The 72,089-nt window shown below is 42.2% G+C and overlaps 2 protein-coding genes and 2 pseudogenes across 2 annotated transcripts; all 4 read right to left on the bottom strand.

The window, feature by feature from the left end:
• Positions 1–8,230: 8,230 nt before the first annotated feature.
• LOC136354201 (uncharacterized) lies at positions 8,231–11,904 on the bottom strand. Its single transcript, XM_066305891.1, has 5 exons — positions 10,691–11,904; positions 9,940–10,204; positions 9,713–9,855; positions 9,504–9,621; positions 8,231–9,010 (listed from the first exon to the last, which is right to left on the bottom strand). Exons 1-5 carry the CDS (start codon positions 11,902–11,904, stop codon positions 8,231–8,233), a joined length of 2,520 nt encoding a protein of 839 aa, XP_066161988.1.
• A 2,690-nt stretch (positions 11,905–14,594) lies between these two features.
• Positions 14,595–21,805, bottom strand: LOC107276882 (UPF0481 protein At3g47200-like; annotated as a pseudogene).
• A 17,765-nt stretch (positions 21,806–39,570) lies between these two features.
• LOC107279381 (UPF0481 protein At3g47200) lies at positions 39,571–46,706 on the bottom strand. Its single transcript, XM_066305890.1, has 4 exons — positions 46,647–46,706; positions 44,793–45,519; positions 43,543–43,701; positions 39,571–40,395 (listed from the first exon to the last, which is right to left on the bottom strand). The coding sequence occupies exons 1-4, from the start codon at positions 46,704–46,706 to the stop codon at positions 39,725–39,727; spliced, it is 1,617 nt and encodes a 538-aa protein (XP_066161987.1). The 3' UTR covers positions 39,571–39,724.
• Positions 46,707–49,274: 2,568 nt separating this feature from the next.
• On the bottom strand, positions 49,275–51,915 carry LOC9269197 (UPF0481 protein At3g47200-like; annotated as a pseudogene).
• Between the last annotated feature and the right edge of the window lie 20,174 nt (positions 51,916–72,089).

Genomic DNA, 72,089 nt, shown 5'->3' with positions numbered 1-72,089 from the left:
TCTAAAGAGAAGATGTATGGATATTGATACTCGGTGCGTGATCTGCAACCGATTGGATGAAGATGGGGGGCATCTCTTTTTTAAATGCAAAGAGGTGAAGCATCTTTGGAAAGAGAGATGAACTTGGAGGATGTGAGATGCAGGATAGGATGGCAGGGTTACAGTTCAGCGATGGGGGACCTTGCAGTTCGTAACGCAGTTGGAAGAAAAACAAAGTATTCGGGTTGCTCTGCTGTTGTATACCTGGTGGAATGAGAGAAATAGAAGAAGAGAAGGAGAAGGGAAGAGAACGGCTGGCATGTTGGCGTATCTGGTGATAAAGCAATCAGATGAATTCCTCAAGCTTTGGGAGCGATCAGGTGGCGGGAGACAGGAGAGACCGAAACAATCCTTGGGAGAGACCAGAAATATATGTCCTTAAGGTAAACGTTGATGGGGCTTCCAGGGCGGATGATCAGCAGGGTGGTTGGGGTTTTGTCATTCAAGATGATGAAGCACAGGTGGTACATGCTGCAGCTGGGAGATCGACAAGGTTCCAAGATGCTTTTAGCTCCCAGATCTCCTCAATGCGGCTGTAGTATTTGTTTGACCCAACTTGATCCTGGAATACATCTATACGGACGCCGCTGTTTTGCACTGTGCTTTTGTCATCTTGTTTGACGGTGTAAAATGTGTATCTATTTATATCGTATCCTTGCCATGTGTCTACACGGTCCAAGACGGTCCCATCCCCAACAACTGTACTGTCTCATTTGGAACATCCGTGGACATTGTCACACGATTCTTGAACCATTCGTTGAACCGAGAATTATGTTCTCTGTTAATCCATGTATCAGATCGCCCCAAGTTCTCATCTCGGATTTTCGCTAAGTGCTCCTCAAAGTATGTGCCAACTTCTGCCATATGTTGGAGCACAGCGTAATGAGCCTGCGCGTAGGATGCTTGATGGGGCCTAATTCTTTTCCTTCCGATTGTGCCAACACCTGACAACCTTCCTTCGTGACAAGACGCTGGAACTTCGATAGGATCGGCATCGGACATGTAATTGACGTAGAACTCAATAGCCGATGGAGTAGTTCCAGCCGATGCCGATACCAACCGATAGCGATAGGGTTTTGAGCTATCGACGATAATTCTGATCTAGATTTTGACGCTTGATGTAAATAAAAATATATAGGCAATCAGCTGATGATAATGCAAGAAAGCAACAATATAATCGAGTAGAAACTAATCGGCTAACAATGATATGATAGGATAAGCATTGATCCAAAGGTTAAAGGTTACATTGGCTGGAGGCCCGATGTCATTAAATCCACAAGATTAGATAAACATTAAAATATTTGTTGTGATCGGCTAAATGCGATATGTATGCAATCCTTGTAAGCCGATGCAACGTTCAGATAACTCATCGGCTGAAACCCCAATGAAACCCTTTTTTGCAATCAGGAAGCAGGCTTGAGATTATGGTTCTAAGCACGTCTTAGTAGATCAAACTTAACTGATGCAGAACTAAGTATGTAAAGAAACATAATATCTAGACAATCAAGTCGTTGACTGAGTTTTCAGGGTGGTACATATCTAAGCTAATCTAATCTAGCAACACGATTTAGCCGATACCGGCAGAAACCTAAAACGAGAAGCAGCTGATAGAACTAAATCGATATGCTTAAACTACATTAATAGAGACATATGATAAATAGGTATGCAAATATATCAACCGATCCAGAGCAATCCAATAGGTCGAATGTACTGATGCAGCCTTGAACGACGCCGATGAAGCCAATACAATTGCCAGGGCCGGCGGAACGTATGACTTACCCCTTCGCCGGAGATCGAATTGAACCGATGCAGCCCCGCATCAGGTGCCAAATTCTGTTGGTTGATAAGTAAAAAACCTCAGAAAAGAGGGTGGTGATGCACCGAGAGTGTTACTGATCGAGGGATATTTACAATGACCCCAGGAGTACATATTTATACCCATGGGAAGATACTAGTCCTTGTAGAACAAGAAAGAAACTTTTCTAAAGATAAAATGAAAACATAAAATCCTTATAGGACACTAAACACACTTTTCTAAAGATAAAAGGAAACTAACAAACAATTACTAATTAATAGATAACTTGTCATGCCACATCCTCCTTTTAACTCGGTCACTTATGGATAAACTTCCTTAATCGAATATAGCAGGAATCCGACTATTGGCAATGTGATAATTCCCTTAGGGGCTTACCAAATTTCACCGTTAACAACCCCTAAATAATTATTGCGGATATAAATCTCTTAGAGGAACGCTGGCGCTAAGAGGGAGGTCTCTGCGGTAGTTTTGGGGCCATCCTTTATCACCTTTAGCCTCATTACCATCTCACATTGTAAACATTTGTTGTTTTGGAAACAAATATTATTCTTTTGTCACTACTCTTATCTAAACCTTATAATACAAAGTTAACACCATAGATCTCATGGAGATCTACAACTTCCATATAGATTTTAAATCCATCAGAATCGTTTAGAAATTTCAAAAATTCATTTATCCAAATAGATCATCTAATAACTTATGAAACATCTCAACAACCTCAATTGAAAACATTAACAATATAAAGTCGTTGATCTCATCGAGCCCTATAAATTTAAAAAGTTTATACTCATCCAGCTTAAGAAAACTACTAGCTAGAGCGTAGTGCCTATGGGCTTGGGACTACCCTGATTTTAACACATCGACACCTCCTCCCCCCTAATATATCCAGGCCCAACACCAACAGGCCCTAGTCCAAGATGGTAAGGATGCAGAAGTGGAAGCGAGCGCTAGGATGGATCCGCAATTCCCTCCCACGGTTCGCTCGCTGAATTCGCCGCGTACCTCTGCTCCGTTCCTCCTTCGCACGCGCGGACGCGCCGCGCGCCGCCGATCGACTGCGCCCCTTTCCTCGCCTCTCCTCAGCGCCTTTGCAGATAGCCTCTCTCCAGCTCTCTGCTAGTCCGCCTCTCCCCGTCGCCGTACGTCTTCTCGTCATCCGCCACAGATATCTCCGATCCCAGCTCGTCAGCCTTCCCCTGCATGCGCCCGTCGACCATCACAGGATGAGGCCGTCAACGACCAAACCCGCTTTGTTCACTTCACCCACTTCCCTGTAGGTACCTTTACTCCTCTAGCTAATAGGTTCATTGTTCTCAGTTTCTCACTAGGTTTGAACTTTGAACGATCTATAAAGTATTTGTCATTACCAATTCTGAAATCTGTGAATGTGCAATTTATGATTAGGTAATGTGCCACTGCTGTTTGTAGGCTAGTTTCCATGCTGAGTCTAGTGAAAATCAAGTTGAGAAACCGTACATATATGTGATGATTTACGATTTATTGAATCATTGATTAGCCACATATATTGAGCGACATATCTTCTCAAAAGTTAGTGAGGAAGACCAAATAAAAACTTTCATGGTTAAAAGCAAGCATATAATAGAGTAAATTAGTGGCGTTATAATTTGGACATTTGGAAATTAGCTTGTTAAGTTAATTCATTATTGATGTTATAAGACATTATTGCTATATTTGTAATTTTTTATCACCTTTTAACTATAGTTAAAAATTTTCATTGGATTGATGGTGTTTGAAAATTTATAATGTGACGTGAACATGTGAATTCTTGGCTACGCCACTGAGTGCTCTGTTTAGCGCCCATAATGTTCAGATTCTAGGCACCATAGGGGTTGTTACTGGTGACAACATCAAGGGGAGGCCGTTGCCAACAATGGTGACAACATCGGAGGGCGCTGGAAACCGCCACTGGGACCTGCTGCGCTGGCTGCGTTCAAGCCAAAAGAAAGAGTGTAAGCTGGTGCTGTCAGCCTTATCTTGCTCGATGTTACAGCCAGCGGTGGAGGGCCGAGGTAAGGAGTGCAGCGGTTCAGGGTTAGTCAGTGGCGGCGTAATATAAATGGATTCATTCTCATCAATGGTGCTCCTCGCATAAAACCATTATTTTCTACTGCGTAAACCAGGAATCATGAGAGTAAGGATCATGCATCATTACGACTCGACATGCCGAGCAGCGAAAGAAGAGTCGGAGCAAAACAGTCCGATGTAGCATGCGTCGGTGTAGATGTAACAATCTATCTTAGCAACCCAATCGTCTCCTCGCATTCTCATGCCAATCACCGCTGCAACAAGAGCGGTGGCTAGGGTTTTGGCTCTCGGGAACATGAGCGGTGGTTGGGATTTACGTTAGTCTGTCTCAACTTTCTCGCCGCCCCTTACTCTTGAATATAGGACATTTAACCAAGCTATTAAAGCCTATTGGGTGTCCTACTCACTACCAGACTCTAGGCCTAGCCTGTAGGAGCAAAACCGTCAGAAAAATAGCTTTAACCGTCAGAAATTATATTCTTGTCGGTTCACCGTCAGAAATTGCCGACAGAAAAATCACCACGGAGAAATTCAATTTTCCTGTCGGGTTACCTACAGGAAAACAATTTCTGTGGGTATTTCCCTGAGGGTGGAACACAGGAAAATGTATTGGCGTCAGGTTTTTCACCTGTAAATTCTGACGCGGAACCGACAGGAAAATACCGTCACAATATTTTTCTTTGTGAGTGAACCGACAGGAAAATACCGTCACAGTTGTTTTTTTTGGCTAGAATTATATTATTTCTGTCGGTTGGTTATAATAAAACCGTCAGAATAATTGGAGCATATTGATAAAAAAACAGCTAATAAAAGCTGCTAAGAAGATATGATTTTATTTCACTTACATAATAGAATGCATCCAAACAATGAAATCACAACAGCTTCACAAATAACATGCCTAGAAATCACAAAATCATTCAAATAATGCCAAATCACAGCTGACTCAAATAGCCATCATCTCAGCCACCAATTGATTCAAATAGCCACCATTTCATATACTTGCATCACCATACATGCAGTACATCAAGTTCTAGTACTGATTCTATAGGAGTAATCAGGTTTACAACCAATAGGTGTCCCCATATCACCTTGACATACTAACTGACATTGCACAACTACTTAGCCATTACTTACAACCAATACACTTGTGAGCCATTACTTAAGTGTTCAAAAGAGCATGTGTAATCTGACTTTGTTGCTACCAAAAGAGCATAAACTATGTTAAGTCTCATCTAGTTTAGTCACCACCAAACAGGCCATGAAATATTACCGAAGTCTCTATCTACTAAGTTGCTACCAAAATAATATATGGGCTAAGTACTGATGTGCGAAACAAAAGACATGTCCACGTCACCGATGCATTGTGCCAATGCAAGAAGCTAGGCTGCGATAACCCGTCCACTGCTGCAAACTTGATATCTGTTGCATCCATTGTTCGCCTCGCAGCCGATGTTCACCTCACAGACCACGTTCTCCTCATTGCCCATGTTGGTGTCAGTGGTTCCATCATTTTCAGCTTCCTGCTGTGAGCCCGCATGAGAAGAACCAGTTCACTGCAATAAATAGGTCCGAACATTAAGTCATGCGATTGGAAGTATGCACTGCAGTGATGCCAAAGTTCTGATGAAAGAAGTATCTATCCAATGAACATGCATATACCTTATAAAGAAAAAAACATCTATGGCTAGCTAGACTTTCCACTGAAGTAATAGCAAACATTGAAATGAAATAATGCCAGAAATCGCATGCCTGACTTTGGATGACATGACCAGAAACAGTTGTGGCAAACCATTATTTCCAATGCTAGCAGAAATCAGTATACTACAACACTAATGGTTGTGGCAGCAATAAAACAATTACACTTAAATCCTTAATATCCCATCGCAGACACCATATATCCAAACTTCATGTAAAACAAGATCGAATCCAGCTAGAATAGCAAAAAGTTACTAGAATCAAGCTCTCTATGTCACAAGCTTCAGATATCTATATTTCCAAACCTCTAATAGGGGTGACATTCCTGGCTACCTTACCATAATTTAGAACTAAGAATGAGGTTATGCCCAGGTGTTACAGTTCTCAACATGAGGCTTGTGAACTGCTACATGTGTTGTTGACATTCTGCTACCAAAAATGATTAGTTCTCTTAATGAAATAAAAGAAAAAAAAGGGTACCATGGTTGCTTAGGTTGGATTTTTTTAATATACTGAGACAAATGAGTATTATTTCTTTCATTGCACAACTTACCTGGACATGCGCAGGAGACATTAGATCTTCATTAGCAGGTGGCACTACATCTTCCTCAGATGGTGGTTCCACTCCTGTCTTTTCATAAAGAAACTAAAATGGGACAGGGATTAGACAAGGCTAGAATGCAGAATCACATATTATTGTACAGTTATATTAGAAGGGTTACCCTGATCAGCCGTTCATTGGAATCCATTCGGCGGCGAAGTTCTGCATTTTCGCGTGTGAGTTTTAAATTTTCGTTTCGCAAAGTTTGATTGGCTGATGGGGTAGATGGCCTAGGTACTGTCTCTTTACCGGCCGCTATAACAGTAGACTTGGACACAGCACCATTGCCTATGGGAAGGCGTCCATGTGGCAGTCCATTGCAAATGGAATAAAGTGCCTTTGGATCTAATTCATGGCCATCTGAATCTCCTTGAGTTCCTGAGTTAGTCACTGCAGTATAGTCAGCCTACAAGAACAATAGCCTTTTCTAAGTTTGTGCAGCAATGATGGAGATAAAGTAGAGAAAGAAAATATAGACATAGTTAGGAAAGATCACTGTGTTTATACCATGATTTTTTCTGCCTTTTGGTTGTCGATCCGTCCATGAGTTCCAGTACTGTCCACGTTTTTTGCACCTGATTTCATAACACCAAATGTGTTTAGTCCAGTAGCCTTCTCAGGTCCAAAGTCATGTGCCTACAAATGCAGCCAATAATGTGTTACACAACCAAAGCTCAAATAGGAAATAATACACAAGAAATGATGTTACTTGATCAGATTTTCTACCAGCCACTGTTGTGTCTCAGTAAATGGCCTTGATCCTCCTCTATTCCGAGAATCATCTTCAGATTGTAGCCTTGAATCTTGGGCTTTTTTCCGCTTCTCAAGGTATTGTTCAGTGTCCCAGTGGTGGCAGAGAGAAGGCCAATCTGATTCACTAACCCATTCCACACGAGCAAGCAGGTATTCCTCTTCTGAGAGTTCAATTGTACGGGCTACTTCGTCTTTAATCTTTTCCCCACGCACTTTAAAGAAGTAGAGCTTGACAGCATCGACACGAAGTTGATACATCATATCATTGACGCGCTTGTTTGCATATTGTTGTAAGACACGGTTAGCCTCCGCCTTTAATTCTTCTCTTGTAGAAAACAATCGTTGCATGATGTGTTACAGGTATACAAATAGATTTAAAAAAACAAAACCAAACACTTCTTTGAAATCTAGGATAGGAAAGAATTACGGTTACCCAAAATTCATTCACCACTCGCTCTGCACATGTCTCTTCATATTCTTCATTTTCTTTCAAATAATAATCTGCCCAATGGAGTGCAGGGCGGCTACGAATAATTCTACCATCATTGTCAAGGTCCTTCACAGTGCCTGGGTATTCGCGTTTCAGAATAACCCCAAGCTGTGAGGTATACTTGTACTCTGCAGCATGCCAATTCACATACTTGAATTGCCTGTATACAAGGTTAGCACACTTAGTCTCAATTCACATAATTGGTTCAAATGAACTAGTAGCAAATGACTAAATTAGTAGCAGTTCTGAATTTTTCTTGCATCGCTTAAAAAATTTATGAATGTATACTTACATTTCACCCCTAGGTATAAGGCCCACCTTCCGACCCGGTCGAGGTACAGCCAGGCTGGTCCTTGACCTCTCCTTTCGTCCTCTTTGTGTAGCTTGCTGTTCAGCTTGCTCAGTACTTGCACGATGACTTCCTTGACTCTGACCTTCAGCATTAGAGTTAGCAGGGTTCACTTGAGTGCCATTTGTAGAAGGCACACTCCTTGAGCTAGCACCATTAGCACTGCTTGTATTGGAAAGTTGGCTAGCTGGGCAGACCGATGGCGAAGGTTGTTCATGATCTGCACATGCACATACAGCTAATTAAATAACTTACTAGTATAATTAAACATAAACTAAATGTTATTAAGACAATATTACATCAGATATAGCATATTTCAGTAACACAAAGATACCAACATCTAGCTTATCTTAGTCAAGTCTTGTCCACAACATATAAGAACACACTGACCACAAGTCCACAACATAAGCAAGGAAAAAAAATACAAGACATAAAACACAATCAGAAATCTTCAGGATCATAAATGATGGCTTCAGGTTCAGCTTCTTCTTCATCTTCTTCATCATCTTCCTCATCATCCAGCTCTTCATCTCCTTGTGTTGGAGAGTTACATTTGGCAAGATAGTCCAAATCTTTCTCATTAGTTATCTCATCAGATATGTAAGTGGTTGCTATTTCAATGTCATCCCCTAAATCAATAACAAAATGACCTTCCAATCCTTCTTCTTGATAGAATGTGTCAATTTGTGGCTGATCATTAGGAGGAGCAGACTCATTCGTGGTACTAGGAGGAAGCCAACCATGAGGGGTAACATTATGTACAACCCACCAATCTTTTAAATCTGGTCTGGAATCACATGGGTAAGGCAAGTAATAAACTTGAGTAACTTGACTTGCCAGCACAAATGGTTCAAAGTTTGAAAGCCTAGATGTGTGGTTAACTTCAACCAATCCCAAATTTTCAGTTCGCCTAACACTAGAATTTGTTGGATCAAACCAGCGGCAATCAAATAAAACCAACTCTAGGTTCATGCTGCCCTCCCAAGTAATTTTGATGATGTCCTCGATGACACCAAAGTAGTCAATAACATTGTTATCATCGTCAACGCAAGACACACAAACACCAGTATTGACAGTACTTAATCCTGATTTTGCACTCTCATACTTCTCTGAACGAAATCTATATCCATTCACATCATAGCATCCATAAGTGGTTATTCTTCTAGGAAAACCATAAGAAATTTGCCGCAAGGTGCTATCAATACTAGAATTTGCCATGCACTGCATAAATGAAAGTTACTAGTTTAGAATATTTCAAATAAAGGGAAGGAGAGGAAGTTAAAAAGTAGGCAGAATTACTTGTTTCTTGAACCAGTCAAAGAAATTTGGCCCATGTTTAGTTCCACGGTAATATTTCCAACCATTTAATCTTAAGTCACGACGTTGCTTATCAGTAGGTGCAATTCTGCTCTTCCATTGTTCCTTATCGAATTGTCTATATGTAGGGATGGATTAGGGAAAATAATAGGAATTTATTAAGTTAAAACAATTTTTTAATATGAATACTTACTCAAACAAAGTGTCCATCTCAGAAATATTAGTAAGAATATACAAGAAATTTTAGTATGAATACTTACTCCTCCACTGTTAGATCACGACATGTGCGACGATTAAAACACCGACCAGGGTACTGGAAAATTTGAAGGTTACAAGAACTCTCAAATGTAGAGGAACCATCATCGTATCGAGGGATCTTATTCCTAGTCGATCTCACATTGTGACTGAAATAAAGTGAGAGGAAATTTGTGTTTTCCTCCACTAGATAAGCTTCAACAATGGATCCCTCAACACGAGCTTTATTTCTAACCTTTTTTCTAAGTCTCCCAATGTACCTAGAAGGTTGACAACACTAAATTAGGAATAAATAGTTGTAAGGACAAGACAAGCACTTATTTCAAATACTATGTTAACTAATATTTTTACCTCTCATATGGATACATCCAACGGGCTAGAACAGGACCACCAAGACGAGCTTCACGGGGAAGATGTACAATTAGATGTTGCATTAGATTGAAAAACCCTGGTGGGAATATCTTCTCTAATTTGCATAAAAGAACAGCAACATTCTGTTCAAGTGAATGTACAACATCCTTGCTTAGTTCTTTAGCACACAACTGTCTATAGAAAAAACTAAGCTCAGCCAAACAAACCCATATATTTTCTGGAAGGAATCCACGAAAAGCTACCGGAAGTAATCGCTCAATAAAAATGTGGTAGTCATGGCTTTTTAGATCAAATATCCTCCTTCTCAGTAGGTTGACCCCTCTTCTAATATTGGCTGCATACCCATCAGGGAACTTCAGATCTTGAAACCATTTGAATATAATAGTCTTGTCATTCTTATCAATGCAAAATGCTGCCCTCGGCTTGTGCCACTTGCCACTGCCCTTCAATTCCAAGTGTAATGAGGGGCGGCTGCAAATATCAACCAAATCTTGTCTTGCCTTCACATTGTCTTTTGTCTTGTCGGGTATGTCAAAGCACGTGTTCCATATAGTTTCAGCTACATTTTTCTCATTGTGCATGACATCGATGTTGTGTGGGAGGAGTAATTTATGAAAGTATGGTAGTTGCCAAAAACAGTTCACATGGGTCCAATTGTGAGTTTTACCATAGTTATTTCTATCAGCCACGTGTGCATACATTTGGTCCCTTACTTCCTCTCCCTTTAAGATCCTTGGTGCTTCATCCAATACTACGGTGTTCTTCCGAAAAGCATTAGCTTGGAATCTGAACTCATGGTCTCAAGGTAGAAAACGCCTATGGCAATCAAACCAACATGCTTTGCCACCATTACGGAGGCGAAATGCTTGGGTATCACATAGGCATGTTGGACATCCAAAAATACCATGGGTGCTCCATGCAGCAAAATTACCATATGCAGGACAATCATGAACAGACCACAAAAAGGCTGCCCTCATGTTAAATCTTTCCTTGCGCGAAGCATCCCATGTTTCAACCCCCTCCCATAACTTGAAAAGATCATCAACTAATGGTTGCATAAGAATAGATAGCTTCTTTCCTGGATGTTCAGGACCAGATATAACTAGTGAAAGGAATATATATTCTGGTTTCAACAGTACTCCAGGGGGCAAATTTAGTGGAGAAACAAAGACTGGCCAACAAGAATAAGGAGCAGCACCAATATTGAAAGGTGTGAAACCATCAGTTGAAATAGCAAGTCGCACATTTCTTGCATCTCTACCAAAGGTTGGAAAATCTATGTCAAATTGTTGCCATGCTTCACCATCACAAGGGTGCACTAGCTTACCACATGTGGACTGTTTATGTGATTGCATAGCCTTTGCGGTCTCCTCATGTGCATAAAGCCTTTGCAGCCTATCAGTGATGGGAAGATAACGCAAAACTTTGCGTGGGACCTTATTCTGTCCATCCTCAAATCGGGGGGTGTTATAAAAGTCACACTTATCTTTATGCTCATTTTCTTTGTAGTATAACATGCAGTCATTATAGCAAACATCAATTTTAATATATGTTATACCTAGGCCCCGCAATAGTTTCTTAGAATGGTAAAAATCCTCTGCCAACTTAGAATCAGGTGGAAGAAGTTCATGGATCAGTTGCAAAGTATCATCATAATGTGCGATTGACATATTGTACTCTGACTTTAAAGCTAGCAAACGAGCAATAGCAGATAAGCTAGTGTGCATTGTGTTGTCATGGACTGACTCATTAGCCCCATCCACCATTCTATAGAAAGCACTAGCAGAAGAAGTTGGCTCTTCATCAATTCCTGGTGGTTGGACAGCCCCTATATCATGTAACATCTCATCCATGCGATCAGGTTGATCAAACCCCTCCTCATGGGCCAAGGGAGACACTGGTTCATTATTCCTAATATGTTCTTCCCCATGGGCTGTCCATGTCTCATAGTTTTCCTTAAAGCCAAATTTACACAAGTGTGCCTCTATAATATCCCTTGTATGCCTCATGTAGTTGCGACACCTACCACATGGAAATTTAATACTTCCATCTTGAAGTAAATCAGGTATAGAGAAAGCACGGTCTAGAAACATATTGGTCTTTTCAATCCACTCATCAGAGGGTGCAGAACCATAATGCCAACCATTGTACATCCAATTACGTTCCGCCATTATGTTATTCTGTCTAAAGCAATATCATTTAACTATCTTAGTATATAAAGTAGGCTTGGTTAACAATTAGATCACATCCAAATGGAACATCAAAAATAACAGTCCAACTTAAATGGCCACAAGCATGCATAAGTATCTTAGCTAGGTAGGTGAACTAGAGCTTACCAGATTTTGTTTAAGCTACCAGACCAGCACGTCTGAGAGTTAACACAGCTAGCGCATCAACAGGTCAACAAGGATAGTTCACCAGGCTTCACAGATTGGGGCATCCTTGAAAAGTATTACATAGATCTGTACCAATGCATATGAAAAATTCAGTTTTGCTGATATTAACAAAATAACACACTGTGTTCTACTTTTGTATAGAAGCTACAACTAAATATGCAAAATAACTTCCAATCTCTCATGCATGTCAGATTTAACATAAAAAAATCAAAACATACAGACTGTTTTGCTTACTATGTGGAGGCAAACAATAGCAGAAATGACTTCAGCACTGAAGGAGGACTTCTCTTGGACTTCAGTAGGGACGGGTAGCAGCTGCGGAATGGCGGAGCAAGGGCCGGCTGTAGGGGTGGCGGTGGAGGTGTTGAGGCTGGCGGGATGGTGTAGGGGCGGCGCGGGCCGGTGGACGGGCGGAGCAGAAACGAGTAGGGGATGGGCGGTGGGGGGATGAGGGGGCGGCGAGTTGGGGAGGGAGGCGGCGGTGCTAGGCCGGTCGATGGGCGGAGCAGGGGCGAGTGGGGGAGGGGGGAGGCATGGCGAGTGGGGGAGGGAGAGGCGAAGGCGGGCGCACGGTTGGGCGACGGCGGCGGGGCCGCGCCGCTGAGTAGCGCTACGCGCCTGCGCGAGAGAGAAAGGAGTCGATGGCGGCGGTGGATCTGGAGTTCTGGATAAGATTGGGGATTTTACTAGGTTACCTCAATTTTTTTTGTGGGCCGGAAGCCCAAAACCTACAGAAAAAATATTTCGGAGGGCGCCAATATTCCCGCTTACTGAAATTTTGGCGCCATATTTTTCTTTGCCCTCGCGCCACAAATTATCGTGACGTTAAACATCAAAAAAAATACAGTTCTCTACTGCCAAGGGAGGGAATGCCCATTTTTCTGTGGGCCGTGTCCAAAACCTACAGAAATATTACATTTTTCTGTGGGTATAAGTAAGCCCTTCACAATAATTTATATTTCCGTAGGTTTGTTTCGAAACGCACAGGAAAAATAATGACCTACAGGGTAGCTCCAAAGTGTGGTAGCTGACTCAGAACCTTATCCAAGTTGAGCCACTATTGAATCTCCATCCATTACCTTGTTCTAGCCCATTAAGGGCCTGTTTAGATTGTAGTCAAAATAAATCTTACCAAATTTTAGCAATGCCAAAATTTTGGCAAGATGGCAATACTGCCAAAATTCTGGCAGAATTTCTTAGGTATTTACCAAATTTGGCAACAAACTAAACGCATATATTTTTTTTGGCAACTTTACCAAAAATAGTATGGTTGAAAATGGCATCAATCTGAATAGCCCTTAAATGTTTCCAGTAGGTTTATACACACTTGGTTGTAACCCAAGAACACCTTTTTGGTTCACGAGTCAATAGCAGCCCCTAGCAGGATATTGACCTGCCAAGTACACATAAAGATCATATCGGGTGAACATTTTAGTGTATCTATGTACGAATCTCTTTGCCTCATGATATCGATCAAGCTCAAGGCTGATTTGTGTTATCCTCTCAATAGCTCAATCATACACTGGATTCTATATCAGATGATTAGTTTTCTCGTGACTAACACCTCTCATCTCAGCATGGACAATACACTTTCATAATCTATTCCATTTATGGGCCTAGAAGATATCTCCCATTGTTTAGATGGGGCAAATTACATCTTGATTATTCACATCCACTATATGCTTAACAACAAACATGAAGACCACCTTTATAACTACTTCCTCCGTTTCACAATGTAAGTCATTCTAGCATTTCCCACATTCATATTGATGTTAATGAATCTTGATAAATATATATGTCTAGATTCATTAACATCAATATGAATGTGGGAAATGCTAGAATGACTTATATTGTGAAACGGAGGGAGTATCTAGTAACATAGTAGCATTTGGTAGTCCCAAAGTAAACTATTACCTATGTTGGGAAGCATTATAATTTTAGGTACAAGAATTCTACACCAACACTAATTGAGTTCAACTGATGGCACATTATAATCCTTGCAGTGTCTCATGTAAATAAACCGGCAGTGATGAGCTGATCAATAGTGATAGGTGTTTGTATGATAGTGAATTATCTCTATAATTGTCTTTAGGGCATATGATCACTTACAATCTCGTGCATGGCTAGACGCCCCAGGCAGAGGTAAGGGAATACTCTACTGATTTCACGTATCTCTAGATAGCTAGCTTAGCTATTATGGAGAAGACATAAATAGATATATTTTATTGCCATCAGAGAGTATCATTCAAATATTCATTGTCGATCTCCCCACGTACAGGTGATCCGTGCAGTCATACTGACAGTTTGGAGGGGAAACTGAAGGTGGAGCTCAGGAAGCAAATTTTTAGGATTACATGCATGCATAAAAATTCAGAAAACCAAACACAGTACACACATAATGATACCTTTAGTCACACGATGCAAGACGCCGTTCGTATAATTAACATGGTACAGTACCGGTATTATTACTTATTCTTGTAGAAGGGCACAATAGTGTAGACAGTCTGCATGACGGTGGCGACGAGCAGGATCACTGCCCCGATAAGCGAGAAGAACACCCATGGGTTGCTGAAGTAGGTGTGTATAAAGCTAGCCCGCAGCTTGTTCAATGGCTTTTTGTAGTAGGCATTCACGTCAGTTAGCACGTCGATTATACTAGAGTCTTCTTTTAGAACTGCACCTTTAGCCAAGGTCTTATTGATCAGATCTGCCACCGCTTTATCGCTACCCAAATCATTCTTGATGATCTCTTTGGATCTTAAATTCTTAATAGTGCCACATCATTGGCGGTGGTGATGAGATAGTCCAAGAAGAACACGAATGCCGTCACATCATTCCCTGCGCCTGGGTGTAGCCGCTCAAATGCCATTAAGTTGAGGAATATGCGCTCGGCATTGTCATCCAAGTAGATCTTGGGGATGTTTAGCACACCGCCTATGAAGGTGATGCCCCCTCCCAATCCCTCTGTAGCACTCAACTGGAAATGAATTCCCGTCTCGTGGAGTTCTGCAGCAGAAGGCATGCTACAAAATGTGTTTGGCCTTTGACGGTGCAGACGGATACCAGTCATGCTTTTCTGTAGAACATCATGGGGATGGAGACCCAAATGATCATTAACTGGCGTGACGCTCGTGACAATGTCGCAAAGAAAACATACCACCCAATTGTTAATAAGACTTGCTCCATCTGCCTGTGGCCATCAATCGTCGAGCAACAAAGCAGGTAGCATTATTAAACTTTTCCAGCATGTACACCTCATTCTTTTTCAGTTTAAATTCATATATAGAAATACTAATTATTGTGCCCAAATTTTTATACAGGAAGGCTAAATGGCTGTCGAATGAATTTTTATAGCTAAATCATTCATGCTTCAATATATTCAGAACCGTTGTTTCATACGTTGTAGTAAAATGTTTCATGAGGTGATTTGACTGTGTTTCAGCTTTTTAAAAGATTGAAACATTTTCGATCTACTTGGTAAAACAACGCCCGATTGACTTCAAAATCTGCATGATGGAAGCCTAAAAAATCATGTGAATCCCATATAGACTTTTTCTCGATGGATTTGTTTCATGCATGTTTCAATATATTCGGAACCGTTGTTTCAAACATTGCAGCAAAATATTTGGATGATTTGATTGTGTTCTAGCTTTTTTAAAAGATTGAAATATTTTCGATCTACTTAGTGAAACACAGCATGATTGAAGCCTAAAACATCATGCGAATCCCATATAGACAACCCCACTTATATATATATATATATATATATATATATATATATATATATATATATATATATATATATATATATATATATATATATATATATATATATATATATATATATATATATATATATATATATATATATATATATATATATATATATATATATATATATATATATATATATATATATATATATATATACACACACACACACATACACACACTAATTAGAGGTTCTCCCAAAAACAACCTCTCGCTCCCCATAACTAGGTAGCCTTCTTACCATCTTGTCTATAGAGCACATCTTAAATTCTTGACTAAATATGTCCATTCATCCTAAAATATATTCACTTGTGCTGTTCAAATTTGTCCTAAATGTAACAATATAGTATTGGTAAAAGATGATTTTTCTAACTAAACTACATATATATTGCTCCTTGGCTTCATTACCATCTAATTAGTTCAGGCCCACGCCACACCCACTCCAAGGATTCAAACTAGTCTTTTGAATTAAGGTTAATTGGATCCATGCCACTGCAAATGTGTCAAATTAGAAAAATGGCACTACTATTCGCGACATCGGCTGGGTGCCACTGAAATTTTGGGAAATTGGATCCATGCCACCCCGTCGCGTTTTCCGTCCTTCCTGTCACACTTTTTGTCCTTCCCGTCACTCTTTCCAGGAGGCCGAGGGCATGGAGGCCATTGTCGTGGGCGGCAGATGGTGGAGCTGACGGGTCGAGAAGGCGGAGTGGCAGAGTTGCCGGCCGGCGTTGTGGCCAGCGGATGGCGGAGACGAGTGGTCGAGGAGGCAGAGTGGCGGAGTTGCCGGCCGGCGTCAAGTACAAAATTGAACTAAATTTGAACAAAATTGCAAAGCTCACAATATTTTATTGAGTGGGATTTCTCGTTCGGATTTTGATCGTGTTTCACATCTCCAAACCGCCAATGAGATTTGGATTGCTTTGTGAAATTTTCATCAAGGAGCTACCAATATTAAAGAGCTTCCTCGGGATCTTATAAAAAAGGAGTACATAAAATTTGAGATGAAATCTGGATAAGCTTTGGATGACTATCTTTCTAGTTTAACAAAATTTTGAGTGATCTTAGATTTATTGGTTCTTCTTATGACACAAATTACACACAATCTGAGGTTTCTTGTCACTTTTTGAATGGTCTTGACATGTCTATTTGGGATATGAAAGTTACATCAATTCAAGAGTCTGTTGATATGCCTACTTTGACTTCGGATTCGCTTTACACAAAACTCAAAACACATGAAATCGATGTTGGTTCTAAATCGATGTTGATTATTCTTCATCAAATTCGAGTGTTCTTGCTTAGATTTATGCCATGTCCGATGAGCAACTTGAACAGTTCGAGGAGGAGGACTTGGCTTTGGCCGCTAACAAGATTTCTTGAGATATGAACAATGTCAGGTAAAGGAAAAGAGGTGGTCCAACTCGTTGCTTTGAATGTGGTGCTCTTGATCACATTCGTTCACATTGTCCTAAGCTTGGGAGAGGCAAGAAGGAAGACAATGGTGGAGAGAAGACCAAGGACAACAATCCCAAGAGCACGTTCAAGGGGAAGAAGACCAAGGAGAATCTCAAGAAGATGTTTGATCAAGTCTATTCCGCTTTTGAGCCACTAAGCGATGTAGATGGTGAGAGTGAAGATGAAGATAAAGGAAAGAACATCTCCGGTATTTGCTTCATGGCACGTGGTGAATCGGATTCAGAGTGTGAAGACAATGAGGTGAGTTCTTTTGAGGAAGCTATTCTTATTTTAAGTGCAAAAAATAAGAAGTGTGAGAAGATGTATAGAAAATAGGAATTTATTATTGAATGTTTGAATTTTGAAATTGCTAGATTAAAATCTCTTATTCCTAATGATGATGATTGCAAAAATTGTCAGGTTTTAATGCATGAAATTTCAAAAATTAGAGATGTCAATGTTGCGCATGATTTGAAAAATAGATCTTCTCTTGCTCTTGGTTTTGCCTTGCACACACGCACTTCGGATGAGTTGTTTTTGAGTAAAAATTTGTTGAAAAAATATCAAATTGCTTTTCATGCTAGTTTGATGTTTAACATGATTTGTGCCAAAAAGTTAAAACAACAACATGGTGTTTTAGATTGCTCAACTTGCACACTTAACAAGATGAAACTAAAAGATGCTTTAGGTCGTGTTGAGTACATGGAGGATATTGTGAAAACCAATGAAGTGCTTTCTCGCCCCAAATGTCGTAAGAGCAAAGGAGTGATGGTAGATTGTGAAAATTGTGCTAATTTGAAATATGATGTTTCTTATTTGAAAAGTTCTTTGCAAAGATTTTCTGATGGTAAGAAACAACTTAATATGATTTTGGATCAATCTAAAGTGACTAGTTACAATATGGGTGTTGGTTTTGATGTTCATGACTATTTCACCAAAAATCAACCTAATGTTTTGAGTGAGACTGAACATAGTGAAATTCTGACAAAACCAAGGGCTAAGAAAACAGTTTTCAAGTCTGCTGGAATTATGCCCTCTCTTTCTACAACTCTAAAAGAAACAAAAACAAATCTATCAAAACCATCTTCTTCTAAAGAAAAATATACTTGTTCTTTTTTTTGGTAAAGATGGACATCTTGTTGGTTTTTGTTTCAGATTAGCTCGTAAACAGAAAAAAGAGAGGGAAATTGCTTTTGCAAAATCAAAGTGGCAAAAATCTGGTTTTCCCTCGAGGAAACCGGTCAGACCGCAGTGGGCCCCGTGGTTAGGCCGGCGACCGATCAAACCGGCGGCTGTGCTTTGGTCAGACCGTGCACCGGTCGTACCGGTGGTACAGAAGCAGTCAAACCGGCCCCCAGTCAGACCGGCTATTGTACTTCGGTCAAACTGGCCTTGGAGAAATTTTTCTGAAAATTATCAAACTGTTTTTGCACGAGGATATATGCCTATTGGATCTACTGCTCGTGTGTCTCAGTACTGGATTCATTAATTTCTTTTATCTAACCCCAGTACTGAGGCTTCGACATATTCTTGTGTGTAGGCTTTGGTGGCGAGGAAGGAGAACGTGTGGATCGTGGATTCCGGTTGTTCACGGCACATGACAGGTGATAAAAAATTGGTTCTCCTCCCTTAAACAGGCATCCAAAACGGAATTGATTATCTTTGATGATGCTTCTGCTAGTGCCGTTCTTGCTACAGGTTTGGTCAAGGTAAATAAAAAGTTTAAATTGAGAAACGTGGCTTTGGTTGAAGACTTAAAGTATAATTTGCTTTCAGTTTCACAAATTGTTGATGAAAATTTTAAGGTTCAGTTTAAGAAAACTAAAAGTAAAGTATTTGATTCTCGTGGTGATTCTGTGCTGAATATTTCTCGCTATGGAAGAGTGTTTAAAGCTGATTTTGAAAATCCTGTTTCACCTGTGATAACATGTTTGGTTGCTAAGTTTAATAGGGATGTGATGTTTTGGCATCGTAAACTTGGACATGTTGGTTTTGATCATCTCACGAGGTTAAGTAGTTTGTATCTTGTTCGTGGTTTGCCTAAACTTAAGAAAGATCTTGATTTGATTTGTACACCGTGTCGTCATGCTAAGATGGTTGCTTCTTGACATGCTCCAATTGTTTTTGCGATGACCGATGCACTGGGACAGCTATTACACATGGACTCTGTTGGTCCAGCTAGAGTGCAATCTGTTAGAGGAAAGTGGTATGTGTTGGTTATTGTTGACGATTTTTCTCGATATTCTTGGGTTTTCTTCATGTCAACTAAGGATGAGGCTTTTCAACACTTTCATGGTCTCTATCTTCGATTGGATCTTGAATTTTCTGGTTCTTTGAAAATAATTTGAAGTGATAATGGTGGTGAGTTTAAAAATGCTTCATTTGAATAATTTTGCAACGAAAAAGGTCATGAACATGAATTTTCTTCTCCTCGTGTTCCGCAACAAAACAGTGTTGCTGAAATAAAGAATCGGGTTTTGGTTGAGATGGCTAGAACGATGTTGAATGAGTATCACACTCCTAGAAAATTTTGGACTGAGACGGTTAATACTACATGTTATATTTCAAATCGGGTTTTCTTCAGGTCAAAACTTGGAATAGCTTCTTATGTGCTTCAACCCAAAGTTTCACATTTGCGTGTTTTGGGTTGCAAGTGCTTTGCCTTGAAATATGGAAATTTGGATAAGTTTGAGGCACGCTCTACCGATGGAATGTTTCTTGGTTACCCCGCATATTCACGTGGCTATCGTGTACTTGTTTTGGAAACTAACAAAATTGTTGAGACTTGAGAAGTTACTTTTGATGAGGCTAGTCCAGGTACTAGACCAGAAATTACATGTACATTGTCACAGGTTTAGGGGGAGGACGGTCATATTTTTGAAGACGAGAGCGACGACGATGAGGCCGGTCAGACCGGGCGCCAGACCAGTCAGACCGCCGGCACACCTCCGGTCAGACCGGCACAGGACGTGCAGTCAGACCGGCACAAGACGTGCAGTCAGACCGGCTAGGGTCGTAAGGTTCCGGTTCTATTGATGCTGATTGTGATGGTCCTCCAGAAGCTACAACTTCGACCAGCACTGGTACAGAACATGAAACAATTTCAGAAGTCGCCGCTTCTTTGCATATTCAACGACGACATCTGCTGGAACAAACAATTGGTAATCTAGGTGAGCGGACTATAAGGTTTAAGGTAACGACTCATGATGTTTGTGTAAATTCTGCATTTGTTGCTTCTTTTGAACCAAAGATGTTACTCATGCATTAACTGATGAATCGTGGATTAACGCCATGCATGAAGAACTTGAAATTTTTGAGAGAATTTTTTTTTTTTGAATTTAGTTGAATCACCTTCTGGACATAATATTATTGGAACCAAGTGGGTTTTCAAAAATAAACAAAATGAGGATGGTTTGATTGTGAGAAATAAAGCTAGACTTGTTGCTCAAGATTTTACCTAGCTAGACACCGGCTGACAGACCGGCAGCATCGCGGCGGTCAGACCGGTGGGTCAGTGGCGGTCAGACTGGCGGCGACTTCAGGTGTGGCAGCTGATCTCAGCTGTCCAACCGGAGAATCAATCTCGGTCAGACCGACGCATCACATTCGGTTAGACTGCGATCCGTCGAATTTGAGGGTAATTTTTATTTCCGCTAAACGTTTTGGTTCTTAGGTACACCAACCATTCACCCTCTCTGGTTGGCTTAATTTTTAATATTCGATCCTACAGAAAGGTTCCACAATTATCACGAAATAAAACTACAAAAGTATGGTTGTTAATCCTCCTTAATTAGCAACTAATTAAAAGATGCTCATGAAGAAAAATGCATGCATGCACGTATGGCAATTACTCAAGCTCATGAATACGTACCAGCTGAAAATCGTGGTTATATGCAGCACCGATAAGTTTCTGGAGAAGGAGAAGAGGTAGCTGGTTCTCCATCAAGATCACGTCGGATTTTATACCGCCGAACAAGTACAAGCAGCCGTGCTCGCTGAAGACAGGGTCATCAGGTTCATAGTCCTCGACTCTCCCATTTTGCTCAAACGCCCTCGCCATCTCTAGCAAGAAGCAGCCGTCCTTGAGCATCATCTCCACGAAATCTGTACCTTGGTACCATTTGTCCTCTAAATTTTCGTACGTATCCTGAAGCTGCAACTTTATCTCCTCAACGACAGCGACGAAATAATCAAGAGGCCTCCCACTCCTGTTGACCAAGTGTGCCACCGCGCGGCACTTGTGCTTCTCCATCGGCATCAACGCAGGATCACCGTGATGGAAAGGCCCCAGCGACACCACCTGAGGCCGGTAGGCGTCGGGGTTCGTCATGTTCTTGATGTACTGCGGCACCCGGTAGATGGAGTGCCCCGGCATCGATCCTCGCGGGCTGCCGTCGCCGGCGTCACCGCGGATGTACCTCTCGATCTCTGCCACCCAGCGAGAGCTCATGGCCATCAGCTTGTTGCCATTTGATTTGGCTGTTTGTTGTTCATGGGACTCGGACTCAACTCAACAGGCCGTCGCGCGCCAGGCCTCTATGTATACTGTGTCCAGCCTATACCAGTCGTTGACCCAGCCAAGTCGTCACGGTCCCACAGTGATCTTCTCATATGGCCGGCAACAACTTGAGGAATCAACATATTGTTAGACTAATTAAGAGCGCAGTCATCTGTGTCTCAGCAACTTGATCAAGAGAGAGGCCGGTTAACTAGTTACCAAAGGAAAACCACACCAGCGCGCGCGCGCACGCTACCAGCGCCAAGTACGCTGGGCTGGCGCGGGCCTAGCTATACACATGGTTTTGCCGTTTCCATTAAACAACTGGGATGGCTAATTCGCGCGCGCAGACCAGCAAGTACTCCCTCCGTTCCCTAATACAAGGGATTTTAATATTTTATTTGTACTATTTGACCAATCGTCTTATTTAAAAAAAATTAGAATTATTATGACTTACTTTATTACTCAAAATATTTTAAGCACAATTTTTTGCTTTTTATATTTACATAAATTTTTTTATTAAGATGAGTGATCAAACAGTGCAAAGTAAAATATCAATATCTCCTTTATATTAGAGGACGCTGGACGCAGGGAGTATTTGATTCCGCACAGACGACTAATTCCGACCGCCCGCAGCATGCATGTATATGACAGTCGGGGGCCCCACCTTTGTGTATTTTTACTCTTAACTTGGGCATTTGGGCAAGCATTCTCATTGATTGTTTTATAAGAACAATGTCAAAAGAAGTCACATCTCACTGTTTCTATTTAAATGATACTAAATGATGAGAATATATTTCAGATTTAAAATAACACTTTGACCAATTAACATATAAATTCTTCTATTGTCACCCTTACTTATTACTATGTTTTAAAAAGCCGAGTCAATTACATATGTACCAATAAAATAATAAAATAAGCCTAACACATCACTAATATACTAAAATATTCACTACTTGCGTTTCATGTCATACTTATTTCTAAATCCATATATAAATATCGTAAAAATACAACCACTTCATTCCATTAGCACCATTAAAGTTAAATACGAATCTAAAGCCGATAGTAGCAGATTTAGCATATTTTCTTTCTCTGTTGCTTGAAACATAGGACCCGTATCGATGTAGCAATGCTCTTCAAGACCAGCTTGTAGCACAATTTTAATGACTAATTTATTATCGAACGCTCATATAGTATTGCATTGGTAAGTAGGAAGTTAAGCACTATTAGCGATGATGATCTTCATTGGGCCCGTCTTAAGTCTTAACATAGCCATATGTTACATACTATACTTATAGTACCGTGGCAAACTCTGTCGTCCATGTTTGGTGTCCTTTAGGAAAGGACAAAGACAAGATGGAGGTGATCAAAATAGTTTTTTTAAATGTTTTAAGAATATTTGTGGTATATTGTAGACACAGTTTGTTCGTGGTGTTGATCATTACTACTTAATTTTTTATGATACAGATAGAACACTCTTTCTTAAAATGAGTGAGGTTAGTCATTCGAGGATACTTAAAAAAAGTATACCTAAAGAGCTTACCACTAAGATAATATCCAGAACACCCTATTATTGTTTATATTTTAACAAATATCTTAGTTTTGACCTTCCTACTCAAAGGATTATTACTTTTTGCACCCTACCTGCTAGCTTCAAAGCGGCCTAGTTTGTTTTGAAGACCTATTCATAATCAAATCAGACACTTTACTAATTTGAAGAATGTATTTAATTTTCTAAACTTATTCACAACATTTGGTCTGTTGGAGTACACTTATAGTCACATCATCAGAGTTTATGATATATATCCATCAATTATATCTCACATATTGAAATTCCTTTAAGTATAAGAAAATATATCATGAGTAATTTATTGGGCATGTTACTTCATTGTTCATTTGTGTCAACTATTTCCAAAGGAAAAAAATATGACCATAAATCTCATGCAGGATTAATTAAGGGGTTACATTATATATAGAAGATTTGGATAAATCTCATGGCTGGAATTATTATGATAATTTGTTTTCCTATCTATGTACTAGTTATGCTGCTCACTTCTCGAATACCAATCAAATAGTTATGAAAATATCAAAAAAAAATGGAAAATATTAATCTCAAACAAATTATAACTAAATTAGATCTACTTGAAAAAACACAACTAAATCGTATTGTTTTCAATTTTAACAGATGTTGATTTAAATTAGTGTTGCATATCTGTGAGGTGATATTTCACACTCTAAAATATGATATGATTTAAAAATTATCATACAACTAACTATTGTATGTCGGCCCCATGTGACCTGATGTATTTAGGATCACAATCTAAGTTGTATAATTTAATTAAAGGAATACAACGGGATCACAAATTGGATATATAATTTCAAAATAATTTAGAAAATGGTTTAAAGAAAGTTAATTTTGGATATTTTATATTTTTATTATAGATCTTAGTTTAACTACATATATTTATTTTGGTGAAGTAATATATTTTATCATTATATTGTTGAAAATCATATTTTAAAGATGTATGTTTTTTTGCTGTCTTTCACACCTCTATCCCTTATCATTCCTCTTTGTGATACCTCGGTAACTGTGCTCCTTTAGCTTAGAGTCTGATCCATTAGTGACTAATGGTCCTACCTAATCACATTTGCTAGCCACTTAGGCCCTGTTTGGTTCATGGGACTAATCCATTAGTCACTCTATTTAGTCCCTTTAAGTCCCGAATAATTCAGACAGGGGTGAGACAGGGGTGACTAAAAGTGACTAAAAGTGCATATTGGTACTCAAATCCACTAGTCCCTCTTGGGGGTACTTATAGGGACTAAAGTGGTAGCATCTATCTTCTCTCTCGATCGACGTGCCTTTAGTCCCAGGATCCAAACAGTAGGGGACTAAAATTTTTAGTCCAGGGACTAATTTTAGTCTAAGGACAAAAAGATCCAAACATGACCTTAATCATGTAGGCTTGATTAGGGTTCTCATCAACATATTATAATCGGTGTGATTAACCCAGCAATACATAAACATGATTAATATGAGTAGGCTATTAGTATCACTACTGGAGAATGTCTCTTCTCTCCCGGTTCGCAACCCCTGTAGTCTTGGGTTGCCAACCAGAAGAGGAATCCAGGACTAAAGATGACGATCTTTAGTCCCGGTTTATATGCCCAGGAGTAAAGATGCATCTCTACAACCGGGAGTAGAGATTTTTTTTTCTTTTTTTTATTTGCTTGTGGATTATTGTTTTTAGCTATGTGCACTTGTTTTTCAGCCGAACTCATCCATAGATCATCTCCCATCATCCCAAATCATTCACACAACAAAATCATCATCCACAACAACATATATAGTCAACAAAAAATCATCCACAAATTAAGAGGGGAAAAAAGGGGGAAAAATAAAAACATTTGGCCAGCCGGCCGTCCGCATGCGCCCGGCTGCCTGCCGCCCGACGGTCGCTGCGGCCCTCCACCATGCCCCTCTGCGCCGGCCGCCGGCCGCGCCTCCCCACAAGCCCGCCCTGCTCACTCGCCCTCTGCCGCAAGCACGTGAGAGGATAAGAGTAGAGAGAGGAAAGGGAGAAGATTAGAAAAGAGAGGAGAAGGATAAGGGAAGAGGTGGTTGTTAGAGGATAAGTGCGAGGGATTATATAATATGCGCCAGTTTTTAGTCTCGGTTGGTGTTTCCAACCGGGAATAAAAAGAGTAGGGGGCGGACATTTTTTCAACTGGGACTAAAAATGATCTTTAGTACCACTAAAGATCATAAAATGGATATGGGCTTTTCAATCGGGGCTAAAGATGATTTTTAGTTCCTGTTCTTTTTGGAACCAGGCTATTATAGTTTTCGGCTGTCCCAGCAAATATCAGTTCTCCAGTATTGTCTATTACCTACACTGGTGATCCGAGCTTGTCTAAATTCTTATCCCTGTTTATGTTTATATTATTTATGCTCTCATGAAATTATTGATGTATCTCTTGACCCAAACGAATCCTTGTCTTGACATGAACAACCCCAAGATATACATTGTACTATATTGTCAGATATTTATCAATGACACAGATGCTGTAAAAACACGAGGGAACTTCCAAGAGAAGTTTATTTGCTGCGTATGGAAGGCAGTGGAAGGAGGTAGAGTGGCTATAAATAGAGGTTTGAGGAAAGGACATCCTCTATCTCCAATTAAGTTCCCCAATAGAGCTTGAGCTCTTTTAAAACTGGAAAAAAAAGAACACCTTAGGACAAATTGTTTTGAGTTGTTTTGTTTGAATGGGTGGCTTTTCAACTCCATATCCTTATTATTTATATTTTGTTCATGTAAATGTCACTTAGTTCCATAATCATAAAACCTAACTCTGGGTTAGGTTATGCTCATGCAACCTAATGGGAAACTACCGTCTCATATCAACCGAAACGAAAACCACTGTAAAACATAGTTCACACTGTTGGGATTTGGGATGTAAGTCGGGTGGGCTGTTTTTGCTGGCAAGGAAACCCACCTTTCAATTGAAAAAAAAAGCATTCTTTGACTCCCTTATCTATGTTCAGAGTTTTGTTCTTACCCTCCAAACGTAAAATCGGGTAGATTGACCTCTAAATATTAAAATCGGTGCAAACTATGTCTCTTGGTGGTTTGGGAAGTGGTTTTTTGTTGACGTGGAGATGTTGACTTGATCTTCGTTTCACGTAACGACTTAGTGCTTATGTGGCATTATAATTAAAAATATATATGCGACGTCCATTTATCATTAAAAAAAATCATGGGACCCACATGTCATCCTCTCTCTTGTTCCCTTCTTCATGCTCCCACTCTTATATATATATATATATATATATCATATGGGGCACCATGGTATCAAATGCACAAAATCACTCAAATTTTTCAAAATTTTCAAATTGTGAGTATATACCTAGTTATAATAATTCGATTCATACCTATACCTATCAACAAAACAACTCAAATTTAACTTTGTTTCACAATCCATGATTACATACCTAACTAATTATATGTATGGATGCTATATACCTAGAATCAAAATCTAACAAAAACAAGTTCAAATTCAGTTCAAACTTGCTTTGAACTAGTTAGTAAAGTAGTTAATGTTAATACCTAAGTAATTGAAAAAGTTTCATACTCATTTGAATTGGGTATATACTCAATTTCAATAATGGTGCCCAGGCACCATGGAGCACCAAACAAATTTACTAACTACTTTATATATATATATATATATATATATATATATATATATATATATATATATATATATATATATATATATATATATATATATATATATATATATATATATATATATATATATATATATATACAAAGGCTTAATAAGGAAAAATTTCTCTCCTTGGAGTTGTGCAGCCTTCTATGTAGAAATTTGCAAGCAAGAAATAAAAAACTTGCTATACAAAGGCTTAATAAGGAAAAATTCCTCTCCTTGGAGTTGTGCAGCCTCCTATGTAGAAAATGCTGCTGAAAAAGAACGAGGAGTTCCTCGGCTAGTTATCAATTACAAACCTCTCAATAAAGTTCTACAATGGATAAGGTATCAAAAGAAGAGGATAGATATAAAACTGCCTTTACTACTCCTTTTGGTCATTATGAGTGGAACGTAATGCCGTTTGGTTTAAAAAATGCTCCTTCTGAGTTCCAAAAAATCATGAATGAGATTTTCCTTCCCTTTACATCCTTCATTATAGTTTATATAGATGATGTTTTAATATTTTCCCAAGATGTTGACCAACATTGGAAACACCTTAATATATTTTATAAAATTATAGTTCAAAACGGTTTAGTAGTCTCTGCTAAGAAAATGAAACTTTTCCAAACTAATGTTCAGTTTCTCGGTTATAAAATTCAATATGATCAAGTCCAACCAGTAGCAAGAGTAATAGAATTTGCAGAAAAATTTCCGGATGAGATAAAAGATAAAACACAGTTGCAAAGATTTCTAGGGTGTTTAAACTATGTCTCCGATTTTTATAAAGATCTTGCAAAAGACAGAAAGATTTTAACCGAGAGGTTAAAGAAAAAGCCTCCAGCTTGGACAGCTAAACATACTCAAGCTGTTAAGAAGATCAAAGGTAAGGTCAAAACCTTGCCCTGTCTTTATATTCTAGATCAAGATGCCTTCAAAATTATCGAATTAGATGCCTCAGATCATGGTTATGGAGGAATTCTTAAACAAAAAAAGGATTCCAAAGAGCAGCTGGTCAGGTTCACCTCTGGGACCTGGAATGAGGCTAAAAAAAATTATTCAACCATCAAAAAAGAAATATTGGCCATAGTAAAGGTCATATCAAAATTCCAAGGAGAATTATTGAATCAAAGATTCTTGCTGCGTATAGATTGTAAGGCAGCAAAAGATGTCCTCCAAAAGGATGTGGAGAACTTAGTCTCCAAACAAATCTTTGCCAGATGGCAAGCAATATTATCATGCTTTGACTTTGAAATAGAATATATCAAGGGAGAATTAAACTCCCTACCAGATTTCTTATCTCGTGAATTTTTACAGGGCTATGGCACCTAAAAGGGACTTATCAGCCCAAGGGAGAACTACAGAAAGTTCACCAAATAAGCATAAATATAATGAACTAGGAAATATCATTCCTAGAACCCCTACAGTTCAAGAAAAGTATGGGAATAATTCATCTTATATCCTCAATATAGAGGAAGTAATTCTGCCATTAGAATTTGGAGACTCTGATCTCAATATTATCAAGATTATGGGAAAGTATTTCCCACAACACCAATATTTTATCCCTGAATATCCAGGGAAAGATCAAAATTATTATGAGACCATATTATGCGAGACAAGAAGTGCACAGATATTCCATACAAGGAATGGTGATGAATTGGGATTCACAAAATTATTGATCCAAAAAATTATAAGTATCGATGATTGGGATAAATCATCAAATCCTTATGTAGCCAGGACTATATATTCTACATCCTGTGCAAATAAAAGATATAACTATTGGGATTATCAGAAGGCCTGGGAAAGAGTACTCCTCGTACAAAATTCCCAGATGAAGCATTCATGGTTTATTCACTTCAAAGAAGGATGTGAGGAGATACCGCTGTGGTTTTTCAGTAATTGGTGGCTGAAAGCAGGGGCCATTCCTGAAATTCTACCACAAGAAATCATCAAAGTTATTACACAAGAATCAAAAAAGGATCTCAAGGAATATCCTTTTATCGTTATGCAATTTTGTGCCGAAACAGGGATGCCTTGGATACTAAAATGGGACCTCAATATTCAAAGAATGGAGTTCCCAGCAACCTTAAAGCGAAACTATTATGCAAGATGGTGGGATAAGTTTGCAATCACACCAGTAATTGAAGGAAGAAAGTTTCGAGCCAAAAACAAGAAATCTCATGTGGCTCAATTAAAAGAAGATATAACAAGAGAATTATTAAAGGCAAGACCCGAGTTGACAAAGGGAGAATTGCAACTTCAAGTATATGAAACTATGTTTAAAAGATTGGAAGAATCACCAAAATCTAGTTCTACATGCAAAAGTCTAGACGAAGATATGGTACAATGCAGCCAAATTAAGCCATCTTCGCCAATACCTCCTTATTACTCAATTAAGCAAGATAATGATTCAGATGAAGGAATATCAGATTTCAATCCAACACACATTTAGTAAAGATATGACGACAGATCTTGTCACCAAGATAGACCCGAGTTGACAAAGGGAGAATTGCAACTTCAAGTATATGAAACTATGTTTAAAAGATTGGAAGAATCACCAAAATCTAGTTCTACATGCAAAAGTCTAGACGAAGATATGGTACAATGCAGCCAAATTAAGCCATCTTCGCCAATACCTCCTTATTACTCAATTAAGCAAGATAATGATTCAGATGAAGGAATATCAGATTTCAATCCAACACACATTTAGTCAAGATATGACGACAGATCTTGTCACCAAGATAATGAATAAAGATCTTGTCATCCCCGACAAAGATCACTATTCAAGATAAGGAATCTATACTATTCCAGATAAGATAAGTCTATGGTCAAAAGGCGATATTATGACATCTTTATTGAAGGTCAAAAGCGTCATCATCAAAGATTCTCTCCATGAACTTTAAAGGGATATCATGAACTCTTTGAAGTCAAAAGAGATATCATGAAGATTCTCTACTGAGCGCTATATAAGGGGCTCACTATCACATTTCAGAGGCATCGCATTCCACACACAACACATCTCACTCAACCATTCCTCTCACCGCTCCACTAGCCATCACACTCCACTCCACTCCATCTAAGTGTTAGTACTATAGTATAACCTAAATAAAAGACTCATGAGAGTCTAAGTGTGAGAGTCTATGTAAGAGTCTTTGTGAGAGTCCTGTACCTGTATAATTAGGAACGTGTTGTACCATGTCCTTGGTGTAATCTTCAGAAGGATCTACCTTCAACCTATCAAGGTATATGAATGAACACCTGAACCGTTCTATATAAACCTACTATGTTCTAAATATCTAATTTTATATCTTGTACATAATTCGTATTTACAGCTTGTCTTTATTTCCTGTACTGCATTTATGTTTGCATAATAATAATAATAATAATAAAAAAATTAACAACCTGGATTGCCATCCAATTGTCACATACTAATCTCACATCCAAGATTGCATATAGATAAGCATTCCTATCCTCATATCTGGTGACTAGACCCCTAGTCACTGCCCTGGGTTAGAGCTGGCAGTGACTAGGGGTCTAGTCACCAGATATGAGGATAGGAATGCTTATCTATATGCAATCTTGGATGTGAGATTAGTATGTGACAATTGGATGGCAATCCAGGTTGGTAATTTATTATTATTATTATTATTATGCAAACATAAATGCAGTACAGGAAATAAAGACAAGCTGTAAATACGAATTATGTACAAGATATAAAATTAGATATTTACAACATAGTAGGTTTATACGAACGTGTTGTACCAAGTCCTTGGTGTAATCTTCAGAAGGATCTACCTTCAACCTATCAAGGTATATGAATGAACACCTGGACCGTTCTATATATATATATATATATATATATATATATATATATATATATATATATATATATATATATATATATATATATATATATATATATATATATATATATATATATATATATATATATATATATATTATATATATATATATATATATGTGCGCGGTGGCGGAGGCTGGCGGGTGAGGGATAGAGCAGCGGACAGCAGAGGTCCAGGAGATTCAGGGCGATGATGGTGTCGGTGGCGACGGAAGCCTCTTGAGCTCGGTGGTCATGCCATCCTTCTTCTCCACCCTAACCCTTCTTCCTCTTTCTTCTCCCGGTCATCACGGCTCCCTCTCCTCCTCCCATGTTGGCAAGAGGCATGGCGCCACGAGCCTCTGGTGGTCGATGGATAACACGGGAATGCTCTTGGAGTCTGGCCAGAGATTCACCAGCGACGGCGACGACACGCACCATGCGGCGACTTGGAGCACGCGGGACTGGGAGAGGGGCCTCCCTGGAGGATGGGAGCGAATTGGAGAGGAGAAGGTGGGGGTGGTTTGTGGCAGCGAGAGAGTCAGTTCTCCATTACCATCGCCATCAGGGTTTCAAATTTTGAAAGGGTTTCTGCCGGAGGGGAGCGAAAGAACCGAAATTTTGACTGATTTTGAATGGATTTGAATAAAATTTGACCAAATTCACAAAACTTTGCAAAAAACCGAAAGTTTCGGGCGAGATATGAGCATTTCGGTGGGGGGCGAAATTTCCAAAATTTTAGAAATTTCGAACCGAAATTTCAAACCCTGATCGCCATCTCAACTCCCCCAACGTTAAGCTGGTCTGCGTGCTTCTCCAGTCCAAGAGGATGTGCCCGATGACATCCCCTGCGCAAAGCTGCATTACACCTCCATATCTAGTGGTCGTGGGGAATGGGATCAGCAAAATTAATGCTGCAACCCCGAATGATGCCGGGAAGAGGAAGAAAAAGGCGGTCGAGGTCGAGTCGAGGACTCGAGAGGTCGCGATCACCGTGGCCGGCGTCGCCGTGCGGTGCTCGCGGTGGCTGGGCTGGTGTTCTACCTCGCCATCATGAGGAAGCGCGGCGGGAAGACGCACGCCACCGTGCAGCTTCGGTGAGTCATCAACGCTGAGCCTCTGCCATGACTTGGAGGGGACGGTGAATCGGTGATGATGCTGGTGCCGGAGGAAGAGTCATGCTGGTGCCATGACTTCCGGCCACATTTCTTCTGCTGCTGTGGTGACAGAACCACCTTCCCCATCACCCAGCAATCCAGCATCCACCGAAGTCCCTCCGCCGCTCTTGCCGCCGGCCGATCGTACTAGTCTCCAATTGCCCGTCGTCATCTGAGTTCGTCGCTTTCTTCGATCCCCTGCCTCCGGGCATGGTGAATATGCTTCACTCGTAGGATTTTCTCAGATAAGGTATTTTTTACCCGGTCTCTACATCCAATCGAATATATGTAACCTTTTTAAATTAGGAATTTAGCTTATCAAACAAGGAACTTAGCCATCAAATAACCTAATCTAAAATTTGCTCCTATAAAGATTTGAACTCAGGACCTTGAGATGCATCTCTAGTAGGATAGCAAGCTTTGTTGTATTTTGTATGCGCTTGGATCGCCAGATGAAAAGCATGGTGTGCCGTTATTGCATGTAGGGTTGATTTGGAAGAGTGAGCTGTCACTACCACAGAAAAGGTCATTGGTGCCGTTGGGAACCCCACAAAGGTCGCAGTTTTCTCAACTGACACCACCAAGGCGGCACTGACTAGAACACTCACAGGTACCGGTTTTGGAACCGGCACTTTTGAGGTATAAGATTTGCAAAAAAAAATCCAGCTCTGCTCAAATTGAGCCAAACTGATGCATCAAAGCAACCCAAAAAACATCCAAAATCTACAACAATCAACAATCAACAACAACACATGGGAGTCTAACGGATCTGGCGGAGGGGAACCTGCCGCAGTCGTCCATGGGAGCCCGTTGCCGCCGCCACCGCCGCCGGATCTGGCAGAGGGGAGCCTGTCACCGCTGCACGTGGAGCGCTGCCGCTGCTGCTGCCTCCCCTCCCGCTAGATCTGGCGGAGGGGAGGGTACCGCCCGCCGCTGCCACCTCTCCTCCCACCGCCGCTCGCTGCTGTAGCCGCCTCCCTCCCGCCACCGTCCACTGCTGCCGCCGCCTAAGAGAGAGAGAGAGTCGAGCGAGCGAGAGAGAGAGAGAGAAGGTGTGAGCGTGAGAGAGGAGGAGAGGGGTTGGTCCGAGTGGATAAGGACACCCCCTCACCTCCCACTCAGCGTTTTATCCCCATGCAAAAAAAAGAAAAAAACCGCCCGTCTCTCAGCTTGGCTCGGCTCGTTTGATAGGGTGTCAGTTTTTCTAAAAAACCGGCACCAATAATGTATTATAGATGTCGGTTTTTAACTAGCCAACACTTATCATATATTAAAGATACCGTTTTTCTAAAAAAGGCACCTAACCGACACCTACAGTGTATTAAAGGTGTCGGTTTTATTTTTTTTCAGCTTTTAAAGGATGAAAAGCACTATAGGTGCTGGTTTTAGCTGTTCCGGCACCTATAGTGCTGACTTGTGTGTACCTTTATTAGCAGTGTGTACTGCTGTAGGGTTGTTCTTGCACGTTCTTGTGTGTGTGTTTTTGTTGCTCTCTTTCCTGCTCTATGCAATCTTTCTTTGCGGCAATATTTTACTTCCATTCCTCTTCGTTATGTTGGTAGGATTACCTGCCGGATTATTTTGTTCCATGCAATTATGTGAAATTGTCATGTAGAACCTGTTGTTGATGGATCCAAATAACCTGTTCCTCATGAACCTGCGTTCGATGGATCAATGTATTTTGCCATTGCGGCAGGGATTGCCCCTTGTGTGCTAGTGAATATATAGCGCCATAAATGTAAACACTTCCATTCGGCGATTAATTAAGAGTAAATCCCTTGTGTACACATGAAAACACACCTAATCCCTTCTATACCCTCGAATCTTACACGATCCTCTGTGTACCCCTGAAATTTCGCTTTGATCCCTTCCATGCCCCTCCCGTTAAGTGTGGACCCCCGTTTTTATAACAAGAATCAATCGTGTAAGCAGTACCATTTCCCTGGATCAAGTAGTCTGGTACACACGAGTTCATAGCTGAAATACCAAATGCTCATACACGAGAGTCTAGTGCGAATTATTACAATATAAGCCCACAGGCATTGTCTTAAATCATTGGACCGAGCGGTCCGGAATACAACCAAAAGCAGAATTAGATAAGACAGCGGATTTTAGGCAGCGGCATGCCATTGCCACAGGCAACGACCGTACTAAGACTTACTGAGCGCCATCGTCTTCATCTCCCTCCTGGTAGTAGGTATAGGGATCCTCCGGAGCTTCATCTCCCGCTTCTGATTAAGTTTATATTTGCAAGGGTGAGTACCAACCGTACTCAGCAAGCCACCACAGCAACAATGCATATGAAAGGGTATTTCAAAGAATGGCTATGGTTCTTTTGCGCAAAGCAAATTTTGTAATTCTTTTCACAAGCCTAAGATCTAGCATTGACTGATCAAATTTTAATACCAGTGTTTGTATTTAAACAACGACGGTTCTGTCCACCATCCATTGTGATCCCAAGGATAGCTTACCGCCATTGAATCGTTATGGTTTTCTGAGGACGCTCACTTTCCCCCTTGTCAGGAAGTGGCTCCAACGGCATAAAAATTCACCATGCAACTACCCATCCCACACAAGTTAAGAATTTAGAGACTAGCCAAGTGTAATACATGTCCCGGTGCTCAATAACTGCGAGCACGGCTATTCGAATAGATTTGGTTTACTCACACTGCAGTGGATGTACACTTTACCCACACTCCGTGACTGCCCAACACATGAGCCTTGTCTCAACACATGAGACGCGTCACGGCAAAGCTTTTCGATAACCTCGCATTGGCAGTACCCGCTCCATGAACTTTTCATCCTCATGCACTCTAGGCGTACACGGTTTCTAGCAGTGAGAGGAGTTCTGGCGCACCCGGGAAGGGAAGTTTTACACCCATGTAATTAAGTTATAACTAGGTTCAACTCAACACACGACAGTCCTAGCAATGGTGACACCATTGTAGAGCCCCTGCCATACACATGAGAAACCACTATGCATGGATACTGTCTCCGCTCGGCTATTTACTCCGATAGGTCTATCCCCATTCGAGAAATGTGGTTGTACGAGGTCGTTTCATGCTTAACTTCATGGCTCGGTCCTTAATTGACCGGGGACGGTACTAGCCTTTCCCAGATACCACCCAAATCCACCGTCCGCCCCGGTCTAAAACATAGGTTTTTAATTCCTTTCATATCATCATTATCATGGCAATGTGGTGCTCATGTCTCCACATGCCGCATCTCAATTACCTTCCCAAAGGTAATTGCCCAAGCATATAATATTTGATAAACATGAGTATGCAAGATTCTAAAGTAGCATTTCTAAGCAAGTGTCATAGTTGACTAGGGACTCATACGTAACCGTGGTTACAAAGATTTAAAAATAAACAATAATCAAGACATGGCATAATCACAAGTAGGATGTTTATCATTGCATGCAATCTTATTTGTAAATAAAAATTAATTTCGCAATTGGGATCAACGTGATCAAAGAATAGTGATACTTGCCTTGCTCTAGGTCTTGTGGGTCTTGGCCTTCACCCGGATCCGCGGCTCCCTCGGTCTCTATAGTTACGTGCGTAAGAACAATTTGAATTCGATTAGAATTCAAACAAAATCCAAATAATGACCGAATTGAAAAACGAGCACGGGAGGTGAATTCTATATAGGCTACTTTATTCGCGAAGTGGAATTATTCTTCACCCTAAGATATCTTGTAATTTATAGTCATGTCCTAAGACTCATCGAATTATTGAGTTCCTAATCACATGTAAATTATTACCGCGAAATTGATTCCCTATGGAGATTACTAAAAATAATCTATAACAATCTATAAGGATTCATCTACTTGTTTAGTTCTTAAATAATTGATTCTATAATCAAATTCCAGTACTTTAGGTATTTAAATAGTAGGAATTCATCTAGCTACATTTTCATTAATCCTATAATTAAATTCTAATATTTTTAAATATTTTAAATCTCCCCCTAATTTTTCCCTTTTTCTTCTCTCTCTCTCCTTCCTTTTCTCTTCTTTTTTTTTTCCTTTTCTCTCTCTTTTCCTTTCGTTTTCTTTTCTCTCTTTTTTTTTCCTTCCTTTTTCTTTTCTCTCTCTTTTCCTTTCTCCTCCCGGCTCCTCCCTTCTTCTCCCTCTCTCGGCTTCTTGCTCTCCCGGCGGCGTCGGCGCTGAACGCAAGGGGGGAGGGCGGCGGCTTACCGACGGCGGCTACGGCGACGGCGGCGTTGGCGACGGTGGCGCAAGCGGCGCGGTGGCTCGAAGCGGCAGCGCGGCGACCTACTGCGGCGGCGCAGCGGCGTGGAGGTGGTGGCGCGGCGACGGCGGCACGTGGGGAAAGGGAAGGGAAAGGGAAAGATGGGGGATGTGTGGGTGGGGAGGCTTGGGGATAGAGGGAGAGGGGCGGCGGCCTCATGGCGTCGACGGGGTGGCGCGGCGCGGGGCTCGGCGCGGTGATGTGACGACGACGCGGCGCGGCAGGGCGCGAGGCGCGAGGCGGCGACGCGACGGGCGTACGGCGCGGCAGGGCGCGGGGCGCGAGGCGGCGATTTGACGGGCGAGCGGCGACGGCGACGGCCGACGGCGACTGCGGGACAGCGACGCGAGGGGCGAGCGGCGCACGGCAGCGCGGGGCTCGAGGCGGCGCGCGGGACGCGAGGCGCGGGCGCACGGTGCAAGGCGGCGACGCTACAGTGGCGCGGCGCGGCAGCGGCGACGCGACAGCGATAGGACAGCGTCGGCTACGGCGTGGCAGCGGCGCGGCAGTGGCGACGAGACGCGACGGCGACGGCTGGCGGCGCGGCAGCGGCGACGCGACGGACAGGCGGCGCGGCGTGGGACGCGACGGCGGCGCGGCGCGTGGAATGGCGATGGCGACGGCGCGGCGCGGCAGTGGGGCGGCACGGGGCTCGGGGCGCGGCACGCGGCGTGGCGTGATGGCGACGGCCGGCAGCGGGGCAGGGCTTGGCTAGGGGTCCTCGTCGAACACGTTGGGTGCAATGAACAGTACTATTTCCGAATTAACTCGATTTTGGCCCATTTATTATTTAGATTTAATTCTTTAATTCCCAGATTTTGCACAAATAAAATATATTCAATATTTGTGTTATTCCAACCAATGGATCCATCCTTGATTAATTTTACCCATATTTTATTTTTATATAATTTTCTTGAATTTATTTAGAGTTAATTCTTATTCCGTCACCTTTAAATTTAATTGATACAAATATGGTTGTAATAATATTTTACTCATTTCTATCCTCACCAACTCTTATTTTAAATTGCACTTTAATTATTTATTTTGTCAATTTTACTTTTTAGGGTTTATTCCTAGCTAATTATCCATTATTCGCGACTTATAAACTCCGAAGTCAAAATCCAATAAAATAATCGAACAAATTCGGCATGATGCAATTTATTTAAAAAGTTTTTTGAAGGCCCATATTTTTGGAGTTTAGATTTTTATTGGTCGAATTTTCAGGGTGTTAGATTAAGTTTCCACTAGATACGTTGCTCAAACCGTGTATTGTGTTGTCAGAATTTTTAGAAAATACCAAAATGCCCCTGCCAACCCAAACTAAAGTTCCCCTTTTCTTCTCCCTCATCCTCTTCCACGCGAATGGCCTCGGCACGCCGCCGTCCCGCTGCCCTCCGGCCACGCGCGTCGTCGTCCAGCCGCCGTCTCGCCGCGCGGGGCGCCGTCGTCCAGCCGCCCTCCCGCTGCGCGGGCATCGCCGGCCACCGCCCTCCCGCCACAAGGGCCGCCGGCCACCGCCATCCCACCGCGCGGGCGTCGCCGGCCACCACCCCTCCCGCCGCGCAGACGGCGCCGACCACCGCGCCCCCGCCGCACGGGCCGCCGGCCACCGCCCCTCCGGCCGCGTGGGCCGTCGTCCGGCCGCCGTCATGCCGTGCGTTGCGCCGTCGTCCAGCCGCCCTCCCGCCACGCGGGCGTCGCCGGCCGCGCGTCCTCCCACCGCGCGCGCCGTCATCCAGCCGCCCTCCCGCCGCGCGGGCGTCGCCGGCCACCGCCCTCCCGCCGCGCGCGCCGTTGTCCCGCTTTCCGGCCGCGCGCGCCGTCGTCCAGCCGCCGTCACACCGCCACCGCCCCTCCAGCCGCGTGGGTGTCGCCGGCCACCGCGCCCCCGCAGCAAGGGCTGCCGGCCACCGCCCCTCCCGTCACGCGGGCGTCGCCGGCCACCGCGCCCCCGCCCCACCGGCCGCCGGCCACCGCCCTTCCCACCGTGCGGGCCGCCGGTCGCCGCTCCTCTTGCCGCGCAGGCATCGCCGGCCATCTCCCTCCTGCTGCCACTCTAGCTGGCACTCTTTCATCTACAAGGGTGTTTTAGACATTTGGAACCACACATAACGTGAAAATGAAAAATGAAGGAAACCTAACGGAAGGGGCATGGAAGGGATCAAAGCAAAATTTCAGGGTACAGAGAGGATTGTGTAAAATTCGAGGGTATAGAAGGGATTAGATGAGTTTTCATGTGTACACAAGGGATTTACTCATTAATTAACGTGAGAATTTAGCCTTTTATGTTGATGTTGGCGCCACCAACCCCACGTACTGCAGCCGTCACTCGACCCCAACGCTGAGGGATGTGCATGGACTATGCATCTTCCTTTATTCAGATTACATAACCCCAAACAGGAACAAGTGCACACTGAAGCTCTCTGTATTGTGCTGCTGAAAGCTTGAAACTGAACCAATTTCCATGCAGATTCCAGTTCTTCAAGCTGCCATTCTCACCTAGTAATATCTTCTACCACATCGCATGGAAAATTGTTGCCAATTTCATATATGTACACTCCCATAAACAACCAAATATGTTTATAGTATACACAATACATGAACCAGTACATCCAAATATGAACTAGTACTGCCCAATTCTCTGTCTTGTAAATACAAGGTCCCAGGGGCTGGCTAGGGCAGCTGGGGACGGTGGGGGCGCCGTCCTAGCTGGTGCCCCCAACGGCAGCGGCAGCACTTGGTGGCGGCGCACGGCGGCGGGGTTGGCGGCGCCCGGCGGCGAGGTGGCGCCCGGCTTGGTGGCGACGCCTGGAGACTGGTGGAGGAAATCGATCGATCCAGAGAACAGAGGAGAGGAAATCGATTCTTTTGATCTGACAATGGGCCCAGGGACAAAACAGTCCACAAAGCTTGAAAAGAATACAAATGGGATTAACAAATGAGAAATACATGAAAAACATAGATAGTGGTACCAAATAGACTAATTAGCAGTCCTAATAATATATTATAGAAGGAATGTGGATTGGGGTGGTAAAAAAGTTGAGGTACGCAAATTAGATGATAAATAGTCTAAATTCTCTATAAAATATGGGTTGCTCAGAGAATGCCAAGATCATTAGTCCATAGAAAACATAGATGGGCATATTTTATTAGGAGTACAAACAAGAAAATAGGAATGCTGATATATATCCCCATGTAGTACATACAGAAACACAGATGTGTGACCCGGAAGGGAAATTTGACAACAAACAAACAGTAACAGATAAGAGTCCAGGGGTACCAAAGTTCAGATGATCACACACCCATAATGATTCAGAGAACAAATTAACATATACATGATACAACACTTTACGGCCGGTGCAAGACGATCATGTATAAAGTATAGATGCGGCAGCAGACCTAGGGATTATTTATTGTAGAAAGGCACGACGGTGTAGATGGTCTGCATAAGAGTGGCGAGAAGCAGTATGATGGCCGCCAAGAGCGAGATGAATACCCATGGATTGCTGAAGTACGTATGCATAAGGGTCGCTCGCCACTTGTTCCACGGCTTCTTGCAGTGCGCGTTTATCTCCCGTAGCACATCACGTATACTGCTGTCTGGGCTCATCACAGCTCCTTTGGTTAGGATCTTGTTTATCAGCTTTGCTACGGCCTCGTCGCTGCCCAGACCGCTCGTGATGATCCCTTTGGACCTCAGCAGTGCCACATCCTTAGCAGTGTCAATGAGATTATCCATAAAGTAGACAAATGCCATGACTTCATTTCCGGCGCCTGGGTGCAGCCGCTCAAATGCCATCAGGTTGAGAAACACGCGCTCGGCATTGTCCCAGAAGAGGACCCGAGGAATACTGAGTACACCTCCTTCAAAGCTGACCCCCCCTACAAATCCCTTTCTATCACTCAACTTGAAATGAATTCCTGCCTCGTGGAGTTCTGCCGCACAAGGCATGACAAAATTTGTGGCCAACCCTCGGCGGTGCCGACGGGCACCACTGGTGCCTTTCTGGAGAGCATGGAGGGGATGGAGGCACAGGGGATTATCATCTTCCACGAGGCACAGAGGATCATTATCAACTAGCACAGTATACGTGACAGCATAGCAAAGACAACAGATCATCAAATTGTTTATCGATTCATCGTCCTGCGCGCGACCATCAATCGTCAAGCAACAAGCAAGCAAGATTATCAAACTTTTCCAATTATTGTGTGTGTATAATATATATATATATATATATATATATATATATATATATATATATATATATATATATATATATATATATATATATATATATATATATATATATATATATATATATATATATATATATATATATATATATATATGTATGTGTGTGTGTATATATATATATATGTATATGTATATGTATGTGTATATATGTGTGTGTGTGTGTGTGTGTGTGTGTGTGTGTGTGTGTGTGTGTGTATATATATATATATATATATATATATAGTTAAATAGCCTTTTTCTTTTAGATTAATCTATTTTTTATACTAAATTAAGGTCCTTCAAGAATCCTGATCAGCGTTCATAATTAAGCTGCCATGTGGCATGTCTCTGAAATTAGCAAAAAAACCATACAGATTTCGAAAAGGAAGATGAGTATCTAATCATCGCTTTTCATTTAAATTAGTGGAACCAATAATTTTATTCATTAGCTCTATCTTAGATAACAAAATCCCCTACCCCTCCCTCTCCCCTCCATTCCACTCAGGTACACGTATGTATGTACACCTATCCCTCCCCCAACTCTCTCTCTCTCTTCTCCTCTCCATATGGGTGAGCATTTGGCGTGTTCATGAGTTGGGAATTGTAATCAGAATCAGTCTGTGTGACTGATGGATGAACTTAGTGGTCTCAAACAGGAGAGTGCGACATAGGATGTCGGAAAGACATAATAGATTAGCCTTCCGGGAGGAAGCACTTTGTTGTTTATTTATGGACGGCTCGAGGAGCCAAAGTGAGGGGTTGTTGAGAATAGGAAATATGAATGGAAACAAAAACCTGATATGTGGTAATAAGCCGGCGAATGGCGAATGTAAACAAGAGAAGATTTCACAAGTTAAGATGACAAACTAAATCTTGATCTTTCGGCTTGAATTTTTCCAAAGCAATTCTTGGATAGATCAAAAAGAAAGTCTCCTTTAATTTACCAAAACCTTTTACATAACCCACACTCAGTGTTTTTGGGAGAATGTTTTCGATCACAAAGATTTGCGAAATAAACTAAGCCTTTTTTTAAGCTTGCATTTTTCACATTTTCCAGTGTCTTGCAGAGTACAAAAGTATTCACGCTCCGATTGTTGTTGTTTTCCTCCTCGTCTGATTGCACAAAGATTAGGGTTTCATCCCTCGATCCCAAACCATTTGCTATGATTTAGTGTTCTAGCTGCGGCCTCTTTATGTAATTGCTATTTGTTTTTTCTAGAGGTTGTGCACCCATGGATTAACCAATGTGGTAACACATAAAGGTATACTTTATTTCTGTTTCCATTAAGTATTGTAATAATGAATCATCTTTTGTTACCGTCGATACCAGGGTTTGCATTCTAGGATTGATATTGGTATCACGATTCCGCTGTTGTCTCCTGTGACACTACCTCTCTAGTGGCGTCCCTACATCAGTATTAGAGCGGGGTGTGACATGGCAAGATATACAATTTTGTTGTTGATGTAATTTTCATTTCAAATAATTTTGAGTGCCAAACAAGTATTACATGTTTTGGAAGAGGTGAAATAAAAAATAGCAACTTCAGCCTATACAACATTTCGCTGGTGGTGATGTGGTAAGAGGACAACGTGTAGACAGATACTAAGTTTAAAACCTATATACCACACGCACAAATATTTTGCAAAAAAGATCGATTGTTTATTCCACTGGCGTTTAGTGATAGGAGGACCCTCCTGCCCTCCTGTACCTATGAATATAAATTTAGCTGCATGTAGAAATAGTTTTTTAGTAGCGCAATCTCTATGTGATTTTTGTTTTATATTTTTTAATAAAAACTTTTGATTCTGATCAGCTAAGCTATGGTTAATTGATAAAAAAACCGAGTGGATCAACAAAAATAATATATAGGTAAAAAAATTATATATGTATTATTAGTATGACGAAAGCCAAGGTTAACATAGTAAAAAAACAATTCAAAAAATTAAATTTTGGTTATATGACTAATCCCATATATCTATAAAGTTTATATCCACTAAGTATAGTTAATATTAATTATCTTTTCTCTCATAAAGCCACATCACCTTAATTTTTTTAGACTTCAATTGCATCTCTTCTCCCCAAAAGCCACATTATACAACTCAATCATTTATAAATTTTGGATAATTGATCAAGGTACAAAATATATAACCACATGAAAGAAAATCATATAATAAGTAAGAAAGAAAATTTCACAAGTCATATATACTATCTTATCATGTAATTTTCCCGAAGCAATGCGTGGGGTACCCATCTAGTAAACCCATAGAGAAATCTGGCCATCCCATAAGTCACTTGAAGTTTGACATTTCATTATATAAGTCATTTTGTTGCAGATGTCTACCCACCAACTCAATTTTATTGCAAAAACCACCTTAGTGCGCACGTATTTAACCGAATCAACATATTTTAGCCGTCAATAATGGTCTTTACCAAAAATTAAATACTTTTAGAATATAGTATTACACTTTTTTTTTTGGAAATTCCACACATACAAATGTTGATCAGAGCTTAAATATTGTCACACTAATTACACTATATCCAAAAAAGTTAAATGAAACATGAATAATAAATCTAATGCAAGTACTTGGACAAGATCGATTCGGCTAGCTTAGCCTATGGTAGCTTTATATCAGTGATAACAAGTCGATTCAATTAAGCAAGTGCGCTCTGGGGTGTTTTTTACAACAAGAGTAGGGGATGGCTATTTGCAACAAAATGACTTATGGGGTGGAATGTTAAACTTTTGACTTATGGAGTACTTTTTACAATTTTCCCATACCAATAAGTAGACAAGGAGAGAGTCTTTAATTATATTGTATATTTTGGTTGATCTATTTTCTAATACTGTGTTTGATATGGTTGTAATTTAGGCCATTTGTTACTAATCAAGAGTATTAAAAACTTTGCTGGTTTTGACTTAGAAAAGATGTCGAATGAAATAAAAAATGCGTGAACGAAAATTACTCGAGCTCATGAATACGTACCAAACATTCGTGGCCATATGCAACATTGATAAGTCTGCGGAGAAGGATAAGGGGTAGCTGGTTCTCCATCAAGACCACGTCGGATTTGATACCGGAAAACAAGTATAAACAGCCATGCTTGCTAAAGACACTACTAGAAAAAACATTTTTCTCAACGTTGGGGTCTTATTTTCGTAGTCGGACATGACTTTTGAAGCCAAATGACCACCTACAAAAATATAAATTGGGGTGATGTTCGCTGTCCGCCTGCGAAAATAAGCGGCGCCTGCGAAAATTATTTTCGCAGGCGCACCTTATATGGTCCGCCTGCGAAAATGAGGAGCAATATAAATAGACCAGGCTAGAGCGGATTTTTTCTAAGTCTCATTCTCTCCCGCAGGCGGACCACTTAAGCGGCGCCTGCGAAAATTATTTTCACAGGCGCACCTTATATGATCCGCCTGCGAAAATGAGGAGCAATATAAATAGACCAGGCTAGAGCGGATTTTTTCCAAGTCTCATTCTCTCCCTCACTTATCCTCTCCCTTACCTCTCTCTCCCTCAGATTCCTCACGGCGATGAGCGCGGGGGCGGCGGGATCCGCGCGCGACGGCGAGGCGCGGAGTCGGCGGCGGCACGGGCGAGGTCGGCAGCGGCAACGGCGAGGCGCGGGGTCGGCAGCGGCAACGCCGAGGCGCGGGGTCGGCGGCGGCACCAGCGAGGTCGGCGGCGGCAACGACGGCGGTGACGACCGGGTTGGTGGCGGCAACGCTCGGGGCTGGCTCGGCTCCCTCCCCTTCCTCCCAGATCCGGCCGGAGGGAGGCCGGGGGAGGCGGCGACGGCTGCAGCGACGTGGTTCCCCGGCCTCCCCTCCCAGATCCGGCCGGAGGGAGGCCGGGGGAGAGGGCAGCGACGGCGCGCGCGGACGCGGCGGCGGCGGCGCGCACGGACGCGGTGGCGACCCGGTGCGGCGGCGGCGGCTCCCCGGCCTCCCCTCCCAGATCCAGCCTGAGGGAGGCCGGGGGAGGGCAGCGGCGACGACGGCGACGTGGGCGGCTCCCCTCCGGCGGCGGCGGCGGCTCCCCGGCCTCCCCTCCCAGATCCGGCCGGAGGGAGGCCGGGGGAGGGCGGCGGCGGCGGCTCCCGGTGCTGTGGCGGCGGCGAGGCAATTTTTTTTGTTTTTTTATTGGATTTTCGCAGGCGGGCCATTTGCCGGCTTGCGAAGATGGATGATTTTCACCGTCGTTTGTGTGCAGGCGGTCCTCCCCTCCGCCTACAAAAATTGCTTTTGGCCGCCTGCAAAAATTCTTTTTCTAAGTAGTGAGACAGGGTCATCGGGTTCATAGTCTTCGACTTTCCCACGTAGCTCAAACACCCTCGCCATCTCAAGCAAGAAGCAGCCATCCTTGAGCATCATCTCTACGAAGAGTGTATCTTGGTACCATATGTCTTCTAAATTTTCGTACGCCTCTTGAAGCTGCACCTTTATCTCCTCAACGGCAACGATGAACTCCTGTAGAGGCTTCCCACTCCGCTTGACTAAGTGTGCCACTGCACGCCACTTGTGCTTCTCCATCTGCAGCAGGGCAGGATCACCGTGGTGGAAAGGTCCCAGCGATACTACCTGTGGCCTGTAGGCGTTGGGGTTTGTCATGTTCTTGATGTACTCCGGCACCCGGTAGATGGAGTGATGTGACTTTGATCCTCGCGCCATCGCTTCAGATGTGACGCCGCCGGCGTCACCGCTGATGTACCTCTCGATCTCTACCACCCAGCTAGAGTTCATGGCAGAACTCTCCATTTGATTGGGCTGTTTATTGTTCATGGAACCCGGACTCAACTCAACAGGCCGTCGCCAGGCCTCTCTATGTACTGTGACTGTGTGACAGTGTGTGTGCAGCAGCAGCTTATTAGCTACTAGCATTAGCATGTACCACCTACCAGTCCTTGACCCAGATCGACAGTCGTCGCGGTCCAACAGTAATCTCTCATGGCAACTAGCCTTACAATTTCAGAAATACATATTGTTAAGTGCTAAGGGCCAACGTGCCCTCCCAAGTGGTGACGTACGGCAACAGAGACCGGTTAACAAGTTACAAAAGGAAAACCACACGCCTGCAGCGCACGCTACCACACGCCAGATCTGGTGTTGCCCGTTTCCATTAAACAACGGTTGATGTGGTTTGCGTTTCAAGACAAACGTCCAGAGTCCTTTGTTTGACGATGCTTGGTGAATATATTGGAAACGGACGTGGGAGATGGCATGAGCCGACGGCCATGGCGGTGGCTGCAACGATGACTTCAATCGAGGTGGTAGGAGGCCAAACTGCGGCAATCGTCGAGGTGATGTGGCGTCGGCGCTCGCGGGCATCAGTCGTCAAAACTGCGGCGGCAAGTGTCGCCGCCTTCCGCCATGGAGCTGACGAGAACGGCCGGTTGTCCGCTCAGCTTGAGGAAGAGCCGAACCAACCCTGCAGGCTTCGTAGCACAAAAAACCTGAAACCTCCAGGCTTTAATCGGGGAATGGAAGGCTTGATCGTTTCGTGATTGAACTACCATCCAGCTTCCTGCGAGGAATACTACCAGACTCGAGGCTGCCACTTGCACAGTACGAAATTAATTATCTTTCAGGTTTGTGCTTAATTGTCATTTGGCTTCTTCCTAATGCCATCCCTCATCAATTTGACAGGGAGAGTCCAAGGACCAAATATGACAGGATTACACATGCATCAACGCGAAGTTCTATTGATAGAGCAGGAAAAAATTACAAGATTACAACCCTGGAGGGTCGTAACCAAGAAAAGGAAAAAAATACCACCACCCGCACACCGACAGCGCCAACACACAACTCGGGAGAAGGCTAGCACCGGACCGGCCGCCGCTAGACCAACAAAGGAACACAGACAAGATCGCCCTCTAAGGGATGGCAAAAACGGCGTCTTCAAGAAGAGAAGCGACGGAAAAAAAACCGCCGCCGCCGTCCGTCGGGGCTCAAAGGAGCTGAGACTAGGCTTTCGCCCGGCAACCGCCCTTGAGGGGTGAGGCAGCACGACAACGCCCTCAGGAGGGGGAATGAACCATCGTTGTCGGCCCGGCCAAGGCCGGACTAGGTTTTCACCCGCCGCTCACCACCTGTGAATCCTTGGCTGACGCACCGATGCTCCACCACCTCTCCAGCTTTGCCGACATGCGGGACCCCTGCACCGGCGTCCTCCGCCGGCCAGTCTTCATACGCCGAAGACCGCGCCACACCCACCGGCAGCTCCTCCTCGCACCGAGGTCGCCTCCTCCACCGCCGGCCGCGCCTCTCGCGCCAAGCCGGCCTCCTCCACCGAACGCGCCTCTCGCGCCAATCCGGCCTCCCTCCCTCGGCCGTGCCTCTCGCGCCAAGCCGGCCTCTATCTCCGCCGCTCGCGCCGAGCCAGCCTCCGCTGTCATCGGCTGCGCCACTCTGCGCCAAGCCGGTCTCCGACCCCTCCTCCAAACGATGCCGCGCCGGCCCGATGTAGCCGTCTGCCACGTACTCAACTAGCCGTCCGAGGCCGCCATGCCTCCGGCGACCATGGTCACCGCCACCGCAGCCACTGCTGCCGAACGCACCACCGTGCCTCCTCCTACCGTGCCACAGCAGTCACTGACGCCGCCGCTGTGACGAGCTCCGAGGCCTCTGCCTCTGCACCGACGGGTGTTGCCGCTGCTGCCTCAGGCCGCAGCCGCGGCTGCCACTGGCACCGCCGCCGTTGCCCATCACCAGCCGCGCCGCCGGTCGCCGCCGTCCGCGAGCCTCGCGCCGCCGTGCAGCCGCCTTCGCTTGGCCCGCTGCCACGAGGGCCGGCGGCGCTGCAGCCGTCGCTCGCCCCCGGCGGCGCGAGCACCGCCGCCCGCGAGCATCTCGTCGTCACGGCGGCCGCCGCCGGCTGCCGTGCGAGTTGTCGCCGTCACGTCGCCGCGCCGTCGCCGTCGCCTCGTCGCGCCGGCGTCGCCGCCCTTGACGCGTCGCCGCGCCGCGGCCTCCTTCGCCACCAGCTCCCACTCCGGCCGGATCCGGCCAGGGGATGGCCAGATCCGGCGAAGGTGATGCCGAATCCGCCGTCTCCTCGCCGGGATCGGCCGCCGCCTTCGCCGTTCGCCGCCTCTCCCGCGCTGAGAGGGGTCGCCGGCCCGCCGCCATGAAGGAGGCCACGCCGCCACCATCATGGCTCGCCCGCCGGCTTTCTGGCGGCGAGCTCCGGCGGCGGCGAGGTGGGGGAGGGGGAAGAGGAAAGGCGGCGGCGCCGCTAGGGTTTCGCCCCCCGTGTCGCCAGCGCGTGGGTGACGCCGGGGGGGGGAGTCTAAGAAGTCGATTACTATGGCACTTAAATTGGCCGCTACGATATATATTACTTCACTTTTGTTTGGTTTATGTCACCAAAATCGCTCGCTCTCGTCTCGCTCACTAAATCCGAAAGAAAATGAACTCTGAAAAATTTCGGAATTTGAACAGTAGCTGAAGAACAGAGTTTCAGCATAGCAGAGAACAAGAGAGATTGTTTTGGCGCGGCGTAGCCTTACAGCTTTTCTCTCTCCTTTTATTCTTCCTCAAAACGAGGTTGTGACATGCAGTGTGGCCGTCTAAAATGCAGCATCTACAACAGCCGTGCCATCCCACGACCTGGTACCTTGCCGGGCACTGAAAACTGAATTCAGTAAGCCGTTACATGCATACAGAGTCCAAGAAAAGAAATTAAACGTGCAGTGCAGCTACTTGTGCAACTAGCAAAGTAAAATGCAAAGCAAAAAATGTTCTGTCACACAAAGATTATCACCTACTAGTCTGTCAGTTTAGACAGGTGGAAGGTGGTATTCAACCATAGTGTAGGTAGAACGCAGGAGGGTGGCAACAAGGAGGATGAAGGCAACGAGACTAGGGAGACGAACACATTTAAGTGCAGACTAATGATTTTCCGTGCTCAACTTTGATCGTCTAGGAGGAGAAATAAATTTCATCATAGTTGCAAAAATCACCCCTTAAGTCACATGAAGTTTGCCATTTCATCATAGTTGCAAATTATCTCCTCACTTTACTCTCTCTTTGGCTCTTCTCCTGCAGGCTGGTGCCCGCGAAGGTTATACTGGCGGTCCTGAAGGTGGCAGCTATGAATGATAGAGAGAGAACCACCATCCTCGTCGAATTTGGGTTCTTCCTCACCTTCGCCGACCCTCCATGCACCTCCCTCCTTGCTGTGCACCGTGCTCACTGGTTGGGTCATCTTCGTCATCCCCTGGTGGCTCAGGCGTAATGCTCGTCTCGTCGTGATGGCAAGAATCCACGGAGGCCCCTACAACCCACCGCCTATAATTTTTTCAATTCTACAATTACAGTTTTTCAGAATATGAACGAAAATTGGGAACTTTTCATTCGAAGAAAAGTTGAAGCTGCTAGAAGAAAATCTGGTAGAAAGCATCACACTGGTGGCCTTTAGAAGTACAGTTTTTATCACCATGGGTATTTTACCGGTGGGCGTGGGCTAGAAATTCCGAAAAATTAGGAAAAAAAATGAAATTTGATCAATTCTTAATTGAAGCTGACAAATTCTCCGAAACTAAAAAAAATCAGCCAAAAGAACATGTAGTCTACTTTTCGAACCGAAATAGTATAAACACTAGATAATGTAGACATACAGTTCGGAGGGAAATTAAAACTGGAAACAATTAATGAGCTAAAATTTCAGAAAAGGAAGTTAACACATATGCATATACATATCATTTTGCAATGTGTCCACGATGCAACACCGGCACTAGCTATTACTTATTCTGGTAGAAGGGCACAACAGTGTACGCGGTCTGCAAGAGGGTGGCGACCAGCAGGATGATCGCCGCAACGAGCGAGATGAACACCCACGGGTTGCTGAAGTAGGTGTGTATGAGGCTAGCCCTCCACTTGTTCCACGTCCTGTCGCGGTGCGCGTTGGCGTCCTGCAGCACGTCCCGGAGGCTGCTGTCCCTGCTCATCACCGCCCCTCTGGTCAGGACCATGTTTATCAGGTTCACCACGGCCTCGTCGCTGCCCAGCCCGCTCTTGATGATCCCTTTGGACTTGAGCAGCGCCACGTCCTCGGCGGTGTCGACGAGGTTGTCCATGAGATACACGAACTCCGTCACGTCGTTCCGGCGCCCGGGTGGAGCCGCTCGAATGCCATCAGGTTGAGGAACACGCGCTCGGCGTTGTCGTACAGGGTCATCCGCGGGATGCTTAGTACGCCGCGTCCAAACCTGACCGCCTCTACGAATCCGTTAGGAGCGGGACTCAACTTGAAGTAGATTCCTGCCTCGTGGAGATCCGAGGCACAGGGCATGACAGAGTACTCCTTGGCCGACTCCCGGCACTGCCGACGATTACCACCCACGCTTCTCTGAACAACATCCAGAGGGTGGATCCCCTCGTTCCCCTGGAGGGGGTCCTTGACTTCCGCGACTAACGGGCCGAAAAATTCTAGCACGCGCTTGCTTATCAGTCCATCTTCCTGTGACATGACGAGAGCATTAGTAAAATTTCAAAATTTGTATATCTATCTTGATTTATATTCATGAAATCATGAAAATGTCATTACGTACGTCAGAGTACGCAGCTAGGTAATATAGATTTGGACATCGAAAATACTGCTACCCACATGAATCTATCTACTAACTAGCTCGCTAGTAGCTAGATTCAACATGTACTGCTCCGCACAGGGGTTAGTGCCTGTGCAAAACACGTTTGTTTAAGTAACATGTGATAAAATATGTCAACTTAGTATCGCCAGTTGTAATTAATTAAGTCATTGCCGTTTCTTTGTTTAATGGAAAGGGGATTAGCTTGTCTTTCTTTTTGTTGTATTTAATCCACTTGTCAATTTCAAAGCTCTTTAATTTGTGTATTAATTGAACTATCCCACGGCTAGCAAAGTGTGATATAATCTACTCCCTCCGTTCCATATTATAAATCATTTTGGCTTTTTTCCTAGTTAAACTAAGTTTAAAAATTTTCAAACAAAACAAATTATTATCAAATATATTCAATGTTAGATTTAATAAAACTAATTTAGTGTTTTAGATATTGCTAATTTTATCCAGGTGTGTCATCTAGGTCCCTGACATGTCATGGATGTCATATAGGTCAAAACAGGCTCCAACCGGCTTCATGAGCAGACATGTCATGCAACGGTGGTGCTTACGCATTAGTGTGATACAGGCACGTAGAAACAATAAAATTTAAAAAGAGAGGAGATAATTTTTTAAAAAAATAAGAAAAACAAGAGGAAAAAAATATGTTCTTAATTTTTTTTATATATGACTGACATATACTAGGTTCCACTAATACGAGTAGGTGCCACCATTCATGACATATCACATCAGTACACGGAGCAGGTTTTGGAGCCTGTTTGGATCTATATGATACCCACGACAAATTTAGGAAAAAAAATGCATTTTGAGAGTTCAAGTAACTAGACGACATATATATACTCGCACAAGTTTAGGGGCCATCCGTGCACTTTACTCTTTTGTGTATAATTTTTGTCAAACCTAACAAAGTTTAAATAGGAAAAGAAAAGTCAAAACAACCTATAATATGAAACGGAGGAAGTAGTTTTAGAAATGATTGTTTTCTGGCTCTAGTTCAGGGATAGTACTCGATCTCAATCCTAAATTCCTAATTGAATACCCCAAAGAAAATATATATGGAGAGAAATATGTAGTGCTGGTTCTTCGACTGGGATTATATTGAGTGTACCTGAATTAGTTTTTCAGGATCCATAACATGCCAGAGCGTCTGGAGGAGGAGCAGGGGCACCTGATTCTCCAGTGTGAGCATATCGGACATAATATCACAGCGCAAGTATAGGTAGCCGTGTTTGCTGAAGATCGGTTCGTCAGGACCGTAATCGTCATAATCTACTACTTCCCCTCCACGACGGAAAGCCCTAAATGTCCTCATAATCTCCAGCAAGAAGCAGCCGTCGATGACCATCAACTCGACGAACCGCTCTTCGTGCCACTTCTTATCTAGGTTCTCGTAAGCGCCTCGCAGTTGTTGTGCTACCTCTTTGACGGCAGTCATGAACTCCCGCAGTGGCTTCCCGCTCCGCTTGACCATGTGCGCCACCGCTCGGTGCTTGTGCGCCTCCATGCCGAGCAATGCCTTGTCGCCGTGGTGAAAGGGCCCCAATGACACCAGATGCGGCCGGTAGGCATCCGGGTTGGTCGTCTTCTTGATGTAATCCGGAACCCGGTAGATGGAGGGCCCCTTCGTCGTCTTGGATCGCCGCGCCGTCGTCGTCTTCTCAAGCAGGGCATTGGCGTTGTTTGTAGCAATCAACTTCTCTATCTCTACTGTCACCTTGCCAATCTCCTCCGCTCTAACAGCTGATTCCTCACCCATTTTTTTATTGGCTATTTACCAACAAACGTACCGTCCAATATAATTGAACCGAGCACTTGAGGTACGGTGTACGTTATGAGTGGCCAGCATGGATGTGGCATTGATGTATATATAGCGTCGTAGTGGCACCCTAGCTAGTTCCCAAGTCATGTGCAGAAATATGAAAGACGAAGACTAACGATCCATATATATTAGTCTGACGACTACATTGGATACTATACTACTGGTACGTTCATGGAATTTTAATTTGAGAACTCAGCTCACCTGATTTCTTAATTAGTAGCATCAGTCGGTCACTCGGTCTGGATTCTTTATTAAGTTCATGAATCCTATAATCACTCATAAGAGTATGGTGATAATTCAATTTGCAAGGACGTAGAAAAATAGTGAACAAGACTACAACAGAGCTAGTTACATAATCTATCTATCTATCTATCTATCTATATTAAAAGTCCATTAAACATATTATACAAACGCACTCATGCCACTATGTATACTATATTAGAAACATCTAACCCTTGATTTTGATTTAAATTGGTGGGTCCTTTATTTTAGACCAATGGATTAAATTAGATTAAAAACATAATTTAGTCCCTCCCTCTCCTCTCCCTCACATGTATGCGCACCTCGCACATACATACACATGTACTGTATGTACCCGAATTTTCTATTGACGCTCCTAAACCGTCACGTGGCGTTCTAATAGATTAGCCCTTAATTTTTAATTAAAGTGGTGTGTCTATTATTTTAGACCATTAGATTTGGATTAAAAACAGAATTTAATACATCCCTCTCCTGTCCCTCACGTGTACCAACTCCTCTTTCTCCTCCCCATTCAACCCTTTTAATTTTTTACTTGAGATACCGCCACAATATATTTATAGGGAGTACCTATATTTATGTCACCATATTTTTTTTATGAATATATAGTAAACATGTATTTGCATTTTTAAGTTCCTAAATTACAAATGTAATTTTATTGTATTTACAATGTAAGTCTCAAATTACATATGTAAGTCCCTAAATTATAGATGTAATTTTAGTGTATTTATAATGTAATTCAACATTACAACCGTTGTGGACATAATAGGAAAATGATGGACACATAATAGGAGAAGAAAAAACACGAATTTATTATCAATTGTAGCTTGATCACATAATAGGAGTCCACGAAGTGCTAACGAGAATAGAGGCTTTGGAGTTTGATCAGGTGTCCCGGTTTTTTTGTGCTTTTGGATAGCTTTGATCTCACGCCAAAAAAGCTGATTGTAGTCAGGCCCAAACTATGTTGCCACACGTTTAGTAAAACCATATTTATATTACCTTCAGTTTTTATACTATTGACTTTTGATCATATGTTCTATCGTTCGTTTGACTAAAAGAAAATACATAATTAACTAAAAAAAAGTTGTTGTGATTCTACATTGATGAATTATGTTGGCTATATTTAAGTACATAATACAATGTGGCAGGTGACGTTTGACATGTAATTATTAATTCCATAACAACTTCTTTAAAGAATCCCATCATATTTTGGTGGTTTCAAATATTACTTAACAAATATAAAACACTAATTAGAATCTACATATGTAAAAATACAAACAACGTAATTTAATTGTGTTATTTATTCAAGTTGATCTACTCTAAATTTTAATTCGTATGAGATTAAGATTCTGAAATTTGGAATTTTTTGAAACTATTTGGTTTGTACTTCAACCATGATAAGCCTACATGATACATATATATGAAGAAAAATTAACAAAAATATTTTCAGCTGGTAAAATCTATTATCATTTTTCACATTTTTAATATTTGTTTAAATGATATAAAAAAATCAGAATATAATTCAAAATAACACATTTCTTTCAGAAGTCGGAATATAGTTAATATGGGTCTTTAACTGTAAATTAGTTATAATAAACCAATGACGTAAGCTGATAAAAAGTAGCAATTTATTCTAAAAGATTATCATAAACTACGGTTTCTCACTAATATAGCATGAAAATAGTGATAATTATGGCGAGTGGATAGACATTGTAAGCATCATACGTATGATAATATAATCTCATTGTACTTAATTCAAGCCCGGTGTAGCCTAGCTAAACAAAATATTTATAGAGAGGTTGGCTTCAAGTACATACTCTCTCTGTTCCACAGAAAATGAATCTAGGATTGGATGTGGCACATCATAGTACAATGAATTTGGACAAAGGTATGTCTAGATTCGTAGTATTAGGATATGTCACATCCAGTACTATGTTGGTTTTTTATGTGTCACATCCACATGTGGAAAAGAATCATGCGTGCCTCAACCACTGCATCTTGTACATGAAAGAGTACACTTCGTTGGACAAATGCCGAACATGCGGTGCTAGCCGGTATAAATCAGCTAACAACACTTCCTCATATGTTGATTTTGTCAAGAAAAAAGAGGATGACACATTCTCAAGAAATAATAGAAAAATCCCTAGTTGGTGAAGTGGTACTTTCATGTGAAAGATCGCATCAAATGTTTGTACTCAAACCCTCAAGATACAGAACTAATACGTTGGCATCAAGAAGAGCGCAAGAAAGATGGGATGCTCCGACATCCAGCAGATGCTCGTCAATGGAAAACCTTTGATGCAAAGTACCTAGAATTTGCTAAAGACCCACAAAACATTAGATTGGCTCTGAGTACGAATGGAGTGAACCCATTTGGAGACATGAGTAACTCACATAGCACTTGCCAGTGCTTCTTAACCATGTACAATGTTTTTACCTGGCTTTGTCAGAAGCGAAAGTACGTTCTACTTTGTGTCTTGATACGAGGCCCTCAGCAGCCTGGTATTGATATTGATCTATTTCATGAGCCATTGATGAAAAATATGGAAGATTTATGGAGTGCTGGGATAAATGTGTGGGACGAGTACCTAAGACAATACTCCATGGTGAAGGCCATCATTTTTGTTACCATTAACAATTACCCAGCCATGTTTTCAATTTCTGGGCAGATTAAAGGGAAAACATGAAATGTGATCTACTTCAATGGAACGTACTACAGGTACCTCCCAGGTTCGAACATGCTTGTGTACATGTGGCACCGATGTTTCTTACGCACAGATCACAAGTACCGCAAGATGACATCAAAATTCAACCGTACCGAAGAGAATGATCCTCCACCAAAACCTACAACCGAGGAGAAAATATGTGCGATGACAGAGAAAATACAGTGCGTGTTCGGAAAATGCCCTAAGAAATGTTCAAAGGGAACAATGCATAAGAAACCAGATGATGAGTTGCCTCCCCCATTCAAGAAGCATTTGATTTTCGTTAAGTACCTGCCATGCTGGAAAGATCTGGAGAGTCACCATGCCATAGATGTCATGCATCTAGAAAAGAATGTGTTCGACAACACCATCGGAACATTGTTGGACGTACCAAGCAAGACAAAGGATGGTCTACAATCATGGGCTGACCTAGGAGAAATGGGAATTAGGGAAGAGCTATATCCGACAGAAGGAAAGAAGAATGGAAATGTATATCTTCCTCTAGCCTGTTTCACACTAATACTTGAGGAGAAGAAGGCAATTTGCAAGTCCCTTCGCGATGTTAAAGTGCCTATAGGTTTCTCATCGAACATTAGGCTACTAGTCTCCATAAAAAAAATTTATCAGTATCCGGTTATAATTCACATGACTGTCATGTCATAATCGCCGTGTTTCTCACCATTTCTATAAGGGCCATTAAACCAGAGCATGTAAACTCATAAGTCTCCAAGAAAACTCGTAGCAGCTACAGGATAAGACGCTTGAAGAAATAGCTGAATATAAGAAGGGCTTGCACAAAGCCAAGTTGCTTAATGTGTCACAATATATATGACGAGTGTTCCTGAAATTTCAAAATAAAAGAGTTACAATGGCCGCATATAACTTCAAGTTCGACAGAACTCTATATATATGTATTATTTGATCAGTGACTACTGAACTGTCATTGTAGGGTAGCTATCATTACATTTGCTTCCTACTCTACCCAAAGGACGGGACCGATGTAGTCCTGGACCCCCTCGATTATCCTCACAACTCATGCATGTGTACAGTTCGTTAAGTGTTCATGATTATTAAATTTCATTCAGTAATATGACTACAGTGCCTACAACTACTACAATGTAAAAGGCGGGAAACGATTACGAACGAGAGAGAGGTTGCTAATGCGTACATACTGGCCGGTAATAAATTACTAAACATACTCTCCGCACAGACTTAATTATTTAAATTCTTTAAGCTGCATGTCTAGCTAATTCCTTCTATGTGTATCAGTGTATGCCATAATGAATTGTCCCAAGCACCCTAGAGGCATAATGACTGTGGATATTACACATGTGAGTTCCTCAGAGTTAATGGGATGTACAGTAGTAACCAAGAGGATATAAGAATCTCAACTCAAAATATAAAGTTCAATGAAGGAATGCACGTACTATATTTGATATTGTAATATATTATCATCTGTCACTTCATTAACCGCGAGTGCTGCATGAATAAGGACTTTTCTTCGACCCTGAAAGCTTCCTAGAGACGAACGAAGAATACAAGTCTCTTCGGAATTGGATCCGCGTGATTGTGTATTGAACAATTAAATTAAAAATGACGTGCTTTTGTGTAATTATGTATATATAAGACCGTTTTCACTGATGATGCAATATATGATTATTATATCTGCATTATATGTTTGTTACCGGCTAAATGTCTTTATGGACTAATATATTATTTAGTTGCAACATTATTGATTAAAAAATAATATTAAAAAATTTGGAGGGAAAATTTATATTTTAGCATGAACATTTTTTCCAGCGGCCTATGCTCCATTTTCCCAAGCGGTTTGTTGGGGCTCTCTTGCCTGGAAAACAGTTTTCGAAGGCGGACTGATTAAGAGGTCCGCCTACGAAGAGCAGTCGGCCGCCTGTGAAGATCACCCGATTTTCGCAGGCCTTTGCTAATAGGCAGAACGAGCGTCCGCCTAAAAAATGCCTTTTGGCCGCTGCAAAGATGACTTTCTTAGTAGTGATATATATTTGCTACTTTTAAAGAACAGGTAAATTAAACTGTGATATGAACAATAAAAATATATACTCACGTTTCAGGAAAACACATAATGGCATGATGTCAGACAAAGTCCTAATTTAATTTAATATATGGTTTGGATAAATAATGTTAAAAGGTACTTCATTTCGAAATTACATACATATTCAAAATAATAAAATATTGTTGTATAATTTTATACAACATTAATATCGATGCCCGCGCCAGCACGTGGACTAACATCCTAGTTAATTAAACTGTTATTAATTCTGGCGTCCATATACACATAGCGCCATATATAGCTGCACCCCATATATATATAACACACCGAGCTGCAATATTAATTAGAAGAGATGCACGCTTACACGGAATACATGTGCACGCGCAGAGTAAAATCTATAAATATCTGAAGACCAACGGTCTAATTAAATAAGTCTGAAGTTTGCATTCAATAAAATAGCTGCTTAGATTCTACTTCTAGAACGAGCACATGGTTTACTAGCATGTGATACAGATATAACAGTCTTGATCGATCCGATCAATGAGTACAACTATAAATTAAAGATCCTGACAGGATTCGGAAAAGCGTTCAAAATGGAAAACAAATTAAATTATCCACTTGTTTCGCATTTCTCCTTTTCTGTTGTTGCATAGCTGCTCACGCGCGCCCATCTAATTAATTAATTAATTAATTAGACTGTTGCAAATCAGACTAGCATTTGTAGCTCTCACTCTTGTAAGGTAAATAGGGCATCGTTAGGCTGAGTTCAGTATTGTAGGTTACCAACTCTTACTCGCTCGTTTTTCACGCGCACGCTTTAGAAACAGTTAAATGATCGATGTGTCTTTTTTTTAAAAAAAAATCTATACGACAGTTGATTTAAAAATCATACTAATTCATTCAGAAATTTTTTAAGCTAATATATACTTAATTAATCTTGTGTAGATGAGTTGCTCCGTTTTACGTGTAAGGGGATTAGTTTCAAACAACAATCTTACGAACACAGCCTTAGTTGAAATGTGAGCATATGCATGCATAACCACTGTCGGCAAATACATATATGCTAGTACAGATCTGGACATCCTTCACTAGCCATCCGTGTTGGCCTAATGGGATTCGTTTGGGACGACACATCTCTAACAGTTTAAAAGGTATACCGTTTAAGATATAACTCTTGTAAACCAACGCGTCTATTAGCGGATCACCGGATCCGTTTCCTCTCCCTCCCACAGCAGTAGAGGCATGAGATGATGTAGAACACCCGCGCCTATCCTTTTGCCCTCAAGAACATAGCAGAAGTAGACAATAAATACAGATATAGGGAGTAGCTCTCTCTTCGTTATAGATCTCATGTGGAGTATAAGCCAACCATAGATGTCACACCCTGCCCCTGTATATGTAGGGGTCTTAGGAGGAGATAGGTCTTATCTCTACTCCGGTTCGGATTGGTCCACAAGAAAGGATCTTATCTCCCCGGTAGATAATATTCCGTAACACTTCCCCTTGGACCTATCCGCGACCAACTCATGCCTCGTCAAAATTTCTACCAAAACCCAGTGGGAAAAAGGCTAGGAGAAAGAGTACATAGTTACTGCTCATGCATTGCACGTTGTTGCCTCATTAAAAACCTTATGTGAGGAACAACAGCTCCACTCACCAAGGGAAAAAGAGTACAACACTATGGACTAACCAGTCCATATTGTGGGTCATATTCTAGAGTGCTCTCCCCCAGAACTTGGCAAACCTCAAGTCTTCTCCATCTCAATTATCTAGACAAGCTTCCGAGAACTAATAGTTAGTAGAGACTAGGTGATCAATCCGCTAGATTATCACTCAACTCGATCGAATTGCTACTCACCTCACCTCTGTCGCACCCAAAGATTGGACAACCCGAATCACCGGCTATCTGTGCATTTAACCTCTGTCCAGACATCAACCAGATTACACAGATGATAATTTGATACAGTTCCACGTTTTACAAAAATATAAAATAAACTCGGAAAAGCAGCGAAAAAACTAAAGACCAACTGAACTTAATCTTCTCAGGAAAGCGAAGCTTCCTCGATAATCCACAGGCAAAACCTCGACGTCTGGCACAAGCCTAATCTTCACAGAACTCACCGTCCGACAAATTCTCTGCTTCTGGGGGATTGGGAAAAATAAAGCAAGACTGAGTAGTACAACCACCGTACTCAACAAGTTATACCAATGGAAAAGTATGATGCAAGAATAATCAAAGGATTGGCTCATAGGATATTTGCAGTAAAAAGTGATCAGTCGGCTTTGCTTCGCGGCAACAGGGACGCCGGACGCGGACTCGGCTCCCAACAAAAGAACCTTTTTTCGGCTTATTCTTCTTGCACCAGATCATCGCCATGCGCACCGCAGCAGACAGGACGACCTAGGAAACCAGGAGAAGAACCTAGCCGCCGGGATTCCGGTGTTTTCTTTGCCTGCCTTAGTGGACGCACGACATGGCCGGACAGCCGCTTCTGTCACCTGTGAATGCAGATGACGCAGTCGCCGGGGATCGTGGAGCCCATGAGGAGCAAAAAAACACATGTACTCTCGCCTAGTTATTTGATAGTCATGTTTCTCCGTATTGGTTGATCTGTGACTGTGACCATATATATGCTATAGATTGCACAGGACTTCAAGACGATGACCATGGTTGTGAATGAAGAAGTTGCACAAGCTTTGGTCGTTCCTCAAGTTGGGATGGGTTTCAATTTTATTTCCATCTACTATGTTGCACTATGTTCTTCCACTGTACTGTTTTACTAAATTGCACTATATTTTACTTCCATTTGCAGTGTGTTACACTTATGATCAGCTATATAGTTTAAGAATGATTGGCTTCTAGACATTATATACCAAATTTGACCTTCAAGATTTCAGATTACACAGTTTTCCAGTTTTCGTTTTTGAAAGGAACCATATGAACAATCACAATCTTTTTTACACATCAATCCATCACATTCTAGATTTCAAAACACCAAAGATGCCATATACTGTATAATTCATAAACTATTGTCATTGCTGGAAGCCTGGAACTACCTACATGAGCAGCAGATGCTTTGCACATTAATAATTCTTCTCAGGATGCAGTAAACCATCTGAATATCTCCAATTTGGCATTGGCTTCTGGCGGTGCGTTGCAGTGCAAATCCCGGTGCTTCCACCGCCTTCTGCTCGTCCTTGCCAACCCAGCCGCTGCAGCCTTCACCAAAGGGCCCGGTGCCCATGGCCAGGAGGGAGGCGGAGGGGAACACGCCTCGTGCTCGCCTTAGCTGAAGCGACCACTACTACACTAACGATTTTTCCGTACGGCCGAAACTCATTTCGCGTGCGGTTGTTTCGCCCATCTAGAACGAAGCATCTGCGAAAATCGATTTTCGCGTAAGCCACCCGCACGAGAAAATAAAAAATCGAAAAAAAAAGAAAATCAAAACCAAAACCCTAACCCTAATCCAGCCGCCACCCGCTCCCGTCGCCGGCGGTCTCCCAGAGGCCGGATCCACCGCCCGCTCCAGTCGCCGACATTGGATCCGCCGCCCACTCTCGTCGCCGACGCCGGCTGAAGACCCCCCGTCGGCGCCGCCGCTCCCGGCATCTGCGCCACTCGCCGCTGACGGAAGGAAGGAAGGGGAGGGGAGGGAAGCCAGATCCCACGCGGGGGTAGGACGGCCGGCCAGCGGATCCGTGCAGGGACGACCGCTGCTACCGGATCTGTGTGGGGACGGCCGCTGCCCGCCTGATCCCGCGCCTCCACCGCCGCCGCGTGGAGGAGGCCGCCGTCGATATCGCCGGCCTCCTCATTGTCGGTGCCCGCCTCCCGCCGGCCTTGTTGTCGTCGGCGTCCGCCTCCCGCTGGCCTCCCGTCAGCGCCGCTATGTTCACCGGTACCCTCCCCGTCGCTGGCGTGCACGATGGGAAGGGGAGGAGGGGAGGAGTTAAGTCAGGGAGGAGGTGGGAAGCCGGTGGTTGAGGGAGATAAGGTAGAGAGAGAAGGGAGTGGTTGAGGGAGAATAAAAGGGAGGAAAAAGGAAGAGAGACGATGTGAAAATTTTAAAGTGGGTGGGAGGGAAAGGAGGAAGGTAGTTTCTTGTGCGGTCCACGTAAAAAGTCCGCACGCGAAAATCGATTTTTTCGTGCAGTCCTCTTAAGTCGACCATACGGGATAATGAGGATTATCCCGTGCGGTCGGATTAATACGCCTGCCCGTGCAGGCGACAACTTGGCGTCAGTCCCCCCTATTTTTCCGTGCGGTTTCACTTACGCACCGAATGGAAACAAAAAGGGTGGCGTCTAGAAAAATCTATCCTATAGTAGTGGACGGGACCCATGGCTAGGAGGAATGTTGGGGTGGGGGCGAAGAGGCAGAGGTAGCCACATCAGTTGTTGGACGGAGGGGATTATGGGCTAGCTGACAGCGTCGAGAGGTAACCCAAATAGATGGAGGTGAGATGGGGAAGGAACCGGTGATCGCAGCGGCAGAAAGAAAAGGACGTGAGCGAACCGCTGAGCAATCAAGCTCGGCTCGATGCGGGAGTTGATGCTAGCGAGCAGACCTGAGCCTTTCTCTTGGTGCGGGATGGAGCCGTGCGGGCCGGGGGCACTGTCAGATCGCTCGCTCATCCACGTGTCGCCCATCTAAGTTAGGTATGCATGGCATGGGTTTGCAGCCAGTCTGCACAAATTTTTTTTTCCATACTTGGAGCTAGTTTTCTTATAATAAATTTAATTTTGCAGGCAATCCATATATAAATTTTGCAAAGTATCATTTGTTAAATTATTTTGTGTTAAAGATGTAAACTATAAATTTGCTAACTTACTTATATATCACTTAGACATCTTTCTCTGTTTACCGTTCATAATCAATATGCACGTCCTTGAATGTATTATGACAAAAAAAATGTCATTGAATTACTCTAATTTTTTTAATAAAACAAAGAAGCCGTACATTTAAGATGCTTTTTAATTTTTGTGTATGTAAATGATAGTAATATATATACTCCCTCCATTTCAAAATGTATAATGTCATTGATTTTCCGCATAACATTTGACTATTAATTTGCTAGATAACACTTTCGGCTCAATTGGATAGAGAAATTCTTTAAAAAAACAAGAATGTCCCTAGGGTCAAAAGCTTTTGAGCTAAGACTGGAACAAAGATGGAATATAATATATATACTAGTGATGTACTTGGGGTGATGGCAAATTTAAAGTTGCATAATTTCTAATTTTTTACTCTAACATTATGTTTGAAGCATTTGGTCTCAGGGGCATTCTCGTCTTTCTTAAAAATTTATCAATCCAATTGAGTCGAAAGTGCCCTCTACTAAATTACCATTTTTTAAATTTACTCTTTTTTAAATGTCTTTCAGCCGTGACATGTTTTTACGATGTCTATCACCAAATTACACAAAATTTGGATGTCCTATAGCAAAATTTGCCCCTTTTTTTTTCTAGATTATGATAAAAGCAAGGTTTCAAGGTTTTATACTTCCACCATTCCGAAATATAGGCAATTCAAGATTATTTAGCAAGGATTAAGATTAAAGAGAAAACACGTTGGTGTCCCTTAATTAATGTGGAATGAAATTTAATTGAAAAATAATTGTCGTGACAATTAGTAGTGTGAATAGTGCTAGAAATCTTTATATTACTAAACAAGATTTGAAATCTAAAAATCTTTATATAAATTTTCAAATGGATGGATCGGAGTAGTTACCAAGCATCCTACTTACTGTTACAATATAATAGTATAATATAAAATGTTTAATACTCCCTCCGTTTCAAAATATTTGACACCGTTGACTTTTTAGCACATGTTTGACCGTTCGTCTTATTCAAAAAAAATTATGAAATATATAAAACTATATGTGTACATGAAAGTATATTTAACAATGAATCAAATGATATGAAAAGAATAAATAATTAATTAAATTTTTTTGAATAAGACGAACGGTCAAACACGTGCTAAAAAGTCAACAGTGTCAAATATTTTAAAACGAAGGGAGTAGTAAAAAAGAATAATCATAGTTTGAATATTGTGTGGGTATATATACAGAAGTGGATGGCTACCGATGGAGTACAAATATTTGCCAAAATACCAAGTGCCACGGAGCTCCGTGAGGCAGAAATCCATTTAAAGGTGAACGAGGCAGCTGGTCGATTATTCCTAGAGGCCGTCAGCTTCGAGGGAGGCATAACCATCCCCTACATCTGGCGGTACATCAGCGCCGAGCACACATTCTTTAGAGATTTACTCCGATCCAATAAAAAGTATTTAAGATATCAGTATCTCATGGTACCAAATCGTTTCCGATCGATCGTTGGATCTAACAATATCCATCCTGTCCAACTAGATCCAACGATTAAAAACGATCTCGATATACTTTTTTGTTGGACCAGAACAAATCTCCATTCCTTAACCAGATGTCCAGATGGCGTTCGAGTGGCTTCACCCAGGCGGCACAGGGAACAACAACAACAACGTGATCGCGTTCGTGTGCTTCATGGACCAGCTCATCAACGCGACCGACGATGTGGCGCTAGCTGCAGAGGTCCAAGGGGGATCATCGTCCAGAGCGGTTTGGGCAGCGACGACGTGAAGAAGGCCCTCGACTCGAGAGAGAGACGCGGTGCTGATGAGCCCCAAGACAAGAGCGGCCTCTGCAGGGACGTGATACGGGAGGTGAACGCGCGCACCGCGAGAAGCCGTGGAACAGGGTGCCGATCGAGATGGTCTCGTGCACACCTACTTCACTTCAGCAACACCGTGGTTGTTCAGCCCTGCTCTGATCCTGTTCGTCGTCATCATCGTGCGGACCATCTACACTACACTGTACAGCTGTACTGCCATTCTACAGCAATTCAAAGCGGTACGTGTGTGTGCGTGTGTGGGTGTTAATTTGGGCTATATGATTCTACTCCAAAGGTACTCAAGCCGCTGTGTTTAATTAATTAGCCTCTATATCCAGTCATTGTCGAACCTTCTTATATGTATATCCTCATTAGAAATTTGGTCCCTGGACACCCGGCCGATTTCTACACGCTGAGAAAGTTGGATTATGTAATGGAGTTTGTAATATATTATCCATTGAATAGATTTAAATTTGCATTAAAGAACATCAAGAGTATTTTTGGGTTGCCTGTAGTGGATTTTTGAAATTCTTTAACTCCCTCAAAGAGTTAAAAGAAAAACTCAGTGTAACTCGGCTCATAAGGTCTCTTGTGGTGGAACCTATCTATCCGGATTCAAATCCTAGACTTGCACCGTACTTGCATTTACGGCTAAATGTTGACTATGCAATTTGGCTGTTAACTATAATCTGTTGGTCAGTTACTTTATTTAATATTAACCTACTTTTTTGTTATTTGGGTATATAAAACCTTTTACAAGTGCATTGCATTTCATGTTTCATGCACAAAAATCCCCTTACGAACGGAATAAAGTCCGTGCGATCCCTAGAGACGGTTTTTCCCATCCTAACCGACTCTCATTTTTTAATCTTCACCAAAATTCTGTATAAATTTCTAAAAGTTACATACTTTGCTGCTAGCTAGTCTTGCCTTCAAGTTTCATTCAGATTGGAGTAAGTTTTCCCGTTTGAACATTTAGTCAAACCCTCTGCGGGAATTGGAAAATTCTGGGCACTGTTCACTCAGGAGGAGTCCTTTCCTTCCTCTCGTATTCTCTTGTTTCGTTAAACTGTTCACCCCATCTTTTGACTTGGCAAGGTATGTATCCATGTAGGAGTCAGGATCGGACACACTTTTAATGGTGAGCCCCATCTCTAACTCGGACCCCCTCTCCCAGCCAAGCCTAGGCCAACTTGGGTAGGCCTTTTTCTCGACCTCCCACGTGAAAACATGAGGGTTTCACGTGTGCGACACACCAAACGCGCGCTAGGCATGCCTAACAGCATCTCTTGCCTTAGAACCTTGCGCCATCTCATATCACCTAACTGGGATCCTTGCCTATGCGGCTCGACCATGTGGCTGTATCTCTACACGCCCTAGACCATGCGAGAGAGAGAGAGAGGGGGACAAAGCCACCTTCGGACCTCGCGAGATGCCTCCTGACAACCTCGCTGCAATGCCTTGCCCTATCTCGCCTGTCTGCTGCATGCTACTGACGCACACGCCATCGCGAGACCAAGGGAGTAGAGTAGCGTGCCGCGCTCTCCCTTACTTTGTATGTCTTCCTTTATAACCAAGCCCATGTCCTCCTGGCTCCCTAGCTTGCCTTCATTCTCACGCACCCAATGACCCAGGGGATTGCTTCTTGGTTTGCCGGGAACGTGAGGTGCCGCTCACGGCACCGGCAAGCATGCATCTTCTATCTGGGAGCTCCTATGAGTTTCACCTTGTCCCAACTGCGTCACCATATGGTACTGCTCGACCTGACTCTATTATTTCCCTCAGCATGTAGCAGGCATCACCGCAGCTCCTTCGTGTTTTCCGACGCCAATCAGGTATCTTGGTGACCTTGCAGCCACTAAACTCCATCCTAGTGAGTTTCATGTTGTCCTAGAGGCATCACCATCTCCCCTCCACTCATTGAACTCATTGCAGCCCTTGTCTGCAGCCTCTATAGCCAACAACCCTGCCGCCAAGCCAACCACCGCAAAACTGTTTGCATCTCACCGCCTACACTTTTCAGCGAGCTCTTGTGTTCTATTTCGCTTTCTTTTTCTTCATGGGAGGCCACTAGTACTCCCCATGTCCTAGAGTTCGGTTGATCTTTACCTTTTTCACTGGAAAATGGATGGTTCTCCTTCATGAAAGTAAGGATCTTTGTTGCTTGCTCGGAAAGCAATCGTCCATCATCACGTAAACATGGTAGTTATCTTATTTGCTAGTTTGCTCATAAATTGCTCATTTTGATTCATTGGCTCTGCTAGCTAGTTCTGATTTGTCGAATTTGCTGACTTTGTTGATTACAACGCAAATCGTTACGTGATCTTGTGTTGGTCACGAAAAGACGTCAACACTAACTAATCTTTCAGTGGTAGACAACATACCTATCGACAACAATTTACCAGCCTAGTCTTTGGATGCTCTCATAGAGATGGGGTGAGTATGTGCGCAAGTATATGAGCATCTGCAACTATTAAAAAAAGAGTAAAAAATATATTTACTTTTCATACGTGAAATCAACAATGAATATATTTGTGCGGTTGGGAAGATGGCTTACCAGCGATCCGATGAGCGGAGTGCGGTGATAGGCTAGGCTAAGGTGCAAATGAGATATAAGAACCAGGAACGATGGGATGACACTTGGTGTGGAGAATATGAAGGAGGCAGACATGACCGTGCATGTCGAGGGGGATGCAGTGGATCATTGTAGACAGACTAGGGGGTACATGAGAACAACGGTCGTGTAGGGACACAAGCGCATCATGGAGCGAAGTGAATGTAGCTCAGCTGGTTAGGTTCATTATGATGGAACCAGCCCGCTTGAGTTCAAGTCCTAGATTTGATACGGATGCTTATATCTACAGCTAATTTTTCTTTCAGTGAGAGGTGACGTACCCATCGACAGTTATTAGTCTGTGGTGATTTCATCAATCTGAAGATATATTGGCTCAGTCTTTCGGAGATGTTCATAGTGATAGGGTGTGCCTGTGTACGTGTGTATGAGGGTATGAGTACAAGTACTATATTCATTCTATCTTTCAAATGACAGTCACAGACCGTGCAGAACTGCAGACCGGGAAGTAGCAGTGGGCCAGTGGCAGTGAGAGTGGTTTGTGTGAACGAGATGAGTAGGCGAGAGAGACAGAGAGAGAGGGGTGACAGAAGGTTTGTGTGAACAAGTGAATAGGGAGACCGCTGTCCTGGTTCCTACGCTATGACTGTCCTCCGAACTCATTCAATGTAGCACAAATTGATTTTTTGTTGGGACAAACAACACTTCTTTCTGTGAGGGAGGGAGTAAACACTTGAATAATCAACTAATAATGGCTTTGGTTTTGGTACCAGTGACACGTAGTTTTAAAGTTTAGGAAACGTGAGTGTGAAAAAAGAGAGAGCTGAGTTGGGAACCTCAACTAAAAAAACTCAGCCTTAGGTGGACGATACAAACTGGCACTGTCCAATTCCCCGGTCAATATTGCTATTCACTGGTGCCCACGTTTTTGTCTAGTATATGCAAGCTAACGCCATCAAGGCGTTGTTATGGGCTGGCCCTGCACTCCCTCTACACAATTAATCCCAGCTAGCAGGGCTTTCAGCAATAAGGAAGACTTGTCTACAACTGTTTTTTTCTGTCTGTTTGGTGATATTTCTATACACAGAAAAAAAATCGTCATTTCCACGTTTGACCATAAATTTAACATATGCCACCATGCATATGGCTGATGTGTGTGTGTATGTATATATATACCCCTCTCCATCAATGTATATGTAGCAAACCAAAGCTACTTACAAGAGTGAATGTAGTTGACAGCACTATGGTCGGAGGAATGATAGGTATATGTAGGCCGTAGTCGAACAAATGGAATGTGATTTACACAATAATGTACACCACCAAATTGTGATGTTACATTCCATCTTATCCTATCCACATATGTACGGGCAGCTAATGGGCGGGTGATCGCCCCCCCCCCATCCCCCATATACACTATATATTCATCCTTCCTCCTCCGCTTCTTCTCTTCCTACTACACCATAAATTTTTAAAAAATAAAAAACACAAGGTTGAAAAAATTTATGTATAGAAATACTATATATAAAAAATTTGAATTGAAATTCAAATTTAAAACGGGTATATAAACTTTTGACTTATAAACTTTGGGTCTATAAACTAATATTTGAATTCAAATTCAAATTTGAATCGGGTATGTAAACTTTTGACTTATAAACTTTGGGTCTATAAACTTTAGGTGTATAAAATACTATATATAAAAATATTTGAATTCAAATTCAAATTTGAATCGGATATAATTCAAATTCAAATTTGAATCGGGTATGTAAACTTTTGACTTATAAACTTTGGGTCTATAAACTTTAGGTGTATAAACTTTAGATGTATAGAAATACTATATATAAAAACATTTGATTTCAAATTCAAATTTGAATCGGATATATAAACTTTTGATTTATAAACTTTAGGTCTCTAAACTTAAGATATGTAAACTTAAGGTGTACAAACTTTAGGTGCATAAATTTATTAAAATAAGAAAGTAATGCGGTGCGAAAAAAAAAAACCAGGTGGAGGAGAGGGGGGCACCCAGGGGGCAGGATCGATCGATCGCCCCTTAGCATTTCCAATATGTACGTAAGCCAGAGATTTCACCAAATTGCAAGTAAAATCCAGGATCATACATACGTGGATGGGATATGATTTTTTTTTTATCAATCGAAGGGCAGCATTAGGGGCTCAAGGAGGCTGAGCCCGGGTTTTCTAAGGATCAAAATATGTTCCAGCGAAAATACTTCCATAAATTTATTAAACTCTAGCCCATTATAGTAGCTTTCTTTTCGAAAATGCTTCTCTTCGAACGTCCGATCAGATGAAAAACATCGGACGCCTACGGTCAACTCAGTCATTGCTTGCTAATTTCTCCTTTCTCTCTGTTGACGTCAAGAAAATGTTGTAGATCAGCAGCCTGGTACTATAGTATTATAACATACATGCATATACCTAGCTGTTTCTTTTCATTCTTTTCTCCTCTCTTTAAATATTTTTGCTTCTAAATTACTTATGTGATCTACGAACCGATCACACCGTTGTATTCGTTGCAATTAAATCTTTACAACAAGATATCACATGATTATATTATGTCAAAAGAAAAACGTATGTTTCAAGCCATTAACACAAAATGTTTTATACGTGATAGTGATATGTTTCAATATGTGTCTTAAGTGTGTTTCACAAAATTCCTGAAACTACCTACTACTACTCTCTCTCCACCTCATGCATGCATACATGCATGTATTTTAGCAAGCTTCAAAATGATTTTTCTCTTAAATTACCTATTCAATCTAAGATCCGATCACACCATTGTATTCGTTGTAATTAAATCTTTACAACAAGATATTGCTTGATTATATTTTGATAAAAGAAAAACATGTGTTTCAATTAGTTAATACTTGTTGTTTCATGTGTGACAGCAACATGTTTCAACGTGTATCTTCACTATGTTTCATAAAATATTTAAATGTTCCAGTTACTGATTTTTTTTTCACCATATATATAACATAATGTTTTACTTGTTGGTCAACTGCAACATTGGACCATCCGATTTTTTTTCAATTTAAAAATGTTTCACCTAATGTACTCATGATGTTTCACTATGTATGAATCAAATGTTGCAGTGAGTTGAAACATCCTTTCGCTATTGCTGAAACAATATTTTTATATAAGGCGAAATGGCGTCCAATAAAACATTTTCGATCTACTCAGTGAAACAATTCCGATATACTTGGTGCAACAGCGTGCAACATTTAAAAATAATTCAATAATAAACTTTTTTTTTCATCGGATTATATTCATGTGTGGTCTTATTTTAAAGATTTAATTGCAACGAATTTAATGGTACAATCGGATCATGATTTGGATAAATATTTTGAGAGAAAAATAGTTTAAAATTCGTTTGATACATGCATGATGGATGACTGGTGCACCTGTGCATGGATCGGACGGTTGCGGAGGCGTCCGATTTTTCGTCTCGCGCCGCACGTCCGACACGTAGCGCTCTCCCTTTCTTTTACTTAATGTGAATTATTTTATAACCGTATTACGTTATGGAGTAGATATACAACATTCGTTTTTTTTTATCAAAAGCTTTGTCCGCACTCACGATTTTTTTTCCACCCATATGAATCTCGAGGGGATCCTAAAAGTTTTCGAAGAATAAAACTGCTGAATATTTGATAGCAATTCCGATATGCGCAGGAGAACAAGTGTGAGCTGCCATAGGGAGGGGGGCGGCGAGCTAAGCGGTGATGGCGCCCAGTGGAGTGGAGAAGGGATATTGGCCATCGCCCTAGCTAGAGTGGTCTGAAGAAGTTATATATGGCCCTGGGAGCTTCCAAGTTTCACTTAATTAGCAGGAGGAAGCAATTTATAGAGGAACGTACTGAATCAGAATTTTTGACATTTTAGTCCTTTCCAAAAATATATTTTACAAAGAGACCTCTAAAATTGCGAATACGAATCCTTCACTAGGGGTGAAAACGGTACGGAAACGGACGGAAACAACCTTTATCGTTTTTGTTTCCATATTTTTTTCGGAATCGGAAACCCCGGAAACGAAAACGGAAACGAATATTATCGAAACCGAAAATGGAGCGAAAACGAACCGGCGTGGATACGGTAATGAAAATTTATCGGAATACAAAAACCCCTCAAACTGAGCTTCAAACTTTTGTCAAGTTCAATTCTCAAGTCTTAACAGTCTACAATTCATCATAAAACACAATTATATAAAGTCTAATTGTTAAGTCTCAATAGCAAAATATATTCTTCTATATCTTCATATAATTTGCATAACAAATATTCTAAAAAAAATACAGCAAAATACCATGGTATAAGGTATAAAGTATACACTATTAGCCCGCAGCCCGCAGCCTCTCTCTCCCTCCACGGGCCGGCTTCCCCTTCCCCTCCTCCCTCTTCGGGCTGCTGGCCCAGCCCTTTTGCTCCTCCCTCGCCGAGAAGTCTATAATGCCTCCTTCCTCTCAATTCAAATATTTTTTAGGGTAGTAAATGATTTCAAATGAAAAAAATTGTGAATAACAAAGTTGTATAACTTATCAAGATCAACAACTTTTGTTTTGGTCATTTTGCTGTATGACTTTGTTTCAATAATTTGAATTTCAATTTCAAATTATGACAACTTCAAACAACATTTTCAAATACTAAATGATTTCAAATGAAAAAGTCATCAACAAAAAAAAGTTGTATAACACATCAATATCTACAACTTTTGTTTTGATCATTTTGCTATATGACTTTGTTTCTATAATTTGAATTTGAATTTCAAATAATGACAACTTCAGACAATATTTTCAAGTACTAAATGATTTCAACTGAAAAAGTCATCAACAATAAAGTTGTATAACTCATCAATATTTATAACTTTTATTTTGGTCATTTCTTCATCCGATAAAGTGATAGTAACATTGTTCACAAAATTTACATATATCTCCTATAGTTTATAAACTATATAAGAGATATATACATTTTGTGAACGATCTTATAAATCACTTTATCGGATGAAGAAATGACCCAAATAAAAGTTATAGATCTTGATGAGTTATACCACTTTGTTATTGATGACTTTTTTAGTTAAAATCATTTAGTACTTGAAAATGTTGTTTGAAGTTATCATAATTTAAAATTCAAATTCAAAATGTTCAAACAAAGTCATATAGAAAAATGACCAATACGAAAGTTGTAGATCTTGATGAGTTATACAACTTTGTTGTTGACAACTTTTCCATTTGAAATCATTTACTACCCGAAATTTTTTTTGAATTTCTTATATTTTAAAATTCAAACTTTATATAGTCCAATCAAACTCGGATGGAGAAATGACCAAAAGAAAATTGGTAGATCTTAACGAGTTCTACAACTTTATTTTTGACAACTTTTTCACACGAGTTCATTTAATATCATAAAATTCGATTCAAAGTTTTAATATTTTGAAATTAATTGTTTTTCCCTCCTCCTCCCTTCAAATTTTTTCATCTCCTCTTCTCTCTCCTTATCCTGATATTTTTACCTCCACTCACTCTCTCTCTTTCTATCCTCTCCTCTCACTCTCTTTATTTCCTTAACACTCTTTCTCTCCTCTCCACTCCTCCTAGGGCGGCGGTGGTGGGAGCTGGCGGCGGCGGCGGCACGGCTCGGCCGCCTTGGGCTCCGGCCTGGAGCTAGCGGCGGCGGGGGCGGAGACCTCGGTCGAAGAGTGGGCGGCGACCTCGGGCGGCGGCACCACCGCCATCTCCTCCTCACCGCCGCCGCCGACGACGACGAGGAGGTGACGGGCCAGATCCGGCGGCGACGGTTCTCGTCCCGCCCGGATCCGGCGGCGGCGGGCCTCGTCCCGCCCGAATCCGACGGCGGCCTCGGGCGAAGAGTAGCGGCAACCTCGGGC

This window comes from Oryza sativa, chromosome 11, assembly GCF_034140825.1.
Source record: "Oryza sativa Japonica Group chromosome 11, ASM3414082v1".
In the NCBI taxonomy this organism is placed as follows: domain Eukaryota; kingdom Viridiplantae; phylum Streptophyta; class Magnoliopsida; order Poales; family Poaceae; genus Oryza; species Oryza sativa.
Note: the sequence above shows the minus strand (reverse complement) of the source record. Positions and strands in the feature narration are given on the sequence as shown.

Excerpts from the sequence above, each read along its gene's own strand:
- LOC136354201 (XM_066305891.1), bottom strand. The coding sequence starts at position 11,904 with ATGGCGGAACGTAATTGGATGTACAATGGTTGGCATTATGGTTCTGCA. Across the intron at positions 9,856-9,939 it reads TCCTTCCAGAAAATATATGG|AATGTTGCTGTTCTTTTATG; the intron begins GTTTGTTTGGCT and ends TCACTTGAACAG. Across the intron at positions 9,011-9,503 it reads CACTTTATTTCAGTCACAAT|TGCATGGCAAATTCTAGTAT; the intron begins GTGAGATCGACT and ends TCATTTATGCAG.
- LOC107279381 (XM_066305890.1), bottom strand. The coding sequence starts at position 46,706 with ATGTCGGCAAAGCTGGAGAGGTGGTGGAGCATCGGTGCGTCAGCCAAG. Across the intron at positions 45,520-46,646 it reads CAGCCAAGGATTCACAGGTG|GCTAGTTGCCATGAGAGATT; the intron begins GTGAGCGGCGGG and ends TGAAATTGTAAG. Across the intron at positions 43,702-44,792 it reads CGGCCAAAAGCAATTTTTGT|ACCCCAACGTTGAGAAAAAT; the intron begins AGGCGGAGGGGA and ends TACGAAAATAAG.